We start from the raw sequence: 72,089 nt of genomic DNA on the forward strand, positions 1-72,089 counted from the left end.
TAGTCCTTCATTTATGCAACAGGTCAACTCTGGAACTGTTTCCCTCTATCTGTATTTCCTACTTCCTATGATCTCCAGTCTTTCAAAAGCAGTGTGTCCAGGCATCTCGAAATGAACGGATCTTGAATTTGGCTCTTTTTTGTATTGTTTTTGTTTTTTCTTGGAAGGAAGTATTTTGTTGGCTCCTAGCCTTTGGCTCCTTCCTCGCATAAAAAAACAAAAAACAAAAAAGCAGGCATGGAGAGAGAGAGAGAGAGAGAGAGAGAGAGAGAGAGAGAGAGAGAGAGAGAGAGAGAGAGAGAGAGAGAGGCAAATAAATAGTTAGACAGATAGGTAGATGGACCGACCGACCGACCGTCGGACAGACAGACAGAGAGACATGTAGACAGACCGACAAATGAATAGATAATTGATATATACTCGTACTTGCACAACACCTACACAGCAATATTTGTGGAAGAAATAATAATGAATAAATAAATGCACGAAGAGGTATCAGGCTGTGGGGCGACATTCATAAGACAAGGGACACGTTGATTAGCCGCACCCACCCCTGTAGTATTCTTCCAGGTGAAAGAATTAACATGTTACTGGTTAAACACTTAAATGACTTTATGCAGCACTGTCCCTCCCGATACAACTCAATGAGCAGTGGTGTGTGTGTGTGTGTGTGTGTGTGTGTGTGTGTGTGTTTAATGCGAGGAAGAAGGAACCAAAGGCCACGGGCCCGCAATACCTGTTCCTTCCAAGAGAAAAACAATATACATGAGAGTGCCAAATTCAAGATCCGATCATTTCGAGATGCCTGGACACACTGCGTTTGAAAGACTGGAGATCATAGGAAGCAGGAAATACAGACAGAGAGAGACAGTTCCAGAGTTGACCTGTTGCATAAATGAAGGACTGGAAGTAACGGTTAACTCTTGCATTAGCGAGTTGGACAGAAAAGGGATGTATGTGTGTGAGTGTGACAGACAGACAGACAGACAGACAGAGAAAGAGAGAGAGTACCGGAAGTATATATAGGACTTACTCCTGGTTCCGTTCAAGAATTATGTGTGAGTGTGTGTGTGTGTGTGTGTGTGTGTGTGTGTGTGTGTGTGTGTGTGTGTGTGTGTGTGTGTGTGTGTGTGTGTGTGTGTGTGTGTGTGTGTGTGTGTGTGCGTGTGTGTGTGTGCGTGTGTGTGTCTGTGTCTGTGTGTGTGTGTGTGTGTGTGTGTGTGTGTGTGTGTGTGTGTGTGTGTGTGTGTGTTTGTGTGTGTTTGTATGGAAGGGGAGCGTATGTAGAGCTGACTTTAATTTCCTCAATGACTGTGCTGTGTGTGTGTGTGTGTGTGTGTGTGTGTGTGTGTGTGTGTGTGTGTGTGTCAAGGGGGGAGTGGAAATACGAATGAAATGCCAATAAATAGTCGGTTGTCACAAAGGAATCGAGTCAAGTAGTAAGTGTTACTCTATCCTGGCTTACTTCGCCGAATCACTAAAGACGAGAATTTCATAAACTTTCTCAACAGTAAACAGTGGAGACTAATCGCTCACGAATGGTGAACTGTCGATAATGTTGGCCTCTGAGAAAGTGTCCTGACCCCTGACAATCAATAATAATACTAATAATAATCAAGACAGATTTGCCGGTGGTAACCCCTGGCGGGCACAACGGATTTATTATGAATCAGTACCAAACATCTGGCCTAACTACCAGTCGTGATTAATGTTTGTGCAAACTAGGAGCGGCAGACTAAAGTAAGCACAATGTGGAGAAATCAAACTCACTTCTTACATTTAACTGAGCTCAAAGAAAAGATCTGTAGATTTATTAATTACAAGAAAATAAATTTGCGTTACAAGAATCTCAAAGTAAATTAAAAATATCAAAGCAAAGGAAATACAATCACTTACGCACTCAAACAATTAACTAAATGATCTTAACAGGGTACAATTTAACGGGAGGATTATGGTGATGAGAGAGAGAGAGAGAGAGAGAGAGAGAGAGAGAGAGAGAGAGAGAGGCACACTGGAAGCCTTGCGGGCATAGGGGTAAGCACCCCACTCTCAACATCCCCAAGCTCATTAAGGGTACTGTGTATAGGCCTTAGACATGCTCTCTCTCTCTCTCTCTCTCTCTCTCTCTCTCTCTGGCAGAAGGTAGATTAAAGTATAAGGCATATGTTAGATAAGTCTGTCCGTCTGTCTGTCTGTGTGTCTGTCTGTCTACTCATGTCTGTGTATTTATATCTATATGTCTGTCTGTCTACGTTTCCCTGCTTTTATCTGTCGCTGTATCTATCTAGCTATCTATCTACCGACCCACTTAGTAATACATATTTTATTTGTCTGTCTTTCCATCTATCTATCAGTCTATCTATCTATCTATCTTTATATCTATCACCTTATCGACCTGTTATAAATCTATCGTTTCTATCTATCTGCCTATAAGTATATGTTGAAATCTATCTTCCTATCTCTATCTATTTATCTATCTATCTGTACTATTTTTTGTCAATGCCTTATCACTAAAGCGTCCCCTACACGATCAATGTTATCGACACAATATATTGACTCAGTATTATCGTGCAATATGCGTCCCCCCTACATGGCTCCATATTATTGCTCAGTATCGTCAGTCTAGCGAGCGATCTCAGGGTGACATGACTAACACTGACATTGCTTTAATCAGAAATGCAATAGCCAGCTGCACAAAAAAGAAGGAAAGTCACAGAAGAATCAGAGAGTGGTACAAGAGAAGGCATGAGTACAACAATGAGAATTTGTTGAATGATATAAGGGTCTGTGAACCAGAGGATTACAGGAAATACATGCGAATGGACAGTGCAGCATTTGACGACTTACCGAAGAGGGTAGCTCCAATTATTTCCAAAAAGAACACTGTGATGAGGGAATATATCTCCGCAAGTACGCAGCTGCCAGTAACACTACGCTATCTTGCCACCGGCAACACATTTGAAGATGTGAAATCTGGTAGAGCAGTGTCCCCTCAGTCGATCAGCTGTAGCATGATGGAGTCATGCTAAGCTATTATTCACTGCCTCAAAGGATATAAAAGGGTAAGAAAAACAGGCATTACAGTTTCAGTATTTATATATGAAAAATAAATGACTAGTCTAACACAACAAAACATGTAAACTGCACTTAAAGAATGGAACACGTTATTGTGACAATTAGGTTACACTTATGTTTTAAAAAAACAAAAACATATCCTCATGTTATTTGAAAATTAAAATATATTTTCATTAACATAATTAACCGTAATAGTATACCACAGGATATAGCCTACCTACTGTACAAAATGCCTTCCCATCAGTGACATGAATAATTTTGTAATAATAAGAGAAATCCTTTCCGTGTGTAGCTGTAGTATTTACTATAATTCCTTATAGCTCACGTAGACTCCAATTTCAAAGTGAAGGAAGAAACACACTGGTAAAGTGATGTTCCTGTTACAGAATTATCTGTCGCCACATTCGCCAAACCTACAGGTATGTCAATGATACTATACCGGCTACTTGTATGCATTCCAGTAGGGATGGTCATCAGATCATCTTTCGTGCCAGCCATGTCGACCGTATGAAGGCAGGACACACACTGACAGAAGACTGTGCAATGTTACCTTCACACTACTCAATATACTCGTATTGTGCAGTAAAATATCAAACCCTTTTTGATGTTTTCAGTATACTGTGTTAGTCTTCAGTACTATCCCTACACTGTTGTTATTATTGTGCAATACGGAATATTACGCAATAATATTGATCGTGTAGGGGGCGCTTAATTGTAAAGTTAAATTCCTTCATGCTTTGATCTCACTCTTGATGTACGTAATAAATAAAGGCAATTTTACACACACGCACACACACACACACACACACACTCACACACACACACACACACACACACACACACACACACACACACACACACACACACACACACACACACACAACCGGCATCGGGAAAGATTGAGAGAGAGAGAGAGAGAGAGAGAGACAGAGAGAGGTGCCATAGCCTGTTGGTGTGGGTTACGCTGTTACGGAGCAGCTATGCAGTGGGAGCTTATCTAGGGGGGTAGGGACTGTCCGTCTGTCTCTCAATAATGATTTTCGGATACAAGGTTCTTCAATTTAGACTTTATCAAAGACTTTAGCGATCCCATAGCATACCGTACTACACCACAGCACATCACACTACAAACCACTCCACACCACACCACACCTCACCACATCACACCACACCACACCACACCACACCACACATCACATCACAGCACACACCACACCACACATGCCATACCACCGTCTCGCATCAAACCGACCAAGATCACCCTCTCACTCCAAGCCACAACACCACACCACACCACACCACCACACCCTCCTACCTCACACCACACCACAAATATTACCACCCTCTCACACCACACCGTCCAAAATCCCCCTCCCACACCCTACCACACCAACAGCATTAACTGGAGGGCCCTGAAGTTTCTGCATTTATGATTTTCGTTCCTGTTATATTGCTACTGACGATTTTATTTAGTGAAAGGTATCAAGGTGTAATGAACTAAGGGAGGAGGATAGTCTTGTCTCCTTCTTCTTCTCCTCTTCCTCTTCTTCCCGCCCTTCTTTTTCTTTTCCTCCTCTTCCTCCTCCTCCTCCTCCTCTTCTTCTTCATCTTATTATCTTTTTCTTCTTTTCTTCTTCTTCTCGTTCTTCTTCTTTTTTTTTCCTCCTCTACTTCCTCCTTCTCCTCCTCCTCTTCTTTTTTTTTCTTCTTCTTCATCTTCTTCTTCTTCTTCTTTCTTCTCCTCCTCCTCCTCCTCCTCCTCAGTCTTTTTCCTCCCTGTTTCTGTGTTTGTCTTTCTCCTCTCTGTGCCTGTGCCTTTCTCCTCTCTGTGTCTGGGTCGGTCTGTCTCACTCCTCTCTGTGTCAGTCTTTCTCTTCTCTGTGTCAGTCTCTCTCCTCTCTGTGTCAGTCTCTCTCCTCTCTGTGTCAGTCTCTCTCCTCTCTGTGTCTGTCTCTCTCTTCTCTGTGCCTGTCTTTCTCCTCTCTTTGTCTGTGTCTCTCCTCTCTGTGTCTATGTCTGTCTATCTCCTCTCTGTGTCTGTCTATCTCCTCTCTGTGTCTGTCTGTCTATCTCCTCTCTGTGTCTGTCTGTCTATCTCCTCTCTGTGTCTGTCTGTCTATCTCCTCTCTGTGTCTGTCTATCTCCTCTCTGTGTCTGTCTGTCTATCTCCTCTCTGTGTCTGTCTGTCTCTGTAACAGTCTCGGTCTCCATCTCTGTCAAGTCTCGCATATTCTCGCCCACATGAACAAAAGGTTAGGCAGGCACACACACACACACACACACACACACACACACACACACACACACACACACACACATAAACACACACACACACATAAACACACACACACACACACAGCAAGAGAGAGAGAGAGAGAGAGAGAGAGAGAGAGAGAAATGCATACATACATACATACATAAGTAGACATAGATTGACAGATAGATAGATAGAGAGAGAGAGAGGGAGAGAGAGAGAGAGAGAGAGAGAGAGAGAGAGAGAGAGAGAGAGAGAGAGAGAGAGAGAGAGAGAGAGAGAGAGAGAGAGAGAGAGAGAGAGAGAGAGAGAGAGAGAGAGAGAGAGAGAGAGAGAGAGAAAGAGAGAGAGAGAAACCAAACTTTGTGGAAGGCTTCAGGATAAGACATGGATAAAGGCCATAGGAGAAGGTCAAAGGTCATTTTAGGTTAAGGCCAATTTAGGGCAAGCTCAATTTTGGTGAAGGTCAATTTAGATTAAGGACAATTTAGGTCAAGGTTAATTTTGGTCATGGTCAATTTAGGACAGGGTTAGTTAAGGTCAAGGTCAATTTGTCATGGTCAGTTTTGGTCAAGATCAATTTAGGTCAAGGTCAATTTAGGTCAAGGTCAATTTAGGTCAAGATCAATTTAGGTCAAGGTCAATATAGGTCAAGGTTAATTATGGTCATGGTCAATTTAGGACAAGGTCAATTAAGGTCAAGGTAAATTTAGGTCAAGGTTAATATTGGTCATGGTCAATTTAGGGCAAGGTCAATTTAGATCAAGGTCAATTTAGGACAAATTCAATCTAGGTGTCAATTTAGGCCAAGGTCAATTTAGGTCAAGGTCAATCTAGGTCAAGGTCAATTTAGGGCAATGTTAATTTAGGTCAAAGTTAACTTAGGTCAAGGTCAATTTTGGTCAAGGTCAGTTTAGGTCAAGGGCACTTTAGGGAAATGTCAATTTAGGTCAAGGTCAATTTAGGACAAGGTCAATTTAGGTCAAGGTCAATCTAGGTCAAGGTCAATCTAGGTCAAGGTCAATTTAGGGCAAGGTCAATTAGGACAAGGTTCATTTAAGTCAAGGTCAATTTAGGTCAAAGTCAAATTAGGGAAATATTCATTTAGGTCAAGGTCAATTTAGATCCAGGTCAACTTAGGCAGAGGTCAATTAAGTTCAAAGTCAATTAAGGGCAAGCTCAATACCAGTCAAGGCCATTTTGGGCCAAAGTTAATTAGGTCAAGGCCAATTTAGGGCAAGATCAAAGGGCAAGGTCATTTAGGTTAAGGTCAGTTGAGGTCATGGTCATTTTAGGGCAAGGTCAATTTAAGTCAGGGTCAATGGGCAAGTTCAGTTTAGGGTAAGGTCAATTTAGGGGAAGATCAATTTCAGACAAGGTCAGTTTTGTTGAACCCCCACCATGTGACGCAGACTCTCCAATATCTTCCTATTCTGGCGCTCTACAAGGCCATTCGAGGCTGGGTGACGTGCCACTATATTGCATTTCCTAATTCCGTATCAAAGACAAATTTCTTCCGCACTGAATTGTTGAACTCTGACCCGTTGTCAGTTAGAATGACTTCTGGGGTTGTGAAAGGGCAAATGACTGAAATAACGAAAGCATGGGCAACTGCATTGGCAGATTTGTCACGCAATGGAGCCAATATCATGAATCTGGGGAAATGCTTGACTATTACTAAGAGATAGACAAAGCCAGATTCTGTACTTGGTAGCATCAGAAAATCAAGGGAGACAGTTTGCCAAGGCCTTGATGGTACTGGGTATTGCAATATAGGAGCAGGTTGACCGGTTGTTCCTTTATGACGAACACACGATAAACATGCATCACAGTGTGCTTCTATATTCTTTCACATAGTGGGCCAATGATATGAAAGACGTGCTTGTCGTAAGCTTCTGTCTTTGTCAGGATGTGACGCATGAGGGGTGTCGTGGATTAAGTGAAGAGCAGCTGAACTTAAGTCTGTTTGAATGACTACTTGCTTAACCTCGCGACGAGGCACATTGTTACCTGTGAGTACCGAGTTTTTGTAAAGTAATTCATTGTTGATACACAAAGAAGAAATAGCAGATATGGTTCAGACAAGCATGGTGCACTTGAAGCTTGGGGGCTGGAACAAAGGAACAGGCAGACTGTACTGAGAAATTACGAACTAAGGCAGATTCGCAAGGAAACGCTGCTAAGAAAGATTGTCAGGAGGTATGCAGCACAAACTTGAGAGTTAGGTGTAAGAAAAGCACACCTGTTGAGGTCACTGGAGGATGTGAAAGCAATAGAGATATGATCATGTGTGAGAAGGAAGTACTCTGAAGAAACAGAGGCCTGTACTAGGGAAGTACTGTACCAGAAAGGAAAAGGAATTATGTGAAAGGGATCGAATGTGATGGAAGAACGAAGAGGGATATGAACAACTATTTCTTTAGTAAGGAAAGTGGCTTCAGGTATTGGGTAGTAGTATTCTAAAAAGCAAAATGAAATCACTGGAGATAAGTCAAAAGTGGAGTGAGCCCATTCCAATGTAGAGCGGAGGTCAGAGATAGGTACTAAATCTACAGTGACACGACCATCGACAGTGCTTACCAGAATACAAATTAAGATAGAAACTAGGGAGACAAGAGAGTCCAGAGAAACCTGTAGGTTGTCTAGTTGGAGTTTTACATACAAAAGTTCTGATACAATATTAACTTTTGAGATTTCTTTGTTAGAATTCTGGTGAAGTTGTTTAATGTTTGTGTGTGACATCAACTAAATGGATTGTGATATTTTGTAGCATAGCATGTTGAATATTAATTACTCTGTTTTGAGATTCTAGGGCACTGGCTAATTCAGCAAGGTCAGATTTAAATCCAGAAAGGTCACAGGTGGTAGCTACACCAAATAATTCACTGAGAATTTCTCCTCCAAGATCAAAAAGTCCACGTTTCACTCGTGAACGACCTACAGGTGTTTGGTTAGGGAGTCTTGAAGATGAGACAATTGAAGCCTTACATAATCCATCTTCCAGCATATGGCTAGGTAGAGTGGGTACCAAAACGCATCCTTTGGATGTTGTTCCTTGATGGCAGACAGAAGAGCCTGTAATTCCACTAGCTGGTGTGTGAAATCAGGCAGGGCGATGTCCACGGCAGCCGGCAACTCTAGGTCGTAGCACAAGGAGACTACATATTTCACCACCATTACCTAGCCTCCCGTGCCAACCAAGGCCCCAGGCCGTATGACACCATGGTCCTCACCCAATCCAGACCCGACTAGGGTCAGCACTGCCAGCATGTAGACCCACAACATCTAATATACTATAGCAGTAGGCGTGTGTGTGTGTGTGTGTGTGTGTGTGTGTGTGTGTGTGTGTGTGTTTTGGGCAGCCGAAACTACACATTCAAATCGCACCAAAACTGGCACAAAAATCGCAAAAAATTCGCTGATGTGAAAGAACTTGGACCTATCACGATTGTAAAACTTTTACTATATTTAATGAGCGATCACATTTTGACGAAAACACGCTGCTCAAGGCGCCCGGCATAGGATCTTTGTAGAATATTTTGCCCACAGTTATAACTAAAATATATTATAGCAGCATGAAAGCCCTCTGCAGGAACACGTGCAAGGGGCCCGAAGGGCCCACGAGCACTTGTCTTTCCTATAAAATAAGTTGAAGTTAGAGGTGATACTTATGAAGAGGATTATGACGAGAGTGTGGGATGATAATGTTATGTAAGAGACTTGGCAAGAAGTTGATAGGAGCTGAAGACTGTGACGTAGCTCTCCGTGAGTGGCCATGCTCCCTCTTTCATGACGTCAGGGATGCTTGGTGTTGGGTGGTGATGATGCACCACGCTTGGCAGTGGTTGGGGGCTACTCACTGTATTGGGGGTTGGGGGGGTTGGTTGGGGCTATGATGGCTAAATCTCTAAGCTCGTGCAGGGTGGTAATGTACTAATGGGTTTTACAGGACTGGCAGTTCAGGCAGGTATTGAGGCTAGTGGTGGAGGACTTACTGGGGTTGTGGTGAAGTGGTGGCAGGTGGGGGTTGGTGTGTGTTAGGTATTACCGTAACAGAAGCACAGTTAGGTATTCCACAGCAGAACTACAGTTAGGTATTCCATAGCAGAACCACACCAAAACTGCAAAGAGGCTGGAGGCTGGGGGCAGGAACAGACTATCGTCATGGAAGGTGCAGTACCATGGGCAAGGGGGCAATAACACAGAGATTACCCACAGAAGACGTGAAATGACGTTTATCCCACTCGCTATCCACCAACTGTCGAGGAAGAAATCAGATACAGGGACTGGTAACTTGGGCAAGGAAGAATCATCACCAGACTCAAGAAAGTATATGACCTGAGACCATAGAGGATCAACGCGCTGGAACCGATGGTGTGTGTCATAACTTAATGCTAAATTTACGTCAAAATCAGTGGAGACTGTGGCTATATGCTGCAAGAGGGCATCAGCTACAACATTTGATTTCCTTGGAATGTATTCAAAGGTTGGATTACAGTCATTTAGATCGACTGCCCAACGTGCAAGTCGACCGGTAAGATTACGTCCCCGAAACAGGTCACACAGAGGAAGATGGTCTGTTTGGATGTGAACAGGGTAACCATAGATGATGTTGTGGAAATGTTTCAGGGGGCTTCCCAACGAGTTACACACGGCTGGCCTAGGCAATGGCACGCTTCTTTCCTTCAGAGTCATCTTGCATGAGAACGGCACTGAGTACCACTCTGGAAGCATCAATACATAAAAGAAATGGTTATGAATCATCAGGGAATGCCAAAACCGGAGCTTGTGCAGAAGCAGTTTTCAAGGTGGTAAACGCAGTAGCTTGTTCATCTGACCACATAAAAGGCTCGTCCTTCTTTAACAGTTTCGTTAATTGCACAGCAAGTTGGGCATACCCTTTGATGAACCGACGATAGTAGCCACTAAGGCCGAGAAAACTACGTACTGAATCTGTGTTGGTGGGAGAAGGGAAGTTTGTTACTCCACTGACCTGGTCATCTAATGTATGAATTCCATGAGCATCAACATGTCCTAGGGACTGTAGCTTCTTACGTAAAAAATGGCACTTTGACAGTTTGATTTTCAGTCCAGCTTGTTTGAGCCTAGTGAACACCCTGGCCAATTTTTCTAAGTGTTCTTCTACAGAGTGACTAGCGATTATGACGTCGTCTAGATAAGCAAAGACTGAGTGACCTATCATGCCGGCGAGAACTGTATGAATTAGCTGCATGAACGCTGATGGTGCATTGCTTAAGCCAAATGGGAGTCTATGGAACTGATAATGATCAGATGGGGTGCTAAAAACAGTGATTGGACGAGATGATTCCTCCATTTCTACTTGCCAGTAGCCACTCAGAAGATCTAGGGAGGAGAAAACACAATCGTTTTCTCCTAAGGATTCCAAGAAATCAGTGAGTACAGGAATTGGAAACCTGTTTGGAACAGTCAGCACATTTACGTGTCTGTAATCTATGACTGGTTGCAGCTCACCACCCTTCTTTGGAAAGAGAAATAGTGGACTGTTCCATGGACTATCAGAGTGTTCGATAACGTTGGATTCCAAATTTCCTGAATAAGACGATCAGCCTGTTGGCGTTGGCTGTGCGGTGAACTGTAGGCAGGCATATAGGCCTACACTGGTTAAGCTTCAGGCTGTAATGCAATATTGTGCTGGAGTAAGCTAGTTTTGCTCATGTTCTCACCGGGTAGGGCTACTACTTCATGATAGCCTCGCAAGAGATCAAGCAACTGACTTCTGTCCTCTGGATAATCACTCTGTTTCACATGAGATTTAAGATTAGATGGGCTGGTAATGTCAGTGGACTGAACAACTGAGCACACATCAGCAACAGAGAGTGGGAAGTCCTGGCACATTCGCACGTCCACTGGCTGTACCAAGAAATCACCAATCTGTGTCCCCGTATGCAGCTTAAATGGGGCATTAGTAGTGTTGGCTAAGTACAAGTAGCATAAACTATACTCCGGGACAGTACACAATGCCGATTCATAAGCTAAGCCATTCACACAATACATCTCAGGTAGGGTTAGTAGATCCACTCCTATTTTCACACCCAGAACACGAACAGAGACTTTGGTAAACTCATGCGGTAACAATTTAGGTCTAGGTCCGTTTAGGGTAATGTCAATTTAGGTCAGTTTTTCTGATAATAGTAATAATAATGGTAATAATAATAATAATAATGATAATAATAATAATTATAATAATAATAATAATAATAATAATAGTAGTAGTAGTAGTAGTAGTAGTAGTAGTAGTGTCACGAATTTGCATGAGCGTATTTATAAATTCATCACATTCTTCATCAGTGGGAAAACCAAGAATACTAGTGGAATTCCCACTGTTTATCACTCAGTTTAACCGTCCTCGTATTCACCTGATTGGGACAGTTTTTAGAATATTTTTCACTGTTTCATAAGTGACCGTCCTTGCGCGCGACATTGGCGCTTTCACTGAGTGATTTGTTGTGGGCATGTATCACTCACATTCTTTCCACTGATCATTGAACCAAGCACGGCCATCTCTCGCCCCCTTCCATAATTTGCAGTCAGTCAGGATTAGAGTGCCGTGAGAGCAAGTTCGTTGGCACAGCATGGAGCAGCACTGCCGTTGTACACCGAGTTCCTGAATCTCCACCTAGTGTGAATCGGCGAGAGGTTTAGCGTGTGCAGAGTCCATCCTACGCACCGACGCCCAGTTTCAGCTTAGCCCCCTCTACTGACCAGTATTTCTTTTTGTTTTTCCTAGGTTTAAGTGTTAGTGTTTGAATGAGCGAGTGAGTGTATTCTCCTTGTTATTTTGAAATCATTTTGAGACTCATGGAACGTAAATTTATTTCATTGTAATTAATAAATTTACAGTTCCTTTTTTTTGAGCTTGATGTAATGTAAACTCGTGTTTTATTTCTCCACATTAAGCTTATTTTACTTGCTGCTCCTAGTTCGCATAAACGCTTTGTATTATTCATAACTGGTACTTAGGTCAGTCCTCTTGTACTAAGCTTAAATCCATTGTGCCAGCCTGGAGTTAATGCACCGGCAAGAACCTGTTTATCATTAATAGCATTAGTTATTGATTGTCAGGCTAACAGTACAAACAAACAGCATGTGTGAATAATTAGTCTCTGCTGTGTACTGTTGAGAAAGTTTATAAATTCTCGTCCTTAGAGAATCGGCGAAGTAAGCCGGCATAAAGTAAACTTACTGCTTGATTTTCACAGCTCAATTCTTGTCTCTATTGACAAATTAACATTTAAAGTATTCTCTAATATTTAAATCTCAAAAACCCCGTGAAAAGTAGTAGTAGTAGTAATAGGAGTAGTAGTAACAGCAGCAGCAGCAGCAGCAGCAGCAGCAGCAGTAGTAGTAGTAGTAGTAGTAATAGTAGTAGTAGTAGTAGTAGTAGTAGTAGTAATAGTAGTAGTGGTGGTAGTAGTAGTAGTAGTAGTAGTAGTAGGAGGAGGAGGAGGAGAAGGAGGAGGAGGAGGAGGAGGAGTAGTAGAAGTAGTAATAATAATAATAATAATAATAATGATAATAAATAATAATAATAATAATGATAATAATAATAATAATAATAATAATAATAATAATAAATAACAATAACAATCGCAGTTTTCAGAACCAAATCAACATATCCTCAAAAATAGTAGCATTCCCAAAGAAATGAGTTTGGATATGAGCAAAAAAAGAAGAGTCGAAAATCCCAGATCTCTCTCAGTTATTAAAAAAAAAAAATCCACTAATTTTAATTACCTCCAAAAATAAGGTGATAAAATAAGCATAGCAATAAAATCAATAAAGAAAAATGAGGAAAAAAAGTGAAAGAAAATATATCATAAAGCGCATCTCATACGGCAATAATTTTTGGTCGGTCGTTTACAAATTCCAAGAGGAGAATGAGTCTGGGTTTAATATCCTATGTGAGAGAGAGAGAGAGAGAGAATATCAGAGCAAACCATGCATCACTCTTCCTGCATACACACCTCCTTCGTATTTAGCCAGTATTTGTAAGGGTTATACCTGGCAGTCACTCTCCCACAGCAAAGAAGTGGACCTAACATGGGTTGATACGGATGGAGTTACAAAATCCATTCGTCTATCTATCTATCTCTGTCTGCCTGTCTGTCTGTGTCTGCCTGTCTGTCTGTCTACCTACTTATCTATCTACCTATCTCTCATTCTGCCTCAGTCTATCTATCTTTCTATCTATCTATCATTTTGCTTCAGTCTATCTATATATCTATCATTTTGCCTCAGTCTGTCTATCTTATTCTGCCTCAGTCTATCTATCTATCTGCCTCAGTCTATATATCTATCTGCCTCGGTCTATATATCTATCTGCCTCATTGTATTTACCAATCAATCAGTCTATCTATCTACTCCAGTCTTACCTCAGTCTGTCTATCGATCTGCCCCAGTCTACCTCAGTCCATCTATCTGCCCCAGTCTGCCTCAGTCTACCTCAGTCTATCTATCTACCCCAGTCTGCCTCAGTCTACCTCAGTCTATCTATCTACCCCAGTCTGCCTCAGTCTACCTCAGTCGATCTATCTATCTGCCTCAGTCTACCTCAGTCTATCTATCTGCCCCAGTCTGCCTCAGTCTACCTCAGTCTATCTATCTATCTGCCTCAGTCTACCTCAGTCTATCTATCTATCTGCCTCAGTCTACCTCAGTCTATCTATCTATCTGTCCCAATCTGCCTCAGTTTTTTTATCTGTCCCAGTCTACCTCAGTCTATCTATCTATCTGCCCCAGTCTACCTCAGTCTACCCATCTATCTGCCCCAGTCTACCTCAGTCTACCCATCTATCTGCCCCAGTCTACCTCAGTCTGTCTATCTATCTGTCCCAGTCTACCTCAGTCTATCTATCTATCTGTCCCAGTCTATCTATCGATCTCTCTATCTACACGGACAGGTTAACTTAGTGGCGCCTTGGGACACCCTCTCAGCTAACTTAAGAACACTAAGTTACCCACCGACACACTGCACCTCTCTCTCTCTCTCTCTCTCTCTCTCTCTCTCTCTCTCTCTCTCTCTCTCTCGTACTTTTGTCTTGTGTGGACTGACAACAAATAAGCATCGGAAGCAAATAGATAGATAGATAAATGGAGAGAGAGAGAGAGAGAGAGAGAGAGAGAGAGAGAGAGACAGACAGACAGACAGACGGACAGACAGACAGACGGACAGACAGACGGACAGAGAGAGAGAGAGAGAGAGAGAGAGAGAGAGAGAGAGAGAGAGAGAGACAGACAGACAGACAGACAGACAGACATACCTGATTAAGGCGTCTGAATAGATAGATAGATAGATAGAAATAGACAGATATACTGATAGATAAAATGCTCCGCGTATCGTATTTTTGGAGAAAAATGTGTCTTAGAAATTAAATCGCTTAACTGGAGTCGACAGGTAAGAATTTTGTGCCTAATTTTCGATCCTTTATTTATGGAAATCAAACTTAGCGCCAAAAAACTGTGTACAGAACGTGAACTGAACGTAATCAATACCGTCTTTCTTGGTAGTTTGTTAGTCTGTTGGGGTTGGTTTCGTTAGAGTAAAGGAGAAGACAGAAAAAGTAGAGATCAAACTTAGCGCCAAAACACTGTGTACAGAACGTGAACTGAACCTAATCAATACCGTCTTTCTTGGTAGCAGTGTCGGGGTCGTGGAGTGATGGCGTCGGGAGTGGATGAGAGTCACGCTGCTGAGCACTTCACCGCCGTGGATTATGCTCTGTTTAGTCTCATGCTGGCGGTGTCGGTCGGTATCGGGGTGTGGACAGCCTACAGGAGTCGCGGCAAGGAGTCCACGCAGGAGTACTTGATGGGCAGCGGCGCCATGACACCCTTCCCTGTGGCACTCTCTCTCCTTGGTGGCATCATCTCGGCTATATCTGTACTAGGTTAGTCTCTCTCTCTCTCTCTCTCTCTCTCTCTCTCTCTCTCTCTCTCTCTCTCTCTCTCTCTCGTCAGGGTTCACTGTTCAATAAGAAGAGTGATGCAGTAAATTCCTATACATTCTTCCATAGACAGTAAAATAACATGATATTCAAACAAGTCATAGCAGAATATTCATGGCTAAAACTGAAGGAGTAAACATTTCTCCTAGTCAGTTTCTAATTTTCCATCCCCTCCACTCTGTCCCTCCATCTCATCCTTGGTCTCCCCCTCCTCCTCTCCCCCTTCACCTCACTCTCACTCTTCTAGTTAGTCTCTAATTCTCCATCCTCTCCACTTCATCCCTTCATCTCATCCTTGGTCTCCCTCTCCCCTTCCTTCTCACTCACATAAACTCTTCTAGTCAGTCTCCCATTCTCTCAAAGTATTTCCCTAAACCCATTTCAATCCCATCCCTATTTTTCTTCAGGGAATCCCACTGAAGTGTACTTATATGGGACACAAATAGTGGTCACTCTGCTGGGCGTGGTGTTGGGCAGCATCGTCACCCATCAGCTCACCCTTCCACTCTTCTACAACCTGCGTCTTGTGTCCATTAGTCAGGTCAGTGTTTGGCCTCCACTCTTTTCACTCTACCTGGGTGTAAACTTGACATTTCCTTTTCTAACTTGGTCTAAAATGCCGTACTCTTTTCTAACTTGGTCTAAAATGCCGTACTCTTTTCTAACTTGGTCTAAAATTGTCATTCTCTTTTCTAAACTTGTTTAAAATGCCATACTTTTCACTAAGTTGGTCTAAATTGCCATACTCTTTTACAACCTGGATGAGGGAACTTTGGCCTGAGTGGCCACCGTGGCAGTTCAAACGGTCTGGATCGCTACTGTGTCAGTGGAAGCAGTCTGTTTGAGGTAGCTGGCACCCAGTTGATGATGGCTTTGTCTCCTCTTACGCTGTGGTCTGGGGAGGTCGCCCCTCTTTCTATGATGTGGCTGCTGCTGGGTACCACAACCTGTCTAGGTACTGTGGTGAAGAGTTAATATCCCGGTGAGCTTGGCACTAAACTGGATGGCAGGGTTGTGAGGCAGGCACAAAATGGTGTGGCTCTGTTGACCTGCGTCTTCTCACTTGGCATCCTCTGCAGGCACTGAGAGCGCCTCACATGCCATGCATGGTTCCTACTATCATAGCCTGGGCATTTGGTGGCTATTTCGTTGTTATTCTCCTATTTCAGGCAATTCTGTATAACTGTATCATTTACAACTTCGTGAGAGCCCAGTAAACTCCCGGCTTTGTGATGTTGCACCTGCGGCTGCGGTTCAAGTTGAGAGTAGTGCACGAATCACAAAGACGTAATCATGGTGCAGGTATTAAGGACCTGCATTATAAAAGCTGAGTGCACGAAAATGTAAACAAGCCTTCAGTTTGGACTTACTGGGGGAACACTTGTTATTACTGTTAAATGTGATCGGCCTAAATCCCACACAACTTCATGAAGTAAAAATAAAAAATAAAAAAAAAGTTCAAGCATGTTACTGTACAGACACACAAGTATCTTCCAAACAGTGACGAAGACATAACGGAAATATCGACCCATCTGAAACACACACTAGTACCGATAGGGTTTTTCACTGCATTTCGCCAGTTTTTTTTTTTTTTTTTTTTTTGAGAGAGAGAACTGGGAAGACAGTTGCTTCTTTGACTGTACATGATCTTTAAATGTTTGAGAAATTCCTGTAAATAATAATAATACTAAAAAAAACTCAGTTTCAATAATATGGTCATGTATGCTCACTAAACTCACGCCATTGTGTTGGGGGTACTTGGAGATGGGATGCAACCTGGAAGCATTGCAAGATTAAACACAGTAAAAGTTATATTTGTCTTCGTAGTGGTGATTTCCTTCGTATGACGTACTCTCTTAGTTTTCCTTAGAGGCAGATTGCTGAATTTAAATTATTAAGAAGGTGTGCCAATAATGGGATTAACTGGGGTAAATTGCCTCACTTGCGTTTGATATATCTCCCATAATCTGAATATATTGTTGGAGATAGGAAAGATGATGATGATGATGATGATGATGATAATAATAATAATAACAATAATAATAACAATAATAATAATAATAATAATAATAATAATAATAATGATAATTAAAATGCTAGGAATAGTGACTGAGGGCAATATGACACCCCCGGGAGGAGCCTACGGAGGGGCAGACAGAGCGCAACCTGACCACGGGCGACAGGGACATAAGTCCGCCCGGGCCTCGTGCCCCTATGACCCGGAACTCGTCCGCCGTCACCATAGCAGGGAAAGGAGACTACCGGTACCTTGTGGGAGAGCTGACCCTCAACAGGATCGGGGTGGAGCTATTACTCTAGCTCCAGGCAGCACCACAGCGACGGCTGGTAGCCACGCCCTTTTTGAGATGGCCTGCAGCCGCTCACCCCTTCTTCAGGAGACGGCCGGTAGCCACTTCCGCCTTCGTCAGAAAATGGCCGGTAGCTGCTCCGAAGGTGCCCTTGAGATGGCCAGTAGCAGCTCACCCCTCCTTCAGGAGATGGCCAGTAGCCACTCATGCCTTCGTCAGGAGATGGCCAGTAGCAACTCCTCCGCATGGGCCTCGGTCAGTAGCCGTGCCTCAGCAACAGCCAGAAGCCACGCCCCTAAAAGGCCACAGCCAGCAGCCAGGCCCTACGGCAGGAGACGGCCAGCAGCCGCTGCTCCGTCAGGTGCTGCCACACCCCCACGAAGTGACATCCTCCAGGAGGAGGGTCCCAGTCCTGAGGACCTGTGGAGAGGCCCTGTGCTATCCCCAGGGTTGTACTCCACCCAGCTGGCTCCAGAGTGACCCTACCTGATGGACTCCAGTGATGACCGATGCCACAGCTTACTCCTGACGGTGTCCCTGATGGCAGGAGACCTCAGCCACTGGGCCCCCAAGGCCGCCCCCAGGACCCACGGGCAAGGCCTCTTCCCACCCCAATGCAGATGACCCTCGTTCTCTGTCCTGCACCTATGTGAGTGCTTCAGGAGGCTGTTCGGCCCCAGCTTTGAGGGCCGCACTCCAACTCTCAGCCCTGACAGTGCAGGGCCCTACGCTACCCCTAGCCCCAGATGAGAGAGGACGCCCCTATGAGTGATCCCATGGCCGCTGGACACAGATGCCACAGGCGAAGCTCAGCCCCCATCAGGAGTTGCGCAGTGAGTCCTCCTGCCACCCCCCACTAACCACACCACCAACCCACCAACAGTGAGTGAGAGTGAAGAGTGCAGTGGCAGTGTAGTAGTGACTGGAATATCGGGCAGTGTATCATCCAAGGGCTAGTAATGTGTGATAATTATGATTTGGGTAAACAGTGACATACAGTAGTGCACCAACTTTCGCTACAGCAGGATTCGCGGAATCCACTTTCGCGGCATGCACCAAATATTCCCTAACTTCCACTTTCGCTTGAAAAAATTCGATTTTCGCGCACAAATTTTGGGTTTGGGACAATATTTTGAACTTCGAATTTCCTGCACCACCCGCCCGCAACCCACCGCCATCTTGAATGACGTCATGTCAACACTCTGTCCACCCATTCCCGCCATTGTGTACGAGCGTGCTAGCTCCATTGTGTTGGATTCTCACGGTTCAATGGCCTCTACTATACCTGGTAGTGTGGGGAAAGGGCCTGGTGGTGTGGGGGGAGAGCCTGGTGGTGTGGGGGGAGGGCCGGGAGGCAGTGGTGGTGATAAAAAGTGGCCGAGACATTCAAAGTCGGGAGGAAAGGCCAAGGCCAAGGCCATAGAGGAGCTTAACCTGGATGAAGATTTCGATGGATTTGTTCAAGAGAACCTAGCACAAAGGGAAATTCAGCACAGAGTGGAAGTGTTGCATCAAGTTGCGTCTGAGGAGGCAGAGAGAGAGAGTGGTAGCGAGGCAGCAAGAGGTGGCACCAATACGTCTGGCGTGGCTAAATAAGCCCGCCACGCGCCTCGGATACTTACCCCCAACATCCATTAAACACCTCAACCTGGTCTCTGTGGTATGTTTCTCCTCATATAATGTGTACTGTACCGTTTTATTGTTTGTATCTCACAATGCAATGTACAATAGTGATTTGATGTACTGTATTGCAAGTGAAAATGAAAATCTGATGTTACTTTAGGATAACCGGGAACCAATTAGCCTTTTTGCCATAAAGACAATGCCCCAACTTTCGCTAATTCCACTTTCGCGCATTATTTTTGGACCCAATTAGGCGCGAAAATTGGTGCCCCACTGTAGTTTAGTGTAAGAAGAGAGATCTAATAAGGGTGCAGTGATTTCAGTGAACATGAGACTCGGCCATCATATTGTAATTCCTCTGCACTGCAAGACCAGTGGTATAATTGCCCAACGTAAATACAGTTTATATTTCCCTCTAAGTGATAGTGATCTATTACCCTGCCCAAAATACTACAAACACTATTCAGTGTGCCATTCACCTGCTATCCTGAACTATTGTCTAAATAGTATCCTGTGCAATACTATGATACTAGTACATGACTTATAATTACCCAGATTCCTGTTGTTGTGACATATACCTGTTCCATGTATAGAATTAGTCAATACACGTGTAAGGCTGTTGCCTTGAGTTTTTGTGTCCTGCCTCTCTCTTATTTGTCTAAGATCCGGTCTAGAAAGAGAACGCAGCTGCACACTAGACGTTCAAGGGACGGGAAGCTGACCATTAAGCACCTAGCATAACACTGGTGAACAGCGGCGGATCTTGACCCAGGCATACGAGAGAGGCATTCAGGAAATACTGGCAAAATGGCAACCAAACCTCACATGCGATTGCCTAAATTTGACCCAGAATGGTACGATGTCCACACGTATCTGGTGATTATTAAGAAATTGCTAGATATTGGGTTTGAGGACGACAAACAAAAAATATCAGTAACACTCCCACTACTGGGCAAAACGACGCCAAATATCATGCCAAAAATAATCCTGGGGCTCACATGGCAAAACTTCATGAAGCTCGTGATCAAAGCCATCACACCCTCATTAGGAAGATTAATTGTGCTATCCCAGTTGCATAGCCTGACATAAGATGGCAATTTGGATGATACCTTAATCCAAGCCAGGCGCCTGGTTACTGCCGCTTACCCGGAGGCGGATGACGAAACCCGGGAACAGCTCATTTTTAACACACTTATCAGGATCCTCCCCAGTTTCATCAAAAAAGATTTTATAATACTTGACCCTATGGAAGACCTGGATAAAGATATCCAAGTAACAAGGCACCTTCTAGCCATCCACTCCACCCCTCAGCACACCACTCCACCCCTCAGCACATCGTCTCCCACGAATATCATCGCGATTGACTCGTGGGAATTTTCTGCTTGCAGCCAGGAATGTCCCATTCACGACATTCACAAGCAGCTAACAGCTGCCCAGCACAGAAGAACGACCCAAGAACCCCTACAAGCCTCCCCACCATACGCCAATTGCCCCGAGCCTAAGAGAAACAAAGCCCGAAGAAAAAGGCACAGAAGGCGCCCCCCCATCGCCCCTGCACCCACCTATACTGACGGAGGCCACCTCACATCCCCCCCCCCCAGTCTATGACAGGGGGAAATGGCACGTTTCCTTTTGTTCTCCTCCCTGTATCTCTTCTCTTGTCTTTTACTGTCCTCTCTCTGTAACCTACCCTCATCCACCTCCTTTTTCTCTATCACCTCCTCTACCCCACCCCCAACCTCACCATCCCCATTTACTCCCAGCTCATCCCGAATAACCTCCCCAGATGACTCACCACTCGCCACATCCCTCACCTTAGCTCCCGCCACACCACCACTGTTGCCTATACAACCACCCCCAACCAAGCCACCACGGTTCCAACACCGCACACCTCCCGCCACCACCCCCACACCTGCACCATCCCCTTGCTTCACACCCACCGTCCACCTCACACCGTGAGCACAGGACCCTGTCACCACCCAAGCCACCCTACCACCAAACACCGAGATGGTGCCACAAGACCGCGCTCCCTCCTCACCGCCTGCACCTCACCCCACCAGACACACCACCTCACCATTGCCTAATATTCTTTTCCACAGCCAGCCTCCCACCTCCTGACCTCGAGCCCCTTCGCCCTCCACACTTAACGCCACCTCACCACCGTTACCCACCTCCAGTACCAGAGCACCCTCACACCCCCACGCACCACCCACCTCAAACCCCATTGCCTCGCCCACGCCCTCCATCAGAGAGCCACCCAAAACTACCCCACCCCTTCGCACCACCTCCATCGCCATGCCATATGCAGGCAAAGCACCAAAGGGGCACACACCCACTTCACCACCCACTTCCACCCTAAAACCCGCCATCAACCACTCTGGCCGCCTTTCACACCCACCCGCAAGATATACCACCACCTCCCCAACCCCAACACCACTTTCCACACCGGCAACCACCACTGCCAACCCTCCCGCTAACTCCTACACTGCCACATCTCACCCTCACCTTCTCTACCTGCCTCCCCCTCCCCATCTCCTCCCACCCCACCCCCCAGCACACTGCATCACACTTCACCTGAGGACACACCAACGCCACCCAGCTCAAACCTCTCCCCCACCCCCTCCCCGCCACCCTCTCCATCCCCCATGCCCACCATCATGTGTTCTGCCCACGCATCAACCACTTCCTCACCCATGCAGACTCCACCCCACCCACCACTCACCACCACCCCCAGCCCCGTTGCCATCCCTCCACCCCCACGCACTCCACCTGCCTCCCCATCTCCCACGCCCATCGCCACATGTCCCGCCCACAGACCAACCTCTCCTCCACCCACCCACAGTTCACCCTGTCCACATCCCATCACCACTCCCAGCTCCACCACTGCACCACCGTCCCCATGCACCCCACCCACCTCCCCACCACCCTCAACTCCACCACACTGCCCACACACACCCATCCCATGACCCACACCCACCTTAAAGACCACCATCACACGCTCAAGCTGCCTTTACAGCCCACCCACCTGATATACCCCCACGCCTACACCACCCACCTCACCACAACACCACACTACCCCTCCTAACACAAGTTCCACCACAGTCCTGCTACACCAAGCCCAAATCCTGGCTACCACCACTCCCCAGAGACATCACGCCACATTGCCCCATCATAAAACCACAAGCTCTCCGGTGATCTCGAACATTCAACACGGCTCTGTAGTGGGGACAAGACCTACCAACATGAGAATCCGACGAGCCATATGGTCGCCTCCCTACGGACACAAACATCGCGTCCATGGCCTCCTCCTCCTCCAACTCTTCCGCACCACCACCGACACGTCCACTCTCTTCGTCATCTGCGACACCCAGCCATCACAGCATGGAACGCCCTCCTGCAACATCTCCAACCCATGAACCACACCAACAACACCAAAGTCTATCACCTCCAGTCATGGGGATGTGACTTTTTCCCCGACAACGGTGGTAAAATGCCAGGAATAATAACTGAGGGCAACATGACACCCCTGGGAGGAGCCTATGGAGGGGCAGACAAAACACGACCTGTCCCCAGGCGACAGGGACATAAGTCTGCCCAGGCTGCACGCCCCTATGACCCAGAACTTGTCCGCTGCCACCACAGCAGGAAAAGGAGACTACCTTGCGGGCGAGCTGATCCTCGACAGGATTGGGGTGGAGCTATTCCTCTAGCTCCAGGCAGCACCCCAGCGATGGCCAGTAACCGTGCCCTTTTTGAGATGGCCTGCAGCCGCTCACCCCTTCTTCAGGAGATGGCTAGTAGCCGCTCCTGCCTTCATCAGGAGACGGCCGGTAGCCGCTCTGAAGGTGCCCTTGTAATGGCCAGTAGCTGCTCACCACTCCCTCAGGAGATGGTCGGTAACCACTCCCGCCTTCGTCAGGAGATGGCCAGTAGCCACTCCGAAGGTGCCCCTGAGATGGGCGGTAGCCACTCACCCCTCCTTCAGGAGACGGCCAGTAGCCACTCCCTCACACGGGCCACAGCCAGTAACCGGGCCTCAGCGACGGCCAGAAGCTGCACCCCTAAAACACCACCGCCAGCAGCTGGGCTCTATGGCATGAGATGGCCAGCAGCTGCTCCTGCATCAGGTGCTGCCACACCCCCACGACGTGACATCCTCCAGGAGGAGGGACCCAGTCCCGAGGACCTGTGGAGTGGCCCTGTGCTATCCCCAGGATTGTACTCCACCCAGCCACCTCCAGAGGGACCCTACCTGACAGACTCTGATGATGACTGATGCTGCAGCTCACTCCTGATGGCACCCCCGACGGCAGAAAATCGCAGCCACCGGGTCCCTGAGGCCGCCCTCATGACCCACGGGCGAGGTCTCTCCCCACCCCGATGCAGACGACCCTCGTCCTCCATCCAGTGCCTAAGTGAGTGCTTCAGGAGGCTGTTTGGCCCCATCCCTGAGGGCCGAACTCCAACTCCAAGCCCTGACAGTGCAGGGCCCTTCACTGCTCACAGGCCTGGATGAGAAAGGATGCCCCTCTGAGTGATCCCGTGGCCGCTGGACACAGAGACCACAGGCGGGACTCAGCCTCCATCAGGAGTTGTGCTGAGTCCTCCCGCTACCCCCCACTAACCACGCCGCCACCCCACCAACATTGAGTGACAGTGAAGAGTGCAGTGACAGTGTAATGGTGACTGGAATATCGGGCAGTGTATCATCTAAGGGAACGTAACTCCAAGGCCTAATAATGTGATAATTATGATTTGGGCAAACAGTGACACAGTGAGAGTAAGAAGAAAGATCTAATAAGAGTGCAGTGATCTCAGTGAACATGAGACTCGGCCTTCATAGTGTAATTCTTCTGCACTGCAAGACCAGTGAAATAATTGCCCAGCCTAAATACAGTTTATATTTCCCTCCAAGTGACAGTGATCTATTTCTCTGCCCAAAATACTACAAATACTATTTAGTGTGCCATTCACCTGTTATCCTGAACTATTGTCTAAATAGTATCCTGTGCGATACTACGATACTAGTACATGACTTATAATTACCCAGATTCCTGTTGTTGTGACATTTACCTGTTCCACGTATAGAATTAGTCAATACACGTGTAAGGTTGTTGCCTTGAGTTTTTGTGTCCTGCCTCTCTCTTATTTGTCTAAGCTCCGGTCTAGAAAGAGAACCCAGCTGCACACTAGGCGTTCAAGGGACGGGAAGCTGACCCTTAAACACCTAGCATAATAATAATAATAATAATAATAATATCATCATCCAATCCTACATCGCCCCATGAGGAGCGTAGAAGCCCGGGGCAAGGCAAGTTGGTCCTGGCATTTAAGATGAGAGTGACCAGCCTCACTCATCCCTGAGTATCATTACGTGAGCAATATATCCCAACCTCCCCTTGGATATAAACCTTCACCGGCTCAATCCGATTGGAGCGCCGTAATTACTCACTAAACCACCAGGCACCAAAATTTGGTTATATGATTACCACCCAGCGTAGTAAATTGTTTCCTGGTGTACAGGAAACCATTTGGCTTGTCACTCAGTGTAGAGTCACCCACAGGCAGAAGGAAGAGGAAACAATGAAGGAATGAAAGACAGAAGAAGAAGTGTAAAGTCACCCGTAGGTAGAAGCACGAGGAAAGAATGAAGGAAAGAAAGACAGAAGAGGATGGAAGGAAAGAAGGATGGAGGAGAGGAATGGGCAGACATCCGAGAGCAGCACTACATCGTGTGAGTGGATGGTGAGTGCCCCCACGTACCGCAGATGATAATAATAATAATAATAATAATAATAATAATAATAATAATACTATCACCACCTCTACCACCACCAGCACCATCACCACCACCAATACTATTACTACTGCTGCTACTACTACTACTACTACTACTACTAGTAGTAGTACTACTACTACTACTAATGATGATAATAATAGTAATAATAATAATAATAATAATAATAATAATAATAACAATAATAATGCTAAAAAAATACCACAATCCACTTTATAAAGCTCATGCCTTTTTTCTGTGTCACAGTACCTGGAGTTGCGGTTCAAGTCGAGGGCAGTGCGTCTCCTTGGAACCATGTGTCAGCTCGCTGATATGTTGATGTTTATGGGGGTGTGTCTCTACGCGCCCTCCCTGGCTCTCTCCACCGTCACCAGTCTCTCTGTTCTTGGTTCCATCGTGCTTATGGGGCTCGTGTGCACCTTCTACATCTCTGTGGTGAGTTGCAAGGCGGGAACCAGTCAGGCAGTCTCAGTGTTCGGCCACACTTGCTCGAAACATGTGATCGACGAGATGAAACGAAGCACTGGGTTAGGTCTGCTTCAGTGTCCGAGTCTGAGCGTTGGACGGACCAGGATCCTTAGGTCCTCCCGTCGATCACATGTTTGGTGCAAGTATGGCTGTGCCCATCGATCAGATTAGGGCAATTCAAATATCAGATCCATCTTAATTTTGGTCCAACCCAATCCGTTCACCTAAATTCGGTTCATTTGGGGTCATGCAAATTAAATTCAGACAGGTTTATCAGTGCAGTTGGGCCTGTCTCATCCATTTGGCCTTGTTATGTGAAGTTAGGTTAGGAAGGTCATGCTCAGTTAAATCCATTCGTCTACTTAGTCTCCTTTAGGTCATGCAGATCTCCGTGGGTCCTTCACATTCATTCCCATTTAGATTAGCTCATGTCAGGTCAGGTTTCCTACTGAAACTACTTCCACTACTTCTGTGAACTGGAGAACCATCAACAAGAATCATTCACCCTTTGAGAGATATTCAAACGCTAGTCCTATATTATTAACACAGGAAAGAATACTGAAGCCTCATCTTATTCTCTTATGTAATCCAGAAATCAGACATTGTATTTTGCCTATATAGAAAAAAAAACTTGAAAAAAATGTATAATAGTCTAATTATATAAGTTTTGTCAGCACAGAGAGCGACTTGGAGAGCACCTTGATCTTCACTAAATGCTCCTTGCTTGAAAATGAGTCGGTAACGTGAAATACACAAGGGAAATAGGATGGATGAAAATGATTGTACCTGTTACGCCTTTCAAACCAAGGACTCATTTTTCGTGTCGGTATATCAGTCTTTACGGAATTATACGCAGGTTAGGTGGTTTCTCTCTCTCTCTCTCTCTCTCTCTCTCTCTCTCTCTCTCTCTCTCAATTGGAGGGGTTAGATGTAGCCTTCATTAATTCCTTCGTTCTATCCAAAGTAAAAAAAAAAAAATAATAATAATAATAAAATCGTTCGTAGCTATCAAGAATAACTACAAAAGACGTCAGCGTAAGGAAGGGGTTAAGTGAGAGGGAGATGTAGTCTGTATTGTCGTTAGGTAAGGAGTCTCCCTAACACCTCTTCCTTAGTGATTAATTTTTGGATGTGAATGGTTAATATCCTTTTGTACGTTATTTATGCAGAGTATGACTATGTTTGAAGGATTTACATAACGCAAAAGAGGACAGTGAGAAGTACTAATCAAAATAAATCGCTTGGGAAAAGGCGTTAGGGAGCTTCCTTAACTGACGGGGCTGTGTGGTTGCAGGGTGGTGTGAGGGCCGTGGTGTATACTGATGTGATGCAAACGCTGCTCATGTTCGGCGGGGTGCTGGTCGTGGTCATCATCTGCTGCCAGGAAATTGGTCTTGTCAATGTCTGGACCATAGCTGACCAGGGCTCCAGGATAGAGTTCTTCAAGTGAGTCACCGTTACTTCGGCGCAAATTCCAAATGACGGAAAGCGCCAGAATCTGCAATGGGAGTACCGTTTGATTCTTGTGATAGGGGAAATGTTTGTATTTTAACCGTAATGCACAAAACTCTGTGTGTGTGTGTGTGTGTGTGTGTGTGTGTGTGTGTGTGTGTGTGTGTGTGTGTTGAGAGGAGATAATATGGTATACGTTTAATTTCTATCTATCTATCTATCTATAGCCCGACGCCCTAATCCCGCAAAGGGTGGCCGCAGACAAAACGCCTCCAAGTCACTCTGTCACCCATCATTTGACTCCCCTCCCCCCAACTCACCCCCCCCTCCCTCATATACCTCTCAACTCCATCCCTCCACCTCATCCTCGGTCTACCCCTCCCTCTCCCTCCCTCCACCTCACCCACATACACCCTCTTAGTCAGTCTTTCACTCTCCATCCTCTCCACATGTCCAAACCACCTCAGTGTATTTCTCCTAATCTTTTCAACCACATCCACATCTACCCCACAACGTTCCTTCACTTCTTCATTCGTCAACCTGTCCCTCCATGTCACTCCACATGCTCCTCTCAAGTAACTCATTTCCACTGCTCTCACTCTTGACTTGTTCCCCTCTTGCAAGGTCCACGCCTCGCTTCCATACGTCAGGGTAGGGATCACAATACCATCATGCAGAGACTTCTTAACTTCCATACTCACTTCCCTATTTCTCATCACTGCTTTCAGCATGCCTACAACCTTCCTTCCCTGCTGTACCCTTTCACGCACTTCATCCCCCAAAGTTCCATCCTTACTCATCACACTACCCAAGTACTTGAATGCACTCACATTCTCCATATCCTCACCATCCAACCTCACTGCACACTCTGTGACTTCATTCCTCTCAAACACCATAACTTTACTTTTGTTTACATTAACTTTCAGCTTCCTCCTCCTACACACTGTCCCAAATTCATTCACCAAACCTTGCAACTCCCATTCATCTTCACTCAACAATACTGTATCATCAGCAAACAGCAACACCGGAAGCTTCCAAATCTCACCCTCATTCGTTAGGGCCACCCCACATCCACTGCCCTACCTTGTACCTCCTTTACGACCCCATCCATATATATATTAAACAGCCATGGAGACATTACACACCCCTGTTTCAGTCCCACATTGAGATCAAAGAACTCACTCAGCTCACCATCCACTCCCACCGTAGCCCTAGCTCCCTCGTACATACTCTTCACAGCACTCAACAATTTCCCCTCCCACTCCATATATTCTTAATACCTTCCACATACCTTTCCTATCTATTCTGTCATAAGCTTTCTCCAAGTCCATGAAGGCAGCGTACACTTTCCTTCCCTTCTCTAGATACTTCTCCACTAAACATCTTAGAACAAATATCTGATCTACACACCCTTTTCCCTTCCTAAATCCCCCTTGTTCTTCTCCAACTAGCTCCTCTGTCATATGCCTAACCCTATCAATGAGTATTCTACCATATATTTTACCAGTCACACTAAGAAGGCAAATACCCCTATGGTTACCACATACTTCTCTCTCCCCTTTTCCTTTGTACAGAGGAACAATTATACCTGATTTCCAGTCCTCTGGAACCCTTCCCTCTTCCCAAGCCAATCTACACAACTTCCATATCCACTCCACAACAATCTCACCCCCATACCTAAGCATTTCACCACATACTCCATCAATTCCTGGGGCCTTTCCCAGCTTAATCTTCTTCATCGCTTCCACTACTTCCGACCTACTGATCTCTTCCTCCCTCCTCTCATCTCTTCTTCTCCCAGCCATTCCCCAACCACTTATACTCACACTGCTCTCACTCTCTACATTCAACAAATCCTCAAAGTGCTCCTTCCATCTCCTCAATTTCTCTCTCTCTTCTCTACCAACAATCTATTATTCCTATCTTTCACTCCCCTACTATTTCCCCTTTCACACATCCTTACTTTCTTTACCTCCTTCCAAAACAATTTCTTACTCTCCCTCCATTTCACACTCAGATTCCTCCCAAACTCTTCATCCACTTTCTTCTTACTCTCCTTCACCAGTCTCTTAACCTCCCTTCTCCTGCTCACATATACCTCTCTCTTCTCTCTCTCATCTTCTCCCCTACCTCTACTCGCCAACCATTCACCATATGCCTTATTCTTTTGTTCCACAGCTCGTTTCACCTCATCATTCCACCATGCTGTCCCTTGCACACCCTTGCATCTCCTCCTCACTCCACAAACAACCTCACACGCTGTGCTTATCTCTTCCGTGAATATCTTACATACGTCTTCCACCCCTTCCATCTGCTTCAATAAAAACAATTTACTGTCATTTTGCACACATATATAATAAAGCCCATTTATTCGAGTCATCTTCATAAAATTCAGCGTGACTGAAATCATAAAAGAAAAAATAACCATAAAGTCATACAGGTAAGAGTTAACGTTAGAGTCGGCTTTATAATATTCAACGACACTGAAATAATGAGAAAAATATAAATGACCATACAGTAACAGGCCACACTACAGCCTCCTGTTTCTGCCATAGCATGAACACAAGTCCTTTCGTGCGCCACACCTTCTGGTCGACCACCGTGCTTGGCTTCTACTTCACCATGGACACCATTGGCATCAACCAGCCCAGCTACCAGAGATTTGCTTCCATCGGCAACCTCGCTATGGCACAAAGGTTAGATGGCCTTGTTTACATCTCTCTATCCATCGGTCCATCTACCTTCCTATTTATATTGAAGGGAGACTAACTGGTTGTAATATTTTTAGAAAGATGCTTAGAAGTGTTATAGATACGAAAGCAGTTAGAGGTGATGGTGGAAGTTCATTGATCATAAGACTGTGGTATAAAAAAAAAAAAAAGCTGCGAGGAACGTGGTGGATAGAGAGGAAGGGGACAACGGGAATGACAAGTAGCGAAGTTTAAAGCGAAAGCAGTGAGGTGAGTACTGAGGGAAAAGATGAGTTAAAGTCAGTGAATTAGGAACAAATGGATCTGGAAAACGTGTGGAGCTGATGAAGGGAGTGTGTGGTTAGGAATGCAAGGGTAGCAAGGAGTAAGAAAGGTTCAATTTGGTGGGATGCCTATGTTGAATGGGCAGTGGGGGAAAATGGGAGACGAGAGTGGATACAAGACAGTCAAATGAATGAAGGGAATATGCTGAGGGTAAGAAGGGTGTGTGGATATCCGTAGAGAGGACAGGCAGAACAAAACTGCTTGACCCCACTACATTCTCATGGAGTTGCATATTGAGGAGTGAGTGTGGACACATTGCATATTTAAGTATTCAGATTAATTTATGTTAAAATTCATAGCAGACTTCATGTGCATATAAAAATCCTCAAGGTAAGGGCTGAAAACACAGAATTCACATGAACTGTACAAATACTGGTCCAGCATAACACTGCTTAATCCATGTATCGTCCCAACACTAAACAAGAACTATCATTTGTAGTGCTCAGAAGATCAGTGCTTCAACTCACTACAGGGTACTTCACTGACATACACTCACCAATGTTGAATTTAAATGGACCTCGTAAGCCTCTTGTTTTTACTACAGGTTGGTCATCTCTTGCTGTGGGTGTATGGCTGTTGTGGGGTCTGTTGTACTACTCTGTTAGTACATCAAATAATTTTTATGTTTTTACCACATGTTTGTCATCGCTTTTGCTGTGGGTGTGTGGTTGTTAAAAGTTATCTGCTGGTACCATTTAATCCTTAATTTACGTGTTTTTCCCACAGGTTGGTCATCTCTTTTGCCGTGGGTGTGTGGCTGCTGTGGGGAATGTTCTACTTCTCCGGCCTGGCTGCCTATGCTGCCTTCAGTGACTGCGATCCCTTGGCATCAGGCAGGATACAGAAACCCGACCAGGTGATCCCTTACCTGGTCATGCAGAAGTTGGGTCACCTCACTGGCGTTCCTGGGGTCTTTGTGGCAGCTGTCTATGGCGGCGCCCTTAGGTGGGTGATGTAGTGGTTCTTCCTTTTCTTATCAGCAGCCATTATCATCACCCACATCCTTTATCATCACTCACATCAATCATCACTATCCACTATCATCACTTACATCTTTGATCATCACTGTCCTTTATCATCACTCTCACATCGTTTATCTTCACTCTTACATCCATCAGCGCTATCCTTTATCATCACTCTCACATCCTGTATCATCACTCACACATCCTTTGTCATCACTCACATCCATCATCACCCACACATCTTTTATCATCACTCTCGCATCCTTTATCATCACTCACACATCCTTCATCATCACTCTTACATCCTTTATTATCACTCAGTGTTACCAGTATCTACCCTGCATCGCATATATATTTCATACTCATATTTCATCATCCGCGCCCATACTAGCAGACTGAGGCATTCCCACAACACATAAGATACTGCCACATGAGTTTAGTGAAGCATTATTTGCGTCACTCTGCAATACACACACACAGGTTGGGTCTTTCCCTTATTATTTTTTTTTCCTCCATAGTTAATGTGTACAAGGGGAAGGGTGATGCCCTGGAAAAAGGAAATTATGGAGGCATAAAGCTTTTACACCAAATAATGAAGGTAATGGAGAGAGTTCTAGAGGGTATGATTAGAGAAAGAGTGAATATTGATGAGATGCAGTTTGGGTTTGTGCCAGGCAAGCGAACCACTGATGCTACATTCATTGTTTGACAGCTTCAGGAAAATATATAGGAAAGAAAAGGGAACTGTACTTTGTTTTTGTTGATTTAGAAAACGCCTTTGACAGAGTTCCCAGAAAGGTGGTGAAGTGGGCAATGAGAAAGCTTGGGATGGAGGAGTGGCTGGTTGGTTATGGTCATGTATGTGGGTGCTCGCACCCAGGTAAGGGTGAATGGAGATTTGAGTGATGAGTTATCCATGAATTTTGATGTGCATCAGGGGTCAGTCTTGAGCCTCTTGTTGTTTATCATGGTACTTGAAGCCCTCTCACGCGAGTTCAGAAATGGACTCCCGTGCGAGATGTTTTATGCTGATGATTTGGTGATGACTGTAGAGAATGAAAGGGTGGCGGAGGAAAGATTTACAAAGTGGAGAGATGGTATGGGGCACAAGGGCTTAAGAGCAAATGCAGATAAAACAAAAGTCATGACATCTAGGGCTGGGGGCGGTACTGTCAAAGAAAAGTGAGAGCAGTCATTTGCGATTTGCCACAAAGCCGTGGGAAGTAATTCCATCATGTGCAGTGTCTGTGATAAGTGGGTGCATGAGAGATGTAGTGGTATTAGAGGTAGACTGCGAGATAATGCTGATTTCATGTGTGTGGTGTGTCGGGGAGAGCAGGTGGAGATTGTCAGGCATGAAAGGATTGAGCTTGTTGGTGAGTCTCTTGAGTGTGTGGAAGAGTTTTGTTATTTGGGAGACATGTTACGTGCTGGAAGTGGGCCAGGAGCTAGCTATGTGGCTAGAGTGAGGAGTGGTTGGAAGAAGTTCTGGGAGATGTTGCCTCTCCTGACATTGAGAAGGCTCTCCCTCCATGCTAAGGGATCTTTGTATGCAGCATGTGTTTGGAGTGTAATACTGTATGGTAGTGGGACTTGAGCAGTAAGTCCCACGTTTAAACGTATAGAAATGACAATGATTAGGTGGATGTGCAGTGCGTCCTTAAGTGTGAGACCTGGGGGGGTGGGGGGCTAGGTTTACAGTGGAAGAGTTGAGGGATAGGATGGGACTGGAGTGTATTGGTGCTGTGATGAAGAGCAGTAGTTTGAGATGGTTTGGGTATGTGTAGAGGATGGGAGATGATAATTGGTTGCAGAAAGTGAGAAATGTTAATGCTGGGGGTAGGGTTGCGAGAGGTAGACCGAGAAAGACCTGGGACGAGGTCACTGAGTGTGACCTCAGGGATAACGGACTGAATAGGGAAGCTGCCAGAGATTAAGCAGCATGGACAGCCGCCAGTAGATGACCAAGGCCGATTCATTAAAACGTGTTAGATCCTTCAAAAATGAATGAACGATAGAACTATGATACAACCTCTTCACGTTGGGAGTTGGGTTGTGAGAGGCAGACCGAAAAAGACCTGGGATAAGGTTACAGAGTGTGGCCTCAGGGATAATGGACTAAATAGGGAGCTGCCAGAGATCAAGTAGCGTTGAGAGACACCATTAGGTGACCAAGGCCGGAGCATCCAAGCACGTTGGAGCCTTTATAAACGAAACGAAAGTTACGAACAATTCCGGTACACAAACAATATTCATATCCATGTCCACAGCACTTCATCATCGGGTCAAAAGTCTGAAAATATAATAAAAGAGCAAATGATACCAACTGCCAATTGCTCATCACTTTGGGACTGTGTATGGACAACACCTCAAAATATTCTTGGATTCGAATCTGATCATCACTATCACATCTTTCGTCATGACCCTCACACTTTTCATCATTATTCTCACACTGAAAAATGAAAGAAATAAACGCAATGGGCAAGCAGTAGAACACACACACACACACACACACACACACACACACACACACACACACACACACACACACACACACAGTGTTAAATACAAGCCAGTTATCAACTGGACAATCACTGTGGGGGTGCCAGGGGAACAGGAGTCACCCTACTGCTGCCTCATTTGCTGAGTGAAGCGACTTCTTAAGACTGATGCAGGCTGCCAGCAGCCCTTACTGAAACTCACAATGGTTAGAATCCAGTCAAGTGTAGACTTCTTGGGTGAAGTTTACCGAGACTTCTGAATCTTAAACTAATGGTCATGGATATCCATCAACAGCATATGAGCAAGACCTTGCCTGGAGCACTGAACACTGTAACACCGTGGTAGTTACTGCAGTCACACTGATCTCCTTTCCCTTCCCAAACAAGGCTAACCAAACACCTTGTCCAGTCAGGAGGAATTATACCAGTACATCGAACAGCTTCAGCTACTGCAAGTAATCCCCATATATGGCTTCTTCCCCAGCTTTGATCAGTTTGGCCTGATGCCACAAAGACCACTCGCCCTACCACTTTTCAGCCTTGTCACTGCCTTCTTGTATTCATATAAGGAAGACATGGCATTGTAGACTGGTGGGGTGGCAGCTAGCGACTGCACATCAGCCGATGGAAGCTCCATGCTGCGTTCTGCTATACACAACTACTTTAAGTATTCAGGCCAATGAGCCCTCTAGTCACTCACTCTAGACATAAGCCATCTATCTACTATCTCAGCAGAGTTAACCTGAGAGGCGGGTCTAGAGCAGCGTTTCTTCAGGGCTTGATAGCAGGTCGAAGGTCATTTACAGTAAAAGTCCTCCAATCCGACCACCAATAATACAAACATCCCAATACTCCGAATATTGCAAGGCGATTTTTTTTTTAGTTTTCTAGGCTTTTTCAAAATTTTCTAGGCTTTGTCTAAAGATTTATGTGGCTTGGACTTGCTTTTCGACTTGGATATACTTGTCTGCAACTATTCATCTACAATTCTTTGCATTTCCAGTGAGTAAAACAATAACCCATATCATTTTAAGTGTTTATTTAATGATCCTGTATATATTCTAATGTTTTCAGAGGTCCCCCCAGTAGTCCGAAAAAAAAAGTAATCCGAAAGACCCTCGGTCCCCTGGCATTCGGATTACAGGACTTTTACTGTACTTGAAAGCCACCCTCTAACTCCTCAGGAATTTCCCTGACATACCTGTCTTTGTCCGTTCTTGGTAAAACTCTTGACCGACAAGCCAGAAATCTTTGTGGCCCTCAGTCCCTAGCCAGTCTAGAAGCATAATCCGTCAACTGTTGCTAGCGTCCCTGGTGAGACAAATCCTCTACTTGATCTAGGGCACAACAACGCATTCATCAGCTTCACCCACAGTAACACACTTATGAGTACCCAACCACTCAAAAGGGTCATCAACAGCACTGACCACACCAAACTGACTCCTGACTGCCACTGCATACTCATCAGTGCATTCCATACTCAAAACTGAATAGTTATATATGGCATCCCGAGATTTACCCATGTTTCATCTGTAGCCTTAGAGCAGCAACATCAAGTCTGTGAACTGCAGAAAAGGACTCTGTTTTCCTGAAAACCAAGCAGTTCTACAGGATGCTCCAGAGTTCTTACAACAAGGTGGTCAGTCTCCTTAGCAACCTATTCAACAATGGAATAACAAGTCCATTAGTGAAGATAAGGCTTCTGGAATCTTGATGCAGAAATTTTCAACTTATGGGATTTTTCAAAGTATAGGAAGTAAGAACTATTGGGATTCATGGTTCTACAGCCATGGGGACCTACTTATACACAATCCCCAAAGCCTTCCCTGTCAGTGCCAGTAACTGCACGGGAGTTGCTAAAGGCTAAAAGTGTATCTCACAAGGGACACTGTTCCACACCTAAGTTGAGGCTGGTATGGAACAGGTCTTTTTCATTGAGATAACTCCTCTCAGTAAGTGCATACACAGCAATATGAGAGATAATGCCATAACTGAATCATTCATAACTCTGTGCAAGAATCTTCAATACAGTGCAATCATTTGCTAATTCTTTGCTTCACCAGTCTCCACATCTTGATGTCTTGTACACACCTTTGTTTGTCCATCTGTTTGAACTGTTGTACGGTATCTCATTCTTCCATCATCTACTGTACATGTACTTCCCTCACAAAAATATAAGTGTTCCATGTTGTCACACCAGAGGCAGTCTACAGTACTTGGAGGAAACGACTCCATTGTACTTCTATTTTCAACTACATCAGTTCTTATCCTAATGATCCAAGGATATTTTATTCCACATTTCTCAATGGATCACTTTCCTTTTTTTTTTTTTTTTTAATTACTATCAAGTCAGTTTCTTCCATCCACATGACAATGCTGAGCCTAGTATATATTCCTTTTTGAAGTTCTCTTGCAGCTTTTTTGTTCAATTTCCTTCTCCATATCACAACTTTCAGAGCACACATTAGCCTTCCACTTCAAGTGACTATGTGCCACATTTCAAACTTTAGCTTTTACTTACATTAGTCATGCAAGAAAAATAATCATAGATTATAAATGTCTTGATAAAGTTATCATCTATGTATTCATCAAACAACACATGGGGTCAGGGTGGCACAGTGGTAGAGTGTCGGACTTGGGACTGGGGGGTCGTGAGTTCGAGCCACGCCTGGTAGCTGCTATGCCGGAAGGGGTAGTGCCCTTCTGTCACCTAGCAGGGCTATATGATCTAGTAAGGTCTAGCTCGGGGGAAAATTTCCCTTTCAAACAACACATTCATAATTATCAAACAATGTCCCACTTTCCATACAGTTCGCTGTCCAGCTACGGTAACTCTATGGCTTGCCTGCTGTGGGAGGACTTTCTGAAGGATATTCCATACTTCAGCAAGATGTCAGATGCCTTAGCCACCAGAGTCCTCAAGCTCATATGTAAGGCTTTCTTCTCATGTTATCAACAATAATTCAGCAGTTTTGAGGGGGCCATAAACTCCTTTAAAAATCATTCCCTGTGTTGTCAATACACACTCAGCACTGCATGTTGTTCATGGCATTTATAATTTTATACAATGGAACCAGATTGTATCATCAGCATAGAGTATTGCAAAACACTTTCCTTACATTCTTGTAGACACTATTTTGAGACACTGTGTATTTATGCTGCATGTTGGTGGCAGCTGTGGTGATGGGCCTGTCAGGCATCTGTGTGGGTGTGCTGGCAGGTAACCTGGGCAACATCTTCAACGTCTTCGCCAGCATTTCAGGAGCTGTCAAGGGACCAATCCTAGGCATCTTCCTGGCTGGCATGTGCACACCCTGGGTCAACACAAAGGTGGGCACGAGTTTACACTCTCCACATAAAAATATTGTTATTTCATTTCATCATCCAATCCTACGTTGCCCCATGAGGGGCATATTATTAATAGTAAAAAAATTATATATGTAACCTACAACTACAGGGATTTACTGTATCTTGCAGGCATTACCTCCCACACAGGGTTTTGAGAAGGGAGAGGGTATCAGCTCTTTCAAAACTAAAGTTTACCCTTCCCTAATGGTCAAACACATCACGCAGAATAAGTAAATGCAAATCATTACCTTCTTGTGAGTGGTGTGAGAGGGAAGTTGTATAAAGATGGCTGCAACGTTGGCTGGAAAGTTCTTTGATTTGTGAAACATAATGTACAGTTGCGAGCAGATGACTCGAGGCCACCTAGTCCACCAACATGTTGGTGTTTTGTCTGGCAACAGTGGTAGCTGTGAACTTGACCGAGATTCAGTCAGCTGTTCGGGCAAAACAAACCCAGTGATAATTTGTCAATGTGCAGTTCTAACTGGTCTCCAATCAACACCATGCAAGTAAACGTATTATATTGATAATGATTAACGTGTCATACACATGGTAGATATATTTATAACCACAGTATTACAACACAGGCATCCAAATAGTGGTGCGTTCATTCATGTGAGACACACGGGTATCGACAGTGATTTATTTTGTTGGACTATCGTCGTGAACCAAACAACCTTTACCAGCTTTCAAGAGATATGTCGTAGGGTTATCAGCTTCTCCGCTACCTAGCATTATTATCACAAAAAACACCGTCATGCCAGTCATCCTTCACCGTTAACCTCACTTTCATCGACCTCTGACTCCAAAGGAGGTGGGACAGTTAAAGGTTCACACCACAGTAGGCGAAACAAGGGGAGGGGGGTGGGGGAGTTATATGAAGGATGGTGGGTGAGGAAGGGCGGGACCATGATCTAAGTAGGGGAGGTCAACCAGACAGCGCGCCGCGTGAGCCTTCATGATGTCACATCACCCCTTTGGCGAGTGGGTTCAGCTTGTCCCATTCCATGCATGAATGAATGAATAGGGACACCATGATCTAGACACCACAGCATCAAACCCGGGGAGAGAGAGAGAGAGAGAGAGAGAGAGAGAGAGAGAGAGAGACAGACAGACAGACAGACAGACAGACAGAGACAGAGAGAGAATGAATGAATGAATATAATATACACCAGGAATGATGGTTGTATTTTATCACACTAATAAATGCTGAAAATTACATTGATTTATTCTATTATCCGTCTAAGAGCCATCATAAACATTGCTCGCGTTATTATATATTGGGAAGAGAGAGAGAGAGAGAGAGAGAGAGAGAGAGAGAGAGAGAGATTGATAGATAGTTAGATAGATAGAGAGACAGATAGATAGATAGATAGATAGGTAGGGAGATGAGTGTGAATGTGATCGAATGTGTATTTGTGTGTGAAGGTTTTTGTTATTTTGTTATTTTCTTTTCCTTTGTCGTATCGCTACCCCACCGTGGTGGGAAGGTGCGATTAAGTATAAAACAAAAAATATAGATAGATAGATAGGAGAAACATATATTAGGTCCTGCTGTGGAATGTTACAGGCGGATGATAATGTGATTTATTGATATACTGACTATGGTTATGGTAAATGGTTATAAAGACATAAAATACTGTATACTGTAGGAGAGATGAAGCTATGAATGAAGCAGTGTGGTTGAACATCAGATAGCGTGTCCAGGCTGACGCCAGCCAGCCAGCCTTGAGAGCAAGGATTGGGAAGACAGTGGGGCGTGTGCGACGTCATGCAGGCGGGGATTCCCCACTGTCTGGCTGATCTCCCCTACTTAGATCATGGGCGGGACGAGGTGGGACGTGTGATGGGAGGGGGGTGAGGAGGCACGTGGTTGGCTGCGGTATTTAACGTATATGAGATTAGAGGTTGTAATAGGTTTGTTTTGACATAGAAAACCAACGTTTCCTTAATATTTGAATGATAAAGTCGAACGATTACTCTCTATAAATGTTTATCATCATGAACCGGTCAACTAGTTCCACCCCCCCATACGTGACGTCACGTGGTGCCTACATCACAAACCAAGGTGGTGATGGAGCTGCACACTCGGGATACCCGTGTGTCTCACATGAATGAACGCAGCACTATTTGGATGCCTGTGTTGTAATATCATTGTTATAAATGTATCTACCATGTATATGACACGTTAATCATTATCAGTATTATACGCTTACTTGCATGGTATTGATTGGAGACCAGTTAGAACTGCACATTGACAAATTATCACTGGGTTTGTTTCGCCCGAACATCTGACTGAATCTCGGTCAAGTTCACAGCTACCACCGTTGCCAGACAAAACACCAAAATGTTGGTGGACTAGGTGGCCTCGATTCATCTGCTCGCAACTGTACAGCATGCACAGGGCTAGCCAGACGCCACCAGAACTGTACAATCGTTGTATTACTATGGTAGAAGCAGCACAGATTACTTCATATAAATCGTGACATAAAATAATTATTGCTAATTCTTTCACTCTTACATAGCCTAGTATTTCATAATCACTGTACATCTTGAAACTCAGGTAGGGAAGCAAAGATGTCACAGGTTTTATAACTTACTGTTCCTCTCATTTATCATACATTTCTTCATAATCACATTCATTATCAACGGATGTCAATTATTTCAATACACTGCTGTGTAATTCTTGTGGATTTCTTATTTTTCACCAGCAAAACTTTTGTACTTTACAATAATGCAAAAAGAAAGAATTATTTGTCTCATTATAATTAGCAACAACATAAGTTCAGTCCTCTCTACTGCTCTTATGCTCATATCACCAGTGTCAAGGTTACTCTCTCTCTCTCTCTCTCTCTCTCTCTCTCTCTCTCTCTCTCATCACCAAATGTGTCTTTTATTATCACATTTTTCTCCCAGATTGGAACTTCACATATATAAACCTCATGCAGACAAATTTATGATCTTTCATTCCTCTGCTATACATCATTCATCAACAGAGCAACTCCTTCCTTACGCTGTCCACTCACGCATATATACCTGACCTATACATTTCACACCTTCTCACTCTTCCACTTCATGCCCGTTCATCCTTGCCTCACGCAGTGCCGACACAACATACCTTGAATTCCTTAACACATTCACCATATTCACACCTCATATCTAAATGCCACACGAACTAGCTTATTACTAGTGCAGGACCTAGATCAGAGGATTGCTGCAAAACTGCCGAGAGTAAGAACAGAGGATATGGGACTGTTATCTCAGTTGATCCTCTTCCTTTTTAATATCAGGTCTGCTGGGAATATGGAGGGCAATATTATAACACATGCAAGTAGTATTTTATATCAACTGATGTCCACATAAAACCACAGTGATTCATATGACCATACCACAATCTTCAGGGTGCAGTGTTAGGATTCCTGGTGGCCTTCTGTTACAACATTTGGGTGGTGGTGGGCAAGTTCCTGCGTGGGGGAGGACACCCCACCCACCTCCCCCTTTCTGTTGACAGCTGTCCTGAGAACCTCATCCATCCTGTCAACGCCTCCATCGTCGCCTTCATCAGTAACATCACCACTGCTACATCCAGCACCAATCTCACCACTGACCTGACTGCAGATTTCACCACTATAGCACCTGATACTAACAGGTTAACAAACAGTGTCACCAAACATGAAACTTTCTCTTTAACTACAAGTAGAGGTGTTTTCAAGACTACTCCCCCAGTTTCCCTGCTTGTCGTATGAAGCGATTAAAAGGGTTGGTGGTGGGTTAGTGCCTCACCCTGTAAAAAGAACTAACTAAACTAGCGAATAAAGCGCCTCGGACCAGAACGGACAATACACTGATGACTAAGGAACCGACAAAAGACATTCTAAGGGTGGGGACATGGAATTTGAGAGGAGTGAATGATGAAGTGAAAGAGAGACTGTTCAGGTGCTTGAGCGTGCAAGAGTGGATGTATGTGGACTGACTGAAACTAAACGGTGAGGTGAAAGGGTGAGAGAATGGGAATACGGTTTAGGAATATGTGCGGGAGTTAATGAGAATGAGAGGGCAAGAGAGGGAGTATGTCTGATGATAAGCAAGAAGTGGAAGGAGAATATAAGAGAGTATAGAACAGTGGGTGCAAGGATTGTATGGGTGAGGATGAAAGTAGATGGACAAGCTTAGGCGATTGTATGTGCGTATGCGCTGACAAAGGACCGAGTGGCAAGAGTGAAAGATGAGTTTTGGGCGAGTGTAGAAGCGTGTATGGACAAGTTTGAGAGGAGCGAGAGAGTGTTTTTGATTGGAGACATGAATGGAAAGTTGGGAATGTACAAGTGGATCGAGTGGTTGGTCAGTGGGGTGTGCCAGCTAAAGTAGATGGGAATGGTAGTGCTTTGGTGGACATCTGTGCTGGTAAGGGGTTGGCAATAGCCAACACCTTCTTTAGGCATATGATCCACATGTATACATGGAGAGTCATGAGGAGGATGGGACGGTGAACTTGTTGAATGAAAGGCAATGATAGATTACGTGTGTGTGGATGAGAGAATGAGAAGACAAGTGTTGGATGCAAGGGTGTGGAGAGGGTGGAGGAATGGAATTTCGGACCATCACTTAGTGATGGCCAAGGTAAGGCTGCAAAGAATATGGATGAAGAAACGAAGGGGAAGACAGGAGGAAACAGCTCCTGAGAAGAGTGGAGAAGTTGCAAGATAGTGAGAAAATGGCAGAGCATAAGAGCACAGAGGAAGAAAGATTGGGAAGGTATGAGTCAGAGCAGGTGGAAAAGGTGCATGATGTATGTAAGATATTCACGGAAGAGATAGACGCAGCATGTGAGATGGTTTATGGAGTTAGGAGGAGATGCAGGTGTGTGCAAGGGACAGCATGGTGGAATGATGAGGTGAAACGAGCTGTGGAACAAAAGAAGGCATATAGTGGCTGGCTAGCGGGTATAGATAGAGGAGAAGATTAGAGAGAAGAGAGAGGTATATGTGAGAAGGAGAAGGGAGGTGAAGAGATTGGTAAAGGAGAGTAAGAAGAAAGTGGATGAAAAGTTTGGGAGGAATCTGAGTGTTAAGTGGAGGGTAAGAAATTGTTTTGGAAGGAGGTAAAGAAAGTAAGACAGTGTGAAAGGGGAAATAATAGGGGAGTGAAAGTTGGTGGAGAAGAGAGAGAAATTGAAGAGATGGAAGGAGCACTTCGAGGATTTGTTAAATGTAAAAATTGAGAGCAATGCAAGTATAAGTGGTTGGGAAATGGCTGGGAGAAGAGATGAGAGGAGGGAGGAAGAGATCAGTAGGGCGGAAGTAGTGGATACAATGGAGAGGATCAAGATGGGAAATGCCTCAGGAATTGATGGAGTGTGTGGTGAAATGCTGAAGTATGGGGGTGAGATTCTTGTGGAGTGGATATGGAAGTTGTGTAGACCGGGTTGGGAAGAGGGAAGGGTTCCAGAGGACTGAAAATCAGGTATAATTGTTCCTTTATACAAAGGAAAAGCGGAGAGTGAAGTATGTGGTAACCATAGGGGTATTTGCCTTCTTAGTGTAACTGGAAAAATATATGGTAGAATACTCATTGATAGAGTTAGGCATATAACAGAGGAGCTAGTTGGAGAAGAACAAGGGGGATTTAGGAAGGGAAAAGGTTGTATAGATCAGATATTTGTTCTAAGATGTTAAGTGGAGAAGTATCTAGAGAAGGGAAAGAAAGTGTATGCTGCCTTCATGGACTTGGAGAAAGCTTATGACAGAATAGATAGACAAGGTATGTGGAAGGTATTAAGAATATATGGAGGTGAGGAAATTGTTGAGTGCTGTGAAGAGTATGTATTAAGGAGCTAGGGCTATGGTGCGAAAGGATGTTGAGCTGAGTTAGTTCTTTGATCTAAATGTGGGAGTGAAACAGGGATGTGTGATGTCTCCATGGCTGTTTAATATATACATGGACGGGGTTGCAAAGGAGGTGCAAGGTAGGGCAGTGGGTGTGTGGGGGTGGCTCTAATGAATGAGGGTGAGATTTGGAAGATTCCGGTGTTGCTGTTTGTTGATGATACAGTATTGATGAGTGAAGATGAATGGGAGTTGCAAGGTTTGGTGAACAAATTTGGGACAGTGTGTAGGCAAAGGAATTTGAAAGTTAATGTAAACAAGAAGTGAAAGAACGTTGTCGGGTGAATGTAGATGTGGTTGAGAAGATTAGGAGAAAAACACTGAGGTGGTTTGGACATGTGGAGAGAATGGAGAATGAAAGACTGAATAAGAGGGTGTATGTAGGTGAGGTGGAGGGGGGGAGAGGGAGGGGAAGACCGAGGATGAGGTGGAGGGATGGAGTTGAAAGGTATATGAGGGAGGGGGGAGTGAGTTGGGGGGAGTGCAGTCAAATGGTGGGTGACAGAGCGACTTGGAGGCGTTTTGTCTGCGGCCACCCTTTGTGGGATCAAGGTGTTGGGCTATAGATAGATAGATAGATATATTCAACATGAAGGGAGAATTACTCCTGAAATTATTTTTTGGTAAAAAGTAAAGCAAGAGAGGATGTTACCCTCTCATGCTTTACCTTTGAGTTTTCTTGAGCTTCATCATTTTCATTATCAGCGTCTCAACATTTTTTCCCAACCAAGGATGCAGTGAGACAGGACCAGAGGGCAAAAAAGAAAAAATGGCAGGAGGAGAACTAATCAACAGCATGCCTTGTTAAATGAACCACATTCTTATTTACTCACCATTCAAACTCGTGGAATCCTGACTCCACATCCCAAGCATAACGTACCACACTTATGCACTTCACCTTATTGATCAGCTAGAACCACTGATTACTGTCACATCACGTGGTAAAAACAGAGGTGCCAAACTACGTCACACTTTAGTACAAAATTCTTTCAAGCAGTTTGATCCCTTGACAGTTTCGTAGCCTTATCAACCTCCATGCCTCATTTTCTCACACATTCCTTCACCATATCTGTCCACCTTCTTGGTCTTCCATACCTCCTCCAACCTTCATGTTTAAACAGTTATACCCTTTTCGCTATACTACAGTATTTACATCCATCCTCTTCAAATTACCATACCATCTAAAGACACTCTACTGTCCATAGACTTCCTCACTCCACATCCTTCATGACTCACACTACATTTGTGGGAAATATTTTCCCCCAGAGCAGTTGCGCTCTCTATTTTTATCATAGTTATCCCTGGTTAAAGGCAGAAGAAAATTGAGACCATTGTTAATTGTTCAAGCGGTTTTAATAACCCAGAAATTACGTTCTCTTTAATAATTCTTGTTATTAATAAATAAATGCTACTGCATTTAACCCCCGTGGACAACTATACTTTGTAAATACATGTAATTATGTGGTATTTTCCACTGACCTAAACTGCGTCTGCGCGTTAGAATGACGTGGCGAGTAGGGAAAGATTCTCCTGTTTAGCAGATGTGGAATTAAGATATTTACACAGTTAAAGGGAATATTTGGTCTAACTTTAGTTTAAGTAAAACTAAGATTAATTCGTTAGATTCGCCCTGTACATATCATGATGTAATCTAACTGTATTTAGTACTGTAAATAATTAAAAGTTGGCAACCTACCATTCTATGAGGGAGGTAGAACTGCCGCACACCACACTCTGTTCCTAGTCACTCTCAAGCTAACACGGTTGTATATACGCACCATAAGGACGCTTGCTTGCTCAAGCAATTACACTAAGCAGCTTCATCGTCATCGGTTAACGATCGCTCCCTCTTCACTAGCTAAGTAACCTTAACGAATTGGCCAGTTCAAGGGGGGATTAGCTATGAGATAGAAGATAAATAGTTATTGTAGGTGAGTTAAGGTTAAGTTACGTTTCGCCTAACTCTATGAGACTTGTTTGATTTACTTAAGAACAACTTTATAGACGAGTAACGACCTACGAGTTGTTTATTAGTAAATACCAGAAATTTCTTACATAGCGGTGCCCCGGGAGGGATACCGACTTGTATACATTAAATATTTTTCACATTTTGGTGCCCAGAAACAGGGCCCCGATTTGTTTACCAGAACTATTAAACATTTTTCACAATATTTCTCATCCCATCCACATTTCACACTCATATCCCCCAAACTACATATCTACTGTACTTACTCTAAGCTTTTCATTTCATACCAATGTCACACTCAAATGTTACTGTGGGCACTGAAACTCCTGTAGGTAGTCCTCAAGCATAGCCAATATACTTGGACCTGTTTCACATCAGTATCTTCATAGCAACTGCCACTTTATTTTCCTGTGAGACTCTACTTTTCCCTTCCTTTGCACATTTACCACTCTCCACTATACCACCTCTGTACTGAATCTGTCACTAATTCACGTCTCTCATCATACACCATCACATCACACTGAGAGTCACCTTCTCCCTCAGCAACCATCACTTTGCTCTCATTTACATATGCTTTCAGATCACGATGCTCACAAATATTCACAACAGTCTGCACCAATCTTCAAATCTCTTGTTCGGCAGTTAACACAGCATCATCTGCCCACACCATGTTTGAGATAATCCACCCTTCACCACTCGTTACTGTCCTCATCCCTCTCTCAATAGCTTGACTTTTTTTTTTTAAATCTCTAATAAACCCATTCATACACAATATATGATATGTACACTGAAAAGCCATGAGTTTGTTACACATACTCGTACTTATCTCATTCTAACACTGATATTAAATCACACTCTTAAGACTGGCAGTGTTTTAGTGGACAATTGTGCCGGGAAGGGGTTGGTAACGTCTTCAGGTACAAAATGATCCATAGGTATTCATGGCGAGTGTTGAGAAGGGTAGGTGATGAACTGAATAAACGGAAGACAATGACTGAGTATGTGTGTGTGGATGAAAGGATGCGAAGGTATGTAATGGATGCAAGAGTATATATAGTTTGGGGGAATGGATTTCTGACCACCACTTGGTGGTGGTGAAAATCATGGTCCAAGTGAAATGGAGAAATAGTAGAAAGGAAGGACAGGAGGAAGTGGTATATGCAAGGAGAGTGGAAAGGTTACAAGAGGATGAGAAAAAGGCAGAATATAGGAGAGAAGTGGAGGAGCGAGATGGGAGACGTGGAAAGTGTGTGCAAGATATTCACGGAAGAAATTTGTGCAACATGTGAGGTGGTGAGTGGGGTGAAGAGAAGACGAAAAGGGGTGCAAGGAACAGCATGGTGGAATGGAGAGGTGAGACAGGCTATGTCACAAAAGAAGAGAGCTTATAGTGAGTGGGTGAGAAACAGGATGTGGAAGAAGTTGAGAGACGGAAGAGAGACTATATGTGGAGAGGAAGAGAGGGGTGAAAAGATTAATAAGAGAGAGAGCAAGAAGAGAGTGGATGAGGAATATGGAAGGAATTTGAATGTAAAGTGGAGGGAATGTAAGAAAATATTCTGGAAAGAGGTAAAGAGAGTTAGACAGGGTGGCAGTGAAGTTAGTCGGGGAGTGAAAGATAAAAATGGTAGATTACTAGTGCACAAGGGAGAAAAAATGAGCAGATGGAGAGAACACTTTAAGGAATTGTTGAGCATAGACAATGAAATTAATGCGAGTATAAGTGGCTGGGGCTGGGAGAAGGAGGGATGTGAGAAGAAAGGAAGAAATCAGTAGAATGGAAGTAGTGGAAGCAATGAAGAAAGTCAAAATGGGGAAAGCCCCAGGAATTGATGGACTGTGTGGTGAAATGCTGAAGCATGTGGGAGAGATAGAAGTAGAATGGATGTGGAAGATGTGCAGATTGGCCTGGGAGGAGAGTAGAGCTTCGGAGGATTGGAAGTCAGGTATAATTATTCCCTTGCACAAAGGAAAAAGGGAAAAAGAAGTGTGTGGTAATCATAGGGGCATTTGTCTTCTTAGCATAATAGGAAAAGTATATGGTAGGATATTTATTGACAGAGTTAGGGAAATAACAGAGGAATTAGTTGGAGAAGAACAGGGAGGTTTTAAGAGGGGGAGAGGTTGTGTAGATCAGATATTCATTCTTAAATATTTAGTGGAAAAGTTTCTAGAGAAGGAAGGAAGTTGTATGCGGTCTTCATGGATTTGGAGAAAGCATATGACAGAGTGGATAGACAAGAATTGTGGAAAGTATTTAGAATCTATGGAGTAGATGGGAGGTTGTTGATTGCTGTGAAGAGTACTCGTATGTATGAGGGTGCTAAGGCTGCAGTGCATGTGGATAGTGAACTGAGTGAATTTTTCTACTTGAAAGTGTGATTGAAGCAGGGATGTGTCGTCTCCATGGTTGTTCAATCTGTATATGGATGGGGTTATAAAAGAGATACAAGGGAGGGCAGAGGATATTGGAGTGGCCCTAGTGAGAGTGCGCAGTGTTTGGAAACTACCTGTACTGTTGTTTGCAGATGATACTCTGCTGTTAAGTGAAGACGAAAGAGAGCTCCAAGGCTTGGTGGGTGAGTTTGGGAGAGTGTGTAAGAAACGGAATCTAAAGGTGAATGTAGGGAAGAGTAAAGTTATGGTCTTTGAGAGAAGTGAAGTCAGTGAATGCACAGTGAGGCTAGATGAGGAGGAAATGGAAGATGTGATACCATTTAAGTACTTGGGTAGTGTGATGGGTAAGGATGGAAGTTTGGAGGGTGAAGTGCTTGAAAGGGTACAACAAGGAAGAAAGGTTGCTGGTTCCTTGAAAGCAGTGATAAGAAACAGGGATGTGCGCATGGAAGTGAAAAAGTTACTACGTGACACTACTGTGATACCAACTCTAACATGTGGAAGTGAAGCTTGGACCTTGGTGGAGGGACAGAAGTGAATAGTGAGAGCAGTGGAAATGAATTATTTGAGAGGAGCATGTGGAGTCATGTGGAGAGACAGATTGACAAATGAGGATGTGAAGGAGCGTTGTGATGTGGATGTGGATGTGATAAGAAGTGTTAAGAGAAACACACTGAGGTATTTGGCCATGTGGAGAGGATGGAGTGAGAGAATGACGATGAAAGTGTATGTGAGTGAGGTGGAGGGGGGGAGAGGGAGGGGGGAGCCAATGATGAGATGGAGGGCTGGAGTGGAGAAGTGTATAAGAGAGGGGTGTGTGAGCTGGGAGCGGGGCAGTGAAATGACGGGGGACAGGGCGACATGGAGGCGATTTGTTTGTGGCCACCCCTTACGGGATTAAGGCGTCTGGCAATAGAGAGATAGATAGACTTAAGACACCCTTACACAAGCCTGACTACCATTATAAAAACTCCTAACAGCATCAATAGCCTTCTGTCCATACCACACATACACAAAACCTTCCATATACCCCTCTGGTTACCTTGGCATATGCTTTTTCCAAATCCTCAGGGAAAATGGACTAAATAGGGAGGCTGCCAGATGTCGAGCAGCGTGGAGGGCTGCCATTATGTGACCAAAGCCGATGCAGGCAAGCATGATGGAGCCTATATAAACGATATCTATCATAAACATCTACCATTTCTTATCACAAGCAGTTCCCATTGTTCAATTACAGGGATTTGATCCATAAATCCCCAACCACTAGTAAAACCACCCTGTTCATCAATCAGCGAGTGTGTTGATATACTGCCTCACTTATTCCATGATAATTCTTCCATATCAACTTTCCAGCAACAATGAACAGATATATCACAATAATTTTTGCACTCAGTTCAACTACTTCATTTTTTCTTTATATGGAGATGACTACAGCGTTTGTTCTTATTCACTGGTAATGATTCAGCGAGTTTATTTCTTTACATATGCAAATGTTTGAGGGTGTGTGGTATGGTGCCAGCAGGAGTGAGGGCAGGACCGTGTATGATGTCTCGTACTGCTACTTCAGTATCACTGGCATCATCATGACCCTCATCATCAGCAACCTCATATCCCTCTGTACTGGTGAGCTGTCTTGCCGTTGTAATGTCCACTCAGCACTGGTTGGCCCGGGTGGGGGTGAGCCCACACCAACAGTCAGCACTGGTAACACTGTGATGGCACACCAACAGTTAGCTCTGGTAGCACTGACAAACTAGATGAAGGTACACTGACTAGCACCAGTAGTGGCAGATGGTGGTATTGTTTATCAGTGGTTGGGTCTGGTAGACCAAGCTGTTCCTGGTGGTAGTACACCAACAGTCAGGGCTGGTAGCATTGGTAGGAACAAGTGGTGATGCAACAGCAGATTGGAATGACCGTGTTAGTATGGCTAAGTTGCAATGCACCAGCAGTAATTCCTGTTCTGTCAGCTACTGTTGTCATGAAGTACCGGTATGTTGTGAAAGGCGATTAGAATGGCAACACCATAATTCTAGGCTTAGGTAATGTAGTTCCAGAGGACATTTTAATGTTCTCAACACAACTGTGTCACTGCTTATTTATACAGACCCAACACCACTTTTTCAAAATACGTTTTTTGTTTAAATAACAGAACAGAGGAAGAAAAAAAATGAATAAAAAAAGTAACCCATACACCAGATTACTGGTGTCCTCTGTTCATAAAATATCTGTAACAGTTAGACCTGAACAGCTGTAGGTTTAAGTTTGGAGGGAAACAACTCTGGGGAAGCGAGTTTCAAAGAGATGCAGTTCGGAGAATGAAAGAATTCTGATAGGCAGAAGTTCTGCAATATGGCTGAGTGATATTCCAGTCATGAGCGCTACCAGATGCCCGTGTAGCACGAGGGAAGGCATGGAGAGGTGGCAACATGAACGCAACTTCGTCTGAGCATTGCCATAAAAACAACTGTAAAATAATGCAAGGGAAGCAACATTCCTTGTTACTTGTAGGGGAGGTAGTTTATTTGTAATGGCAGGCTTGTTAATAAATCTAACAGCTTTTTTCTGAATTTTTTCCAGTTCTTTAAATGCAACCTCTCCACATCCATTCCAAAAGGGTGAGCAATATTCAAGCTGAGAGCGCACATAGGTCTTATAAATTATAGCTAACTGCTCGTCAGTGAAGAAGTTACGGACTCTGTACAATAATCCAAGTTTCTTTAAGGCTGTTTTAGCAAGTGATATAGCATAAGAGGTCCACCTGAGGGCAATGTTATGTGAGACGCCGAGAATTTCAATACTTTTGGAGATGGGAATATTAGTAGCATTGAATGTAATATACGAATCTGGAATATCTGTCTATTAGTAAATTGTATATATTTAGTTTTACTACTGTAGCATTAAATGAGACAAGGTTGTTTTGTCCTCCTTCATTGATTGTAGATAGGTCTTGATTTAAGGGAATGGCTGTACTGAGTTGAGAGGTAGAGATATTAGACTTTGTCAATGGGTGTCTGAGTGTGAATGAACTATGTAGTGTTGAGTCATCAGCATGTGAGTGGATGGGATTGTGGATGACAGATAAGAGATCATTAATATGAACCAGGAACAGGTTTGGCGCCAGAACTGATCCCTGCCCCACGCCGGCGTTAATTGAGTGGAAATTGGAATATACATCATCTACTTTTACCCTTAATTTCCTGTCACTGAGATATGAGGAAATCAAAGGAACAAAAGACGTTAGTCCATAGCCAGGGAGTCTGGACAGCAGGGAACGGTGCCATACTCTGTTGAAAGCTTTAGAAATATCAAGGACTACTGCATGAGTTTCTCCATGTAGGTCAGTTGATTGATGGATAGTATGAGTTAGGAGATTGAGTATGTCAATTGTGGATCTTTCGTGGCGAAAACCATATTGTCTATCACTAATTAAGTTTTTGGATTCAAGATGTTTAAGAATGTGCTTATTAAAGTTTCAAATACCTTACCAAGAGAAGATGTGACAGCTATTGGTCTGTAATCAGAGGGGTCAGAGGAACTTCCTTTCCACGGAACTGGGTGGATATTCAACTTTAGAATCAGAAAATTAAAATATACCATAGTTTATCAGATGCAAACACTACCAAAGCCGAGGGAGAGTGGCCATGTGCAGTTTGCCACAAGAGTGTGGGAAGTAATTTCATCTTGTGCAGTATTTGTGGTAAGTGGGTACATAATGCTGATTCCATGTGTGCAGTGAGTCTGGGAGAGCATATAGAGATAGTCAGGTGTGAAAGGATTGATCCTGCTGGTGAGTTTCTTGAGTGTGTTAAAGTTTTGTTATTTAGGGGACAAGTTATTTACCGGAGGTGGGGCTGGAGCTAACTTTGTGGTTAGAGTAAGGAGTGGTTGGAAGAAGTTCAAGGAGCTGTTGCCTCTCCTGACATTGAGAGGGTTCCCCTTCTGTGCTAAGGGATCTTTGTATGTGTCATGTGTTTGGAGTGTAATGCTGTATGGCATTGAGACCTGGACAGTAAAGGATGAGGATATTCGTAGGCTCAAATGTACAGCAATGACATTGATAAGGTGGATGTGTATTGTGTCCTTGAATGTAAGGCCTGAGGGGGCTAGGTTTACGACTGTAGAGTTGCGAGGAAGGATGGGACTGGAGCATATTGGTGGTGTGATGAGGGGCAGATTGACATGATTTGGGCATGTGAAGAGGATGGAAGATGACAACTGGATGCAGAAAACGAGAAGTGTGAACGTCGGCGGTAGAGATGCAAGATGCTGACCGAAAAAGACCTGGGATGAAGTCATGCAGTGTGACCTCAGGGATAAGGGACTGAATAGGGAGGCTGCCAGAGATCGAGCCGCGTGAAGAGCCACCATTAGGTGACAAAGGCAGATGCATGCAACCATGCTGAAGCCTTTATCAATGATACAACAAAAATATTTCACACAAAAACAATCAACTTTCAAATTTCAATGGTGCATCCACAAAAAGAGGGGCCATACCACGAAATCTCAGCATGGTCTCGAAGTATGCTCATATATTTTGTATATTCTATTAAAGCCCACAAATTTAATCAGTGGTGCCAAGAACAATGAATTAAAAATTAGGATATTCTATTATAACAACTCTTAGTCAGTTCTTGCATACTTCACAAGACTAATTTCAATACTTAAAAGTTGGTGAAGCCTTGGAAGCTTTAACCCATGATGTAACCAGCAGTAGAGGGAGACAGACTGAAAAGGGCAGATCTGGTGGATTCATTGGTTTCATTTTTCAAGGCTCCAACATGCTTGCATGCATTGGCTCGGTCACCTAATGGCGGCTCTCCTTGCTGCTCGATCTCTGGCAATTTCCCGATTTAGTCCTGTATCCCTGAAGTCACACCCAATGACCTCATCCCAGATCTTTTTCAGTCTACCCCTTGCTTCCCTACCCCCAACATTGACACTTTTCATTTTCTGCACCCAATTATCATTCCCCATCCTCTCCATATACCTAAACAGTCTCAATCTACCCCTTCTCATCACAACACCGATACACACCGGTCCCATCCTATCTCTCAACTCTTCCGTCATAAATCTAGCTCCCCAAGGCCATGCACTGCACATCCACCTAATCACTATCATTTTTGTACCTTTGCGTCTGCGAATATCCTCTTCCTTTACTGCCCAAGCCTAACTACCATACAGCATTACACTACTAACACATGCTGCATACAAAAATCCCTTAGCACCGAGGGACAGCCCTCTCAATGTCAGGAGAGGCAACAGCTCCCTGAACTTCTTCCAGCCACTCCTCATTCTAGCCATTACATAGCTCTATTTACATATATCAATTGTTCACACAAGCTCACCCCAAATCAGACTTAGTTCCATACCATAACAATCGTTTTTGGTAACCTGTTGGATAATATGTACTGTCATAAGAAAAATTATCATTACCCTTAAGAGCTATGCACTATGACACAACGACAAAGTGCTGTGGAATGACAGCACAGGAAAGTTTGTACCGCAAACCCGTAGACACATATATTAGAATGTGTCTAGAGATAATAAAATCTAATTTGATCTTTTGGCCTCCATGCATAAAAACAATACGTTATATTATCCAGCACCGAATTCATTAAATAAAAGTATAGGAGAACGGTGTAAAGTTGGCAACACACATGCAGATGGGCAATGAGTACAGGCACCCATGCCAGACGTATGGTAGTACTTCAGCCGATACATGCCAAGTTAGTAAATTTCAACGAAATATTAATATATATTCTATCTATCTATCTATCGCCAGACGCCTCAATCCCGTTTGGGGTGGCCACAAACAAATCGCCTCCAAGTCGCCCTGTCCCCCGCCATTTCACTACCCTGCTCCCAACTCACACCCCCCTCTCTCATATACCTCTCCACCCCATCCCTCCATCTCATCCTCGGTCTCCCCCTCCCTCTTCCACCCTCCACCTCGCTCACATACACTCTCTTCGTCAGTCTTTCACCCTCCATCCTCTCCACATGGCCAAACCACCTCAGTGTGTTCCTCACAACGCTTCCTATCACATCCACATCAACACCACAACGCTCCTTTATATCCTCATTCGTCAGCCTGTCTCTCCACGTGACTCCACAAGCTCCTCTTAAATAACTCATTTCCACTGCTCTCACTCTTGACTTGTGTCCTTCCAACAACGTCCAAGCTTCACTTCCGTACGTTAGAGTTGGTATCACAATACTGTCATGTAGTAACTTTTTTACTTCCATGCTCACTTCCCTGTTTCTTATCACTGCTTTCAAGGAACCAGCAACCTTTCTTCCCTGCTGTACCCTTTCAAGCACTTCACCCTCCAAACCTCCATCCTTACTCATCACACTACCCAAATACTTAAACGTACTCACATTTTTCCAATTCCTCACCATCCAACCTCGCTATACATTCACTGACTTCACCTCTCTCAAAGACCATCACTTTACTCTTCCCTACATTCACCTTTAGGTTCCGTTTCTTACACACTCTCTCAAACTCATCCACCAAGCCTTGCAGCTCCCCTTCATCTTCACTCAACAACACAGTATCATCTGCAAACAACAGTACAGGGAGTTTCCAAACACTATCCTCTCTCACCAGGGCCACTCCAACATCCACTACCCTACCTTGTACCTCTTTTATTACCCCATCCATGTACAGATTGAACAACCATGGAGACATGACACATCCCTGTTTCAAACCAACTTTCAAAGAGAAAAATTCACTTAGTTCACCATCCACACGCACTGCAGCCTTAGCACCATCATACATACTCTTCACAGCATTCAACAACTTCCCATCTACTCCATATATTCTTAACACTTTCCACAATCCTTGTCTATCCACCCTGTCATATGCTTTTTCCAAATCCATGAAAGCCGCATACAACTTCTTTCCCTTCTCTAGAAACTTTTCCACTAAAGATCTAAGAATGAATATCTGATCTACACAACCTCTTCCCTTCCTAAAGCCTCCCTGTTCTTCTCCAACTAATTTCTCTGTTCTTTCTCTAACTCTGTCTATAAGTATCCTACCATACACTTTTCCTATTATACTAAGAAGACAAATGCCCCTATGATTACCACACACTTCTTTTTCCCCTTTTCCTTTGTACAAGGGAATAATTATACCTGACTTCCAATCCTCCGGGACTCTACCTTCCTCCCAGGCCAATCTGCACATCTTCCACATCCATTCTACTACTATCTCTCCCATGCTTCAGCATCTCACCACACACTCCATCAATTCCTGGGGCTTTCCCCGATTTAACTTTCTTCATTGCTTCCACAACCTCTATCCTACTGATTTCTACCTGTCTTCTCACCTCCCTCCTTCTCCCAGCCATTCCCCAGCCACTTATACTCGCATTACTTCCATCCTCTACGTTCAACAATTCCTTGAAGTGTTCTCTCCATCTGCTCACTTTTTCTCCCTTCTCCACTAATAATCTACCATGTTTATCTTTCACTCCCCTGCTAACTTCACTTCCACCCTGTCTTACTCTTTTCACTTCTCTCCAGAACATTTTCTTACAGTCCCTCCACTTTACACTCAAATTCCTTCCAAATTCCTGATCCACTCTCTTCTTACTCTCTCTTACTAATCTTTTCACCTCTCTCTTCCTTTCCACATATAACTCTCTCTTCTGCCTCTCAACTTCTTCCACGCCCCTATTTCTCATCCATTCATTGTATGCTTTCTTCTTTTGTGCCACAGCCTGTTTCACCTCTTCAGTCCACCACGCTGTTCCTTGCACCCCCCTCCGTCTTCTCTTCCTTCCACACACCACATCACATGCTGCACATATTTCTTCTGTAAATATCTTACACACACCTTCCACGTCTCCCATCTGCTCCAATTCATATTTGCCCAATCGTTCCTCCACTTCTCTCTTATACTCTGCCTTTTTCTCATCCTCTTGTAACCTTTCCACTCTCCTTGCAACTTCTCCTTCCTCTCGTCTTTCCCTTCTTCTATTCCTCCATCTTACTTGCATCCTAATTCTGGCCACCACCAAGTAGTGGTCAGAAAGGCCACTCCCCCAACCTCTATAAACTCTTGCATCCAATATACATCTTCGCATCCTTTCATCCACACACACATAATCAATCATTGCCTTCCTTTCATTCAGTTCACCACCCACCCTTCTCATCACTCGCCATGTATACCTGTGGATCATTTTATGCCTGAAGAGGGTATTGGCTATTACCAACCCCCTCCCAGCACAGATGTCCACTAACGCACTCCCATTCTCATCTATCTCAGCAGGCACACCCCACTCACCAACTATTCCATCCACCTTCACATTACCAACTTTACCATTCATATCACCGATCAAAAACACTCTCTCATTCCTTCCAAACTTTTCCATGCACACTTCCACATTTGTCCAGAACTCTTCTCTCACTCTTCTAGCACGATCTTGCGTTGGCGCATACACACACACAATCGCCCACATTTGTATTCCAACTTTCAACTTTACCCACACAATCCTTGACCCAACTGATCCATACTGTCTTATGCTCTTCTTCCATCTTTTACTCACAACTATACACACTCCTTCCTTTGCCCTCTCATTCTCATCTACTCCTGCACATATACCCCATCCATACTCCCATTCTCTCACACTTTCTCCTCTCCATTTTGTTTCAGTTATTCCACATACATCCACTTTCGCATCCTCAAGCACCTGGACAATCTCTCTCTCTTTCACCTCATCATTCGCTCCTCTTACATTCCATGTACACATTACCAAGTCCTTTGTCCGGTCCTGGGTCGTCAACGTTTGGTCAGTCCTTGTCCGAGGCTTCTTGTTTGTTTTTTTAGTTAGTTGTTTTCCGGGGAGGGGCACTAACCCTCCGCCAACCCTTTTAGTCGCCTTTTACGACAAGCAGGGATACTGGGGGAGTATTCTTGAAAACCCCCCTACCCCCAGGGGGTAGATATATATTGCTTTTATTGCTTTTCACATATAGGGTTTTACACTGTATTTAACCAGTTGTACATTTTCTTCTGACAGAACTGGGAAGATGGTTGTTTCTTTACCGTTCATGTTGGAGAACACTGGATTGATCTGTGTGCGGTGGTGGTAAGGCAGCATAGGCTAGGGTTGGCTGTCATTGTGATGACTCTTGGTTTGGGGCAACATGGTCATGGTGGTCACATGGTCCGCCTCAGAGACATACTCCACCTTATGTGAACCACAGCAGGTCCTCCACAGCCATTGATGGAGTCTCCCGCAGCTGAGAAACGACAACCGCTTATCCACAGCCTTTGGGCTCAGAGGACCTGGAGGCATCAGTTCAACAATTTAGAGTCCAGTTAAGCCTTTACAGGCACTCTATTCCTGAAACTATGAAAGTAACAACTCAATAATTATCTACAAATATACTACACAATAATGTAAGCAGAGTCTTGCCAACATTGGTGTAGTTTCAGCTTAATATTTGTACAGTCATAAGAAAAACTATCGTTGCCCCTAGGGATGCTCGATGCGAAAAGAACGTTAGGTGGGTTAGGTGGGTTAGGTGGGTTATGTGGGTTATGAATGTTGAGTAGAAGAAAAATAATAATACGAGCTCAGTCTCATTGCTTTAATATTTTGTATACCCACCCCCTGCTTCCAAAACAGCCTCTAGACTCTGAAGAATCCATCTGAAGCATCTAACCAGCCATCTAAAGCAAACAAATGAACTCGTGCACCCCTGCTAGACTATCATAAAAAAAAGAAAAAGTCGATGCCTATAGATTTAATAACCTTAAAAATAATTTATATCTTGTGTTCTATAGATAATACGTGTTGATTAGTAGGAAAATAATAAACGCTCTGAGTTTCGTTTTTAATCCCCGGCTGGGCACTCAGGGTAACGCAAACACGTCCTATATATTTCCTCGCCGTATGGCTGATTCTTGCTTATTATTCCAACTCTTGTAATGGGATTGTGATATGGCAACAACAGATAAGGGATGAACGAACAGCAAGGACCCGCCCACATAACCCACCTAACGTTCTTTTCGCATCGAGCATCCCTAGGGGTAACGATAGTTTTTCTTATGACTGTACAAATATTAAGCTGAAACTACACCAATGTTGGCAAGACTCTGCTTACATTATTGTGTAGTATATTTGTAGATAATTATTGAGTTGTTACTTTCATAGTTTCAGGAATAGAGTGCCTGTAAAGGCTTAACTGGACTCTAAATTGTTGAACTGATGCCTCCAGGTCCTCTGAGCCCAAAGGCTGTGGATAAGCGGTTGTCGTTTCTCAGCTGCGGGAGACTCCATCAATGGCTGTGGAGGACCTGCTGTGGTTCACATAAGGTGGAGTATGTCTCTGAGGCGGACCATGTGACCACCATGACCATGTTGCCCCAAACCAAGAGTCATCACAATGACAGCCAACCCTAGCCTATGCTGCCTTACCACCACCGCACACAAATCAATCCAGTGTTCTCCAACATGAACGGTAAAGAAACAACCATCTTCCCAGTTCTGTCAGAAGAAAATGTACAACTGGTTAAATACAGTGTAAAACCCTATCTCTACCAGTGCATGTTTCATATGGTTTGATTTTTCCGCAATGAGTTCATCACACATGGAGAAGATACCACATAAATGAACAGCCTCTTGTAATGATTTGTTTTAAAGGCAGGGACACTGCAGTGATGCCGTTTATATGTAAAAGTGAAGCCCTCAAATATTATAGTGATGATGCTTAATATATAATTTCCTTTAGAATAATTACGGAGTGCACTACCATTACTTTTATATTTATAAGTTCAGTGTAGCATGTAATGTATGTTGTGCTGGTTACGATTATTTTTTCCCATAGCCTACTTTAGACAAATCAGTAAATAATTTTACATAATGGCATCTTAATAGCAGGAAGAGGAAAAACTGTGCAATCATACAGAAGTTCACTTAATGATAGTCCGTCAGGATTCATCCGAACGAAGGTACAACAAGCGACCCGAAAGTTGGATTAATGAGTAAACACTGAACTGATACTGAGTACAGTTACAGCATTTGTCATGTGAATTAACTTAGTATACTATAAATAAACAATGGTAATAGTGGCACAGTATTTGAAAGTTTTAATAATAACCTAGGACGTGTACAGGGAAGGCTCAAATGCGATACAATCTTTTCCTCTTTGCCTAGTTAGTTCCAAAGTTTGTGGGGCAGGGTCTTGAACTATTGAAAAAAAAAATAAAAAATTGGTCTATGAGAGAGACAGACAGACAGACAGACAGACAGAGACAGAGAAATGGGAATTTCTGTTGTTACAGGCCCTAATGAATGTTTTATTGTTGGGAATAGCTGGGCAGTACGTGTCAGTGTGCACGTTAGAGCTTGTAGCACCATAGACCTTAAAACACCATCAGCTTGTAGCACCATAGACCTCATAGCACCATCAGCTTGTAGCACCATAGACATAGCAGCAAACAGCTTGTAGCATCACAGACCTCATAGCACCAACAGCTTGTAGCACCATAGAGCTCATAGTACCATAGAGCTTGTAGCATCACATAAGTTAAATCCATGAAAGATGAATGTGCACAAGTTGGGAAATGACTACTGCTTCACTCTCTTTGTTTATGTCCATACCATCCCAGTACTGTATATTTCTTTTTATCCATTCACGTTATTTCACACCTCCCTCCCGTCACCCTCTCCTCCATTCTAAAATGTTCATGAATTTTCTCCATTATTTACACCATCCATCCTACTGATGCCTGCAGCTGTTCTGAGAATTGTCTTTGTCACTCAGTGCCAAGTTTCACTCCTGTGTAATTGTTAGCAGTAAAACACTTGTAGCATTTTCTTTTGAATACATTATATGAATCTGAGATGTCACTTTCCAATGAAAAACATATATACAATAACACTTGTCATCATCATTTGGAATTACCGATATCTTGATATGGATACATTCAATAGCTTCCATCCTCATGCAGCATTCAGATTTAAAGATTTCTTAATATTGGTACTTTTTACTCTCATAAAATGAATGACAGGTGACCTTGGAAAAATGTGATAAAAGTTTTATACATGGACTTCTGCTACCGTATGTAACTTACTTATTATATGTCAATAATGTTTGCAGTGAGGTAGGTGTAGTTGGAAAAAACAAAACATGGAAAAAACACTGTTAAACATGGTAAAAACATTAAAACATGGTAAAAAAAAAAAAAAAACACTATTAAACCTGAAGGAATATCTCTGCAGGTACACACAACGTATGACTTGTTATACAGTGGTCTCCAAAGTTCACATATCAGCTTGAGCATATTATACATACAGTAGACCCTCTCTACAGTACACTGGATCAACTGGGGACAAACCCAATCTGATAAAGCTGATAATTCAGTAAGTCTGATGGTCCCCCCCTGAAGTGGGATTTCAGGCACACAATGGAAAATAATAACATAGTTCAGTACTGAAAAGGAAAACTCTACCCATTCTACGTTTACGCAGCCCGTACTGTCACACCCTTGTCATAGCACTTCATGACTAGCCTATGCGGGTTGAAAATACCACTGCCAACATTGGTAACTGCATTCTGGATCACTCCGGACAGGGGAAACAATCTGGCAAGCCTGCATCATGCGCCTCATGTAATGATCAGCAAACGTTAACGGCAAAAAAAAAAAAAAAAAAAAAAAGTGTCTGGTGGGCGCAGAGTTGTCCGGCAGGTCCACATGGTTTTTCCCATTTACCAGATGGTATCCGGTGTGTATGATGAATTGTCCAGGGACCTCAAAGTGCTCGTTAAATCCAATATGCAGTCTAGTGGGGTACAGTAAAGCAAGGGTCTACTATATAACTACAGACTGAAAGAATGAGTGTTTTTAACTAGGGTATTAAACAGGAAAAAAATCCTACCATATAATTAAATAGCATTTCTTAGAGCTCCTGACACAATGCCACATCACATTTAAGACACCAATGCTCCTTGACTTCGGTGAAAGGTAACATGCCTGGGTGTATTCTTTTGAAACAATTTACCAAACTAATCACCCTAAGACTTCTTTACTCCTGAATGAACCAGTAAGTGATGGGTGAGGGTACCTTTGTGACTAAATAGTTTACCACATATATCACACTTGAACTTCACCTCTGAATGAGTCTGAGTGCTGGGTGAGGTTGGCTTTGGCACGAAACAGCTTACCACAGACATTACACTTTAACTTCTCTCTTGAATGAATAAGGAGGTGCTTAGTGAGGTTACTTTTCAAATTAAATTGTTTACAACAATAATGACACTTGAACTCCTTCACTCCTGAATGTATATCCAAATGCCTTGTCAGATGAGATTTCTGGCTAAACAATTTACCACACACATTACACTTGAACTCCTTCGCTACGTAATGAACTACTGCATGTCGGGTAAGTTGGCTCTTACACGGGAACAGTTTGCCACACTCCAGACATTTGAACTGCTCGACTTCACCTGAAAGGGTGAGTGTGTCTTGGATAGTTTCATTCACCCCAACCTCTATCTTCACATCTGGTTCTACAACTATCTCTTCACTAAACTCCTTCTCACACTTCACATGTGGTTCCACAATTATTTCCTCACTCTCTGATTTCATATGTAGTGCTTCCTTAATAACCTCCATTACATCATCCTTCCGAGTTCTCTTAATACCTGCCGAACTCTCCACTCTACTTCACCTAACTGCCCATCTTACAATTTACATGTAAGATGATAAATACCCAACATCAATGTCATCTCAGAAAATACCTATTAACCCTAAACACAAGATATCAACACAGATCACTAATACTGGATCATAACTGTCAACATAAAAATCATGATTACTAAACCATTAATAACATATGGATAAAAATGACCACTACATTCTTCAGTCTTCCCCATGTTTGATTTCTATACACATTTGCAGCATTATAGTATACCATAATCTATCAACATAATAAATATTTTATCCACATTGCACTCTTGCAGTACATTAATGGTTCAGAGTTCTTATATGAAATGCATAAGGTGCTTCTAATAGCATGTGCTCAAAAAATTATATCAGGTATTCTTCCAGGCAACACCACAAAGTGTGAACTCACTCACGACCACACTTAGCATTTATAACTCAAACAGCTGCCTGAAGATCACACTGCTGATGCATCTATTTCAGTGATATGACTTCAGCTGTGGACCTGGAACATCAGCAGCCATCAGACCAGCATATTGTATCAACGAACCTGATAGCACTGTACATCACTTTATGCACACACAGCCAGGAGGCACAGCATGAAGATATGAATCATGCCACAACCCTTACCTTATAGCTGGGCTCAGTACGGTCCACGCCAGCTCCTCGGCTGCATTGCCTGATGAATGACTTGTACTGTACATCAGGCATCCATGATCCAACTGCTCTCTCAACACTCCCTTGAAGCATAACACGCCATTCTAATGTACAAACAGTAAGAGAGAAGAAATATCTGGATTACTTCACCTGAGAAACAGGTGACCAAAAGTTGCAGAAATCTGTGTAAACAGCAACACCACAATCTGCCTTCCAGTTGTCCAAGTGTAGAGTTTGTGGATAACGGAACAGAAATAGTGTCCAAAGATGTTTTAATGGGAATTCTTGGGGATATTTTTTTGTCTTGTTCTTTTTAAAGCAATACCGTATGCAGTGGTTCCAAACTAACCCATTTCTTTGCACATACAGTGACCCCTTCTGTATAGGGGTTCCAAAACCTAACCTTCTGCTCTGCATGTACAGAAAGGTATAAATATCTTTCCAAAGTTTGACTAATACATAGCAGAAAAATCAAACCATTTGAAACATACTATACATGAGATGGGATTTTCATTGTACTGTGCCAGTTGAAGAAACAAGAATGTGTCATGTCTCCATGGTTCTTCAATCTGTATCTGGATGGAGTTATAAAATAGATACAAAGTAGGGTTGTGGATGTTAAGTGAGGACGAAGGGGAAGTGCAACGCTTTGTGAATGAGTTTAAGAGAGTGCATAAGAAACAGAATCTAAAGGTGAATGTAGGGAAGAGTAAAGTTATTGTCTTCAAGAAAAATGAAATCACTGAATGTACAGTGAGGTTGGATGGTGAGGAAATGGAAAATGTGAGTGCATTTAAGTACTTGGGTAGTGTGATGTGTAGTGTGATGAAAGGGTACAACAGGGAAGAAGGGTTGCTGGTTCTTTGAAAGCAATGGTAAGAAATAAGGAAGTGAGCATGGAAGTATAAAAAAAGTCATTGCATGTTAGTATTCTGATACCAACTCTAACTTGAAAGCGAAGCTTGGACCTTGTTGGAAGGGCACAAGTCAAGAGTGAGAGCAGTGGAAATGAGTTATTTGTGAGGAGCATGTGGAGTTATGTGGAGTGACAGACTGACAAATGAGGAAGTGAAGGAGCGTTGTGGTGTGGATGTGATGTGATAGAATGATGTGGTTTGGTCACGTGGAGAGGATGGAGAGTGCGAGACTAACAAGAGGGTGTATGTGAGTGAGGGGGGGAGAGGGAGGAAGAGACCCAGGATGAGATGGAGGGATAGAGTGGATAGGTATATGAGAGAGGGAGGTGAGAGCTGGGGGACAGAGCGACATGGAAGCGATCTGTCTGTGGCCACCCCTTCTGGGATTGAGGCACCTGGCTAGATAGATAGATAGAAATTTTCTTCAGACAGAATTGGAAAGATATGTGTTCTTTGACTGTACACTGACTCTTCTTTATTGACAAGTGCCTTGTGCATAATATCTGTAGCAATAAGTTAGGGTATACCAGGAATGACACGTATGCAGAAAAAGTATGACTATCTGTCTACAGCCAGACACCTTAATCCCATTTGGGGTGACCACAAATAAATCTTCCCCATGTCATACTGTCCACTGCCTCTTCACTGCTCCTCCACAAGCTTACAACCCCCTCTCTGATATAGCTTGTTACTCCATCCCACCATCTCATCCTCGGTCTCCTCCTCCCTCTCCTCCGCTCCACCTCATTCACATACACTCTCCTAGTTAGCCTCTCACTCTCCATCCTTTCCACATGGCCAAACCACCTCAATATATTTCTCCTAATGCTTTCTGTCACATCCACATCTACACCACAATGCTCCTTCACTTCCTCATTTGTCAGTCTGTCTCTCCATATAACTCCACATGCTCCTCTCAAATACTGTAACTCATTACCACTGCTCTCACTCTTGATTCGTCCTTCCAGCAAGGTCCAAGCGTTTCTGCCATACGTTAGAATTGGTATCACAGTACTGTCTTTCAGCAACTTTTTTACTTCCATGCTCACTTCCCGATTTCTTATCACAGCTTTCACGGAACCAGCAACCCTTCTTCCCTGTTTTGCCCTTTCAAGCACTTCATCCCCCAAACTTTGATCCTTTCTCATGACGCTACCCACGCATTTAAATGCACCCACATTTTTCCATTTAGATGGTAGGTGGTGGTGACCATCCACTCACTTGATGTAGTGCTGCCTCCTTCTTCCTGCACCCTAATACTATTTTTCTGTGTCTGCTCTTTCTTTTTCTATTTCTCCCATCTCTTCTCTCACCTTTTGTTACTCTTCTTTCCTTATCATGTGGCTTTTCATCGAGTGACAAGCCAAGTGGTTTCCTGTAAGCCAGGAAACCAATTATAATGCTGGGTGGTAACCATATAACCATCCCATATGTGTTCTCCATGTGTCAACAAGTGAGTTGGTGGAGACTTAGTGCCCCTCCCCATAAAACAACTAACTCAAAGAATAATGACCACCCCTTACAGAACTATGGTGTCTGGCTATAGATAGATAGATAGATAGATAGATAGATTTTTCCATTTCCCTCACTATCCGGCCTCACTGTGCATTCTGTGGCTTCATTTATCTCGAAGACCACAACTTTGCCCTTCCCCACATTCACCTTTAGATTCTGTTTCTTATATACTCTCCCAAACTGATTCACCAAGCCTTGCAGTTCCTTTTGGCTTCACTTAACAATACAGTACTGGTATCACCTGCCAATAACAGAACAGGAAGTTTCCAGACATTGCCCTCTCTCATTCGGGGTGCTCCAACATCCACTGCCCTACCTTCAGTCTCTTATAACTCCCTTCATAAACAAACTGAACAACCATTGAGACATGGCACATCCCTGTTTCAGTCCAACATTCAGACAGAAAAATTCACTCAGTTTACCATTCACACACTCTGCAGCTCTAGTGCCCCCATTGGTTTATAGCAAATATTTTCAATATTTTCCACATTCCTTCTCTAACCACTCTGTCTTATGCCTTCCCCAAATCCATGACGGCAGCATACAACTTCTTTCCCTTCTCTAGAAACTTTTCCATTAAACATCTCTGCATGAATATCTCATCTACACAACCTCTTCCCTTCCTGATACCTCCCCATTCTTCTTCAGCTTATACCTTTGTTAAAACCCTATCTCTGCCAGTAAGTGTCTTGCCATAGACTTTTCCTATTACACTAGAAGACAAATGCCTCAATGATTACCACACACTTCTCTTTCCCCTTTTCCTTTGAACAGAGGAATGATTATACCTGACATCCAATCCTCCGGGACTCAACCTTCCTCCTAGGACAACCTCCATATTTTCCATATCCACTTCACTACTATATATCCCGCGCACGTCAGCATTTCACCACACATTCAGTTAATTCCTGGGGCTTTCCCCTTCTGACTATCGTCATTGCTTCCACTACTTCCATCCTACTGATCTCTTCCTCCCTTCTTATCTCCCTCCTCCCAGCCATTCCCTGGTCACTAATATTAGTGTTACTCTCATTCTCTATGTTTAACAGTTCCATAAAGTGTTCTCTCCAAGTACTGCACATATTCTAGAAAAACTATACAAAATGCAGTACATGCTAGGCCAGCTTTTTGAAGTGGGTGGAAGGTAGTATAGTAAGCTGAATGATGGTAAACTTACACCCAACATATGAATTAGCTTCTTAAGTCCATTTTAGAAACCTCAGTAGTGTACTTTGAATGGGAAGTTCTCCACAGCCAATGACTCATACTGAAGAATTATTTAGGAAGCTATTAACTGTAAAGGCAATGACACAAGACAACATCTTTATCACTGTGAGCAAAGCCTAAACTGCAGGTTACACGGCAGCTCAACAAGGGGGGTAATATTTATAATCTGATCCAATACATATTGAATATATCCTTTACTAAGCTATCACAGTAACGAATATTTTTAATAAAACATCAGTATTTTTGTTGTTTATATACCTTTATTACAACAATGAACTGTCAGTCATAAAGGCGTAAAAAAAATATTTACTGTGGTAGTTTACAAGGTATTCACGTAAATATTTAGGAGCCTTTAATGGCTCAGGTTATACATATGACAATTACCATTAGTTAAGGTGGTAGGTGGTGGTGACTATCATCCACTCACTTGAGGTAGTTCTCCCTACCTTCACCTTTTATCATTCTTTTTCTCATCTGCCTTCCTCTTTTCCTCTTTCTTCCATCCTTCTTGTCACTTTTTATCACTCTGCTTTTCACTTCAGGAAGCTCTACACTGAGTGGCAAGCCTAATGGTTTCCTGTAACCCCCAAAATATTCACAATGGTGGGTGGTAACCACATAACCTAATAGAGTAACAGGGTGATGTGGAGCCTGCTATAGTGTCCCTGTTAACCAGCTGCAGAGACACCAATGCGGCATCCAGTGAAAGACCAAACCTTCACATTTTTCCCCGTCCCTTCCCGTGGTGAGGCGCTGTCTAGCTCAAGGAAACCCTGCAGGGGTGGCTGTGGTTGATGGGTCTGCTTCACCAGGAAGACTGGGGATGAACAACAACAACAACAACAACAACAACAACCGAAAGTCAAAAATAGGAACTATGTATTAAAACATTAGCTATAGGCAACCTGTGAAAATTTATCGACTTGTACTGATTAGCTTCCGTATTTCAAGAAATATTTTTCTCATTGTGGTACATAACTGGAGGAGGGAGGGAGGGGGGGGGAGTTCTGGGAGCTGTTGCCACTCCTTACGCTCAGAGATCTTTGTGTGTGGCATGTGCTGGGATGTAATGCTGTATGGCAGCGAGATATTCACAGGCTTAAACGTACAGAAATAACAATGATTAGATGGATATGTAATGTGTCCTTGGATGCAAGGCCTGGCGGGGTTTGGGATGGCGACTGAAGAGCTGAGAGGAAGTATGGGACCGGAATGAATTTGTGTTGTGATGAGGAGAGTTAGAATGAGATGCTGTGGGGATGCTGAGTGGATGGAGGAGGACAACTGGGTGTGGAAGGCGGGTATTGTGAACATCAGGGGTAGGACTGCGAGAGGCAAACCGAAAAGATCTGGGACGACATCATGGAACATGACCTCAGGAATAATGGACTGAACAGAAAGGCTGCCAAAGATGGCGCAGCATCGAGAGCCACCATTAGGTGACCAAGGCTGATGTATGCAAGCATGTTGGAGCCTTTATAAACGATATGATATCAATGATATGAGTTGGCAGCTTGGATGAGTTTCATGTGGTATGCTCTAGCCAACCACTGGCTGAGTTGTTGCTTGGCAACTCAGTGATGTATTGTTAAACCTTAAATCACAAAGTGAAATGCAAACCCGTAACATTATATCGTAATTTTTAGTGTGGTTATTGGTTATGGTCATCCTGTATCCAACATCACAGAGTGCAGTCAGCAATCATACAAGAAAGCTAAACATGTACCACTCTACTCACCTGCTTCAGAATGTGTTAAAAAAAATAAGAAGCTTGCATTTCACTTAATGATTTAGTGCTCAAGCATATCACCATCAGTTTTATTAAGGCATCTGTAAGTAGCAGACACTTTCATTCCTACTCCTAGTTTTTAAGAATATGAGGCTGACAGCTAAAGCAAGGCTGGCATTTGGGTGAAACTGCAGGAAAGCTCCCATGCATAGAATTTACAACTGCAATTTTTTTTAAAGAATAAACTATAATGTAACTATCACTGGGATAGGCTTAAAAAGTTGCATACATGCGTACTTATGAAGATACAGTACCAACTGTACAACCCATCAAAATCTTCCACAGGAGTGACCTCTAATTTCTAACAATATCCAAGTCAGTCCTGCATCATCTTTGAACATACTTAGGGTTGCATTTTCTTGACCATGGAAAGATCATATTACCTCTCTTGCAAAATCTGCTCCCAACAGATTACGTGTACTAAGCCGACTCCTTGCCTTCTTTACACATTCACAGTTGTTGACTTTATACAGAGGTTTCATATGCCTCTGTGTCGAGTACAGATTTCATGTGTGGGGTGGCTCCCCACATACAGCTCTTCGCATCAATGTAGAATCAAAGGCTTGCTGTCTCATTAATCCCCCTATTCTTACCAGCTCCCTTCAACCTCTGTCCTTCACTGTACTGCTGCATCTTTATCTCTTTTCTATCACTACTTCAATGGTCACTGCTCCTCTGAGCTGTCTGTCTGCAGCCCTCCACCACTACGGTGGGCACATAACACCTGTCTAGCAGCAAACTCTCATCCCCTTTCTGTTCAACTCTCTAAATCAAGAATGAACTGTTACTCCCAGTCCTTCATGTATGCAACAAGTCAGCTGTGGATTTGTCTTCCTCTGTCTGTATTTCCTACTGCCTATGATCTCAAGTCTTTCAAACGCAGTGTGTCCAAGCATCCTGAAGTGAACAGATCTTAAATTTGGCTCTCTGTTATCTTGTTTTTATTTTTACTTGGAGGGAACAATCTTACAGGTTTCTAGCATTTGGTTCCTTCTTCGATGCAATAAAAAAAAAAAAAAACTCAAACTATGGCAAATGACCCCTGGTCATTTGGACTTTAAGGCTGATTTGGCTCCAAAGTCAATCTGTCACTAATTGTTTGTCCCTTATAACCTAAACTAAAATGACCTAAGCATGGGGGAGAGAAGTGAAATGGATAATTCTGGGAGATGTGCTGGTTGGCCTGGAAGGAAGGTCGAGTCCCAGGGGATTGGCAGTCAGGTACAGGTATACCCCGGTTTAATGATGAAATTTGTTAAGTAAACCCATCATTAGGCGGGGAATCATATTATGTTGGGGGATGCGTTTTTGAGCCTTGGGTTTCCCCCCCATCGAAGTCCTAAACCCACCCAGATAAGTCCAAAAACAAGTTTAAAGCCAATCTAAATGGCCTAACAGCTGTAACAGAAGCTAACTTAAGCCTAACACCTGTAAATAATGCACTAAAACCAACAAATAAAATCTGAAAATCATCAAATATAAGTCTGGAAAAAATCAAGCTTAGTAAACTGTAGCCCAAAATGAAAATGTTCACCCCACCTATGGCTAAAACAGATTAATCGAAGCCTAAAAACAGTTTATAAATCAACCTAAACACATAACTTTAGTCTAAAATATTAAAATCAGTAACAGAAATCAAAATCCATCATTAAACCCAGGTTTGGGCATTGTAAGGCGGGGTATGGTGGTATTTCTACCCCCATTGCCAAGCTAGGGCATCGCATGAAAGGGTATCATATATCAAGGTATACCTATATAATTATTCCCAGGTACAAAGAAAGAAAGGAAAAACAAGTGAGTGGTAATCATAGGGGCATTTGTCTTCTTATTGTAATAGGAAAAGTATACAGTATGGTAACATACTTACTGACAGAGTTTGGGAAATAACAGACGAATTAGTTAGAGAAGGACAGGGAGGTTTTAGGAAGGGAAGAGGTTGTGTAGAGCAGACATTCATCCTTAGGTCTTTAGTGCAAAAATTTCTAGAGAAGAGAAAGAAGTTATATGCAGGCTTCATGGTTTTGGGGAAAACATTTGACAGGGTGGATAAACATGGATTGTTGAAAGTATTAAGAATATTTTGGAGTAAATGGGAAGCTGCTGAATGCCGTGTGAAGAGTATGTATGAGGATGCTAAGGCTGCAGTGCATCTGGTTAGTGAACTGAGTGAATTTTTCTATTTGAAGGTTGGATTGAAACAAGGATGTGTCATGTCTCCATGGTTGTTTAATCTGTATATGGATGGGGTTATAAAAGAGGTACAAGGTAGGGCATCGGATGAGACAGGGCAGTGTTTGGAAACTCCCTGTACTGTTGTTTGCAGATGATACTGTGTTGTCAAGTGAAGACAATGGGGAGCTGCAAGGCTTGGTGGATGAGTTTGGAAGAGTGTGTAAGAAACGAAATATAAAGGTGAATGCAGGGAATAGTGAAATTATGATCTTTGAGAGAAGTGAAGTCAGTGAATGTACAGTGAAGTTGGATGAGGAGGGAATGCAAATGTGAGTGCGTTTAAGTACTTGGGTAGTGTGATGAGTAAGGATGGAAGTTTGGAGGGTGAAGTGCTTGAAAGGGTACAACAAGGAAGAAAGGTTGCCGGTTCTTTGAAAGCAGTGATAAGAAACAGCGAAGTGACCATGGAAGTGAAAAAGTTACATGACAGTATTGTGATTACAACTCTGGTGTATGGAAGTGAAGCTTGGGCTTTGGTGGAGGGACAGAAGTAAAGAGTGAGAGAAGTGGAAATGAGTTATTTGACACAAGCCTGTGGAGTCACATGGAGAGACAGACTAACAAATGAGGATATAAAGGAGCGTTGTGGTGTGGATGTGGATGTGATAGGAAGCGTTATGAGGAACACACTGAGGTGGTTTGGCCATGTGGAGAGGATGTAGAGTGAGTGAGAGACTGACGAGGAGAGTATGTGTGAGTGAGATGGAGGGGGGAAGAGGGAGGGGGAGGCTAAGGATGAGATGGAGGGACGGAGTGGAGAGGTATATAACAGAGAAAGGTGTGAGCTGGAAGCATGGCAGTGAAATGGTGGTGGACTGGGAGACATGGAGGCGATTTGTTTGTGGCCACCCCTTACGTCTGGCAATATAGGTAGATAGTATGATCCGTTCATTAATTCTTTTCAGAGGCAACGTAGAAAGGCAGGACGTGAGTGACGCTTGCAACGGACCGAATTAACTTGTTTGCATTATGTTTGTGCAAGAAGAGCAGTTGTTCATACTCTAAAACTGAAAAGGAAAGATATTATCAATACAAAGTCGATTCACATGGTGATTTAAAAAAAAAAAAAAACTCTGCAGTTGTAAACAATTTGGTTGGTCGGAGGAATATAATTGTTAAACCAACTTCTGTATCTGATGCTCGATTGGCTTCTGATTTTGCTTCATTTTTTAAAACTAAGGTATCTTGCATAAATAATTATTTAGACAACAGTTCTTCTAGTGAAGTGTACTCACTTGACTTCCAATCATGGTGCACTGGGGGTCATTTGCTTTCAACATTTCATCCACTGTTATATCATAGAACTTAAAAAACATTTCACCCACTCGATCCGTGTAACATGTCACAACCGCCTGATGTGTACGAGCACGCAGCAGACTGTATCTGCAACATAAGAAATAAATGCTTCTTGGAAGGTAATTTTGTGCGGTCTGAGAAACGTGCCTTGCTTAGGCCCTAAATCAAGAAACCTGCCCATGATGTCAAGAACATGACAAATTATCATCCCATCTCTAACCTGTCTTTCTTATCCAAGATTATTGAACAAGCCATACTTGATCAACTCTTACCACTACTGGTACACAACAGGGTTGTTCCTGTTGTTCAGTCAGCATACAGAAAATACTATTCAACAATTATTGCATTAACAAGAATTCATAGGGACTTGGTGGCAAACACCTTTAGTGGGATGTCCTCTCTCTTAGTTCTGTTGGATCTATCTGCAGCTTTTGATGCAGTAGATCACAAACTATTGTTGGATGATTTGTATTTTATGGCGTACGTGATAGTGATCCTTTGCTCCTTGAGTCTGTTATGTGTGTAAGAGTGTAGATATATTTTTGTGTTTATAATGTATAGTGCATATCGCTGTGTGTGCGTGTGTGTATGTGCGTCGATGCCGTGTATGCCAGCATCCACGCACATGCACTCGCTCACATTCTTGCTTGTTTAGTTCATACACATTCATAAAGACTTAGTTAATTCTGTTTGCCCTCTCGACACGGGTGTGACTAAAATTGTTTTTAATATCAGTGACTTTGGTGGAGCTTGGACTGGCACAACATAAAGATTTATTTTCATCAGTGATATTTATAATGATCACAGTGCAGGGGAGAAACTACTACGCTTTTATGTTTCTCGTCTGGCCCCAACTGCGTGTTGTTGCTTGCATGCGACCAGAGCGTATATAATGCCGAGGATTTTGGATGGTGATAGTTTTTTGTGGGTTGGCGTCGAGAGAAGGTATGTTTGACTGGAGAACAGAGGGAGAAGTAGCAGTGTTTTGTGCATTGTATATGCTTCTGAACATTCTTTTTCACTTTGTATCAGCATCCTATCGCAAGTATTACAGTATTGTTATTATTATTATTATTATTATTATTTGTGGCCATTGAATGTAGTTTAGTTATCTTTTTGTATGATTTCATTTCTTTTATTTGGCAGGTTTGTTCCCAGACTTTAGTGTGATTACTCAGGGTATTATCAAGTGACTTTTTTTACCGCATTCTTTTGTGTTTTTCATTATCTCATTGTAAATATTGTAAACATTATTAGCCTTAAATTATCTCTATCTATCTATATACCTAGGCTGCTTCCCCCAAGGAAAGGGAGGTAGCCGAGACAGGACGACTCACTCTCCATTTACTCATCCATTCAAACACATTCATTCGCATCTTAGCCCCAAAGGGGAGAACGGACAGATCCTCACCGCATCACACCGCACAAGGGTCAACTGCGCAATGCAAGCAGTGACATCCACAGCAGGGCCCGACAGCAGAACTGGTTTACCACTGCCACATCATAACAGACCCATCCCCTTACCCGCACCTGACCTGACTAGCTGATCAGACCAAATGCGGGAGAATATCCCCTCAGGGCTGCGTCATCACTTATTCATTCACAATTTCTCTCCATTTATTTCTGTCACGCACAGCCACTCTTAAATTATATTAGGTATATTTTTCATTGTGTTTATTTTGCCCTTGCTAACGTCAGCTAATTTTATTTACTT

At 43.5% G+C, this 72,089-nt stretch overlaps 1 protein-coding gene across 1 annotated transcript; it reads left to right on the plus strand.

Moving 5' to 3' along the window:
• Nucleotides 1–15,029: 15,029 nt before the first annotated feature.
• Nucleotides 15,030–48,815, plus strand: LOC145399293 (sodium-coupled monocarboxylate transporter 1-like). The gene is made up of 10 exons (XM_080271963.1): nucleotides 15,030–15,258; nucleotides 15,723–15,856; nucleotides 25,291–25,479; nucleotides 26,807–26,958; nucleotides 29,520–29,660; nucleotides 30,726–30,944; nucleotides 36,274–36,392; nucleotides 36,638–36,792; nucleotides 40,212–40,459; nucleotides 48,581–48,815. Exons 1-10 carry the CDS (start codon nucleotides 15,030–15,032, stop codon nucleotides 48,813–48,815), a joined length of 1,821 nt encoding a protein of 606 aa, XP_080128089.1.
• The last annotated feature ends 23,274 nt before the right edge of the window (nucleotides 48,816–72,089 follow it).

Source organism: Coenobita brevimanus, chromosome 48, assembly GCF_032717465.1.
Source record: "Coenobita brevimanus isolate Jiangsu-jjx chromosome 48, ASM3271746v2, whole genome shotgun sequence".
NCBI lineage: Eukaryota > Metazoa > Arthropoda > Malacostraca > Decapoda > Coenobitidae > Coenobita > Coenobita brevimanus.

What these genes read in the sequence shown, in the direction of transcription:
- LOC145399293 (XM_080271963.1), top strand. Translation starts at nt 15,030, where the DNA reads ATGGCGTCGGGAGTGGATGAGAGTCACGCTGCTGAGCACTTCACCGCC. An exon ending in CTCGGCTATATCTGTACTAG is followed by an intron (nt 15,259 to 15,722) that starts GTTAGTCTCTCT and finishes ATTTTTCTTCAG; the next exon opens with GGAATCCCACTGAAGTGTAC. An exon ending in ATAGCACCTGATACTAACAG is followed by an intron (nt 40,460 to 48,580) that starts GTTAACAAACAG and finishes TGGTGCCAGCAG; the next exon opens with GAGTGAGGGCAGGACCGTGT.